The following is a 72,089-nucleotide window of genomic DNA, read 5'->3' as shown; positions in this document are numbered from 1 at the left end:
TAAGGCTTCCTTTATGAGGAAGCAAAATTGTGATTTTCGTCGATTTCTTCAAATTTTTTTTTTCAAAAGTTTTTGCAATCGTAAATTTCCACTGAATTCGTTATTTATTTTTATTTTCAAACAGAAATTTACTCGAAAAATCAGTTTTTGAACGATTTTGAAAATTTCTGAAAAATAAAAATTGCTCGATTTTTTCGTTTTTTTTTTGTACAGAAAATTTCAAAATCTTGATTTTCGACTAAATTCAGAAAGTTTTTTCATTTTCCATCTAAATTGTACTCGAAAAACAAGTTTTTAAAAGAATTTGAAAATTTTTCAAATTTTAAAAAACGTCGGTTTTCTCGTTTTTTTCTATAGGAAATTTAAAAATTGTGATTTTCGTCGATTTCTTCAAATTTTTTTTTTCAAAAGTTTTTGCAATCGTAAATTTCCACTTAATTCGTTATTTATTTTCATTTTCAAACAGAAATTTACTCGAAAAATCAGTTCTTGAACGATTTTGAAAATTTCTGAAAAATAAAAATTGCTCGATTTTTTCGTTTTTTTTTGTACAGAAAATTTAAAAATCTTGATTTTCGACTAAATTCAGAAAGTTTTTTCATTTTCCATCTAAATTGTACTCGAAAAACAAGTTTTTAAAAGAATTTGAAAATTTTTCAAATTTTAAAAAACGTCGGTTTTCTCGTTTTTTTTTCTATAGGAAATTTAAAAATTGTGATTTTCGTCGATTTCTTCAAATTTTTTTTTCAAAAGTTTTTGCAATCGTAAATTTCCACTGAATTCGTTATTTATTTTCATTTTCAAACAGAAATTTACTCGAAAAATCAGTTCTTGAACGATTTTGAAAATTTCTGAAAAATAAAAATTGCTCGATTTTTTCGTTTTTTTTTGTACAGAAAATTTAAAAATCTTGATTTTCGACTAAATTCAGAAAGTTTTTTCATTTTCCATCTAAATTATACTCGAAAAACAAGTTTTTAGAAGAATTTGAAAATTTTTCAAATTTTAAAAAACGTCGTTTTTCTCGTTTTTTTTCTATAGGAAATTTAAAAATTGTGATTTTCGTCGATTTCTTCAAATTTTTTTTTTCAAAAGTTTTTGCAATCGTAAATTTCTACTGAATTCGTTATTTATTTTTATTTTCAAACAGAAATTTACTCGAAAACTCAGCTTTTGAAAGATTTTAAAAATTTCTGAAAAATAAAAATTGCTCGATTTTTTCATTTTTTTTGTACAGAAAATTTAAAAATCTTGATTTTCGACTAAATTCAGAAAATTTTTTCATTTTTCATCTAAATTATACTCGAAAAACAAGTTTTTAGAAGAATTTGAAAATTTTTCAAATTTTAAAAAACGTCGTTTTTCTCGTTTTTTTTCTATAGGAAATTTAAAAATTGTGATTTTCGTCGATTTCTTCAAATTTTTTTTTTCAAAAGTTTTTGCAATCGTAAATTTCTACTGAATTCGTTATTTATTTTTATTTTCAAACAGAAATTTACTCGAAAACTCAGTTTTTGAAAGATTTTAAAAATTTCTGAAAAATATAAATTGCTCGATTTTTTCGTTATTTTTTGTACAGATAATTTAAAATTCTTGATTTTCGACTAAATTCAGAAAATTTTTTTATTTTCCATCTAAATTATACTCGAAAAACAAGTTTTATGAAGAATTTGAAAATTTTTCAAATTTTAAAAAACGTCGTTTTTCTCGTTTTTTTTCTATAGGAAATTTAAAAATTGTGATTTTCGTCGATTTGTTCAAATTTTTTTTTTCAAAAGTTTTTGCAATCGTAAATTTCCACTGAATTCGTTATTTATTTTCATTTTCAAACAGAAATTTACTCGAAAACTCAGTTTTTGAAAGATTTTAAAAATTTCTGAAAAATAAAAATTGCTCGATTTTTTCGTTATTTTTTGTACAGATAATTTAAAATTCTTGATTTTCGACTAAATTCAGAAATTTTTTTCATTTTCCATCTAAATTATACTCGAAAAACAAGTTTTATAAAGAATTTGAAAATTTTTCAAATTTTAAAAAACGTCGTTTTTCTCGTTTTTTTTCTATAGGAAATTTAAAAATTGTGATTTTCGTCGATTTCTTCAAATTTTTTTTTTCAAAAGTTTTTGCAATCGTAAATTTCCACTGAATTCGTTATTTATTTTTATTTTCAAACAGAAATTTACTCGAAAACTCAGTTTTTGAAAGATTTTAAAAATTTTTGAAAAATAAAAATTGCTCGATTTTTTCATTTTTTTTGTACAGAAAATTTAAAAATCTTGATTTTCGACTAAATTCAGAAAATTTTTTCATTTTTCATCTAAATTATACTCGAAAAACAAGTTTTTAGAAGAATTTGAAAATTTTTCAAATTTTAAAAAACGTCGTTTTTCTCGTTTTTTTTCTATAGGAAATTTAAAAATTGTGATTTTCGTCGATTTCTTCAAATTTTTTTTTTCAAAAGTTTTTTCAATCGTAAATTTCTACTGAATTCGTAATTTATTTTTATTTTCAAACAGAAATTTACTCGAAAAATCAGTTTTTGAAAGATTTTAAAAATTTCTGAAAAATAAAAATTGCTCGATTTTTTCGTTTTTTTTTGTACAGAAAATTTAAAAATCTTGATTTTCGACTAAATTCAGAAAATTTTATCATTTTCCATCTAAATTATACTCGAAAAACAAGTTTTTAAAAGAATTTGAAAATTTAAAAATTTTAAAAAACGTCGTTTTTCTCGTTTTTTTTCTATAAGAAATTTAAAAATTGTGATTTTCGTCGATTTCTTCAAATTTTTTTTTTCAAAAGTTTTTGCAATCGTAAATTTCCACTGAATTCGTTATTTATTTTCATTTTCAAACAGAAATTTACTCGAAAAATCAGTTTTTGAACGATTTTAAAAATTTCTGAAAAATAAAAATTGCTCGATTTTTTCGTTATTTTTTGTACAGATAATTTAAAATTCTTGATTTTCGACTAAATTCAGAAAATTTTTTCATTTTCCATCTAAATTATACTCGAAAAACAAGTTTTATGAAGAATTTGAAAATTTTTCAAATTTTAAAAAACGTCGTTTTTCTCGTTTTTTTCTATAGGAAATTTAAAAATTTTGATTTTCGTCGATTTCTTCAAATTTTTTTTTTCAAAAGTTTTTGCAATCGTAAATTTCCACTGAATTCGTTATTTATTTTCATTTTCAAACAGAAATTTACTCGAAAAATCAGTTTTTGAACGATTTTGAAAATTTCTGAAAAATAAAAATTGCTCGATTTTTTCGTTTTTTTTTGTACAGAAAATTTAAAAATCTTGATTTTCGACTAAATTCAGAAAATTTTTTTATTTTCCATCTAAATTATACTCGAAAAACCAGTTTTTTAAATGAATTTGAAAATTTTTCAAATTTTAAAAAACGTCGTTTTTCTGGTTTTTTTCTATAGGAAATTTAAAAATTGTGATTTTCTTCGATTTCTTCAAATTTTTTTTTCAAAAGTTTTTGCAATCGTAAATTTCCACTGAATTCGTTATTTATTTTCATTTTCAAACAGAAATTTACTCGAAAAATCAGTTTTTGAACGATTTTAAAAATTTCTGAAAAATAAAAATTGCTCGATTTTTTCGTTTTTTTGTGTACAGATAATTTAAAATTCTTGATTTTCGACTAAATGTTGTCGCCGTAAGAAACAACTAATATTATTATTTTTGGTGAGTTGGTTACTCAACTGAGAGCCAACTCTACTTTATTTATTTAACAAGTAAAAGTACAAAAACTTGGAGATAATCAATCCTTCCAATTCTTTACTGAGCCTTATTGGAAGACAAACGTGCTATCACTTTGAGTAGCGACTAATTAATCTGACCACACCTGCTTATGCTTTAGTTTTAAAGGACTGTGAACTCGTCCCCACTCTTTACAATACACACTCATACTTCATACTGTCGACACCTCCCCCCTTTAAATTATCGATGATTTTTAAATAAATACATTTATTTAAAAATTCGATGCAGGTTTCCTTCTAGGAGGTTTCGAATGTAATTCAAAATTTAATCCTTACAGATTTTTCTCAATAGTTTCATTCTAAGTTGGATCAGTATTATTAAAGTTACAATTTCTGTTACAATTCTGAATACAATATCTCATGAAATTTAAAGTACACTGCATAATTTCTGTTTTAAAGATTATAAGTACAATACTTGCATATCCTATATACTCTAAATTCGTCAAAAACTATTCTGTCAAACTCTCAAATCTTTCATATTTTTCTAAGTCTTCTAGCATCATTTCACTTCTTACTAATTTCTGCTTCTTTCATTTTGGCTACATTGAAAAACCTTAGTAATTTTGGTAATATATCATTAGTAAATTTTAAATCGTCTTTTTTGAAATCTAATTCTATTCTGATTGTTTCCTTAAAGTATCTATTTATATTTCACAATTTCTTATCATTATAATTATTCTTTTCGCATTCTATAGCTAGAACTATTTCTTTTACAAATATACGTATATAACCTATGGCTGTTTTTCACAAATGTTTCATCGCTGAGTAATAATGGAGATTTTAGACAATTTTCGTTAAACATTTTTATTAAATCCGCGTCACAATTTTCTGTTTGATATATTAAATAGCTCGATTCGTTTCTCTTACAACTTTATATTCTTCTATAGTGCTACATTTTTCTAAGTCTGTCTTGTCAATCGGTACGTATTCAGTTTTCGTTTGTAAAATGTATGGTTTGCTTTGTCATCGTTCGTTTCTTCTCAAATTGTCTTTAGTAAGTAAGTAAGTACTCAAATACTTAATCGCATTGTCATTGTCCATATCGTCATACTTTGTTTCTCTTCTTACATTAATATTATACCATCTGATCCTTTTGGTACGTTCGTTTCTTCATAATATCTTTGCTCTTCTTTATCTTCTTTAAATCGTGTAGACATATAATTCGCATCTTCCGTTAAAGTCTTCAACATTTACTGTAATGCTGGTCCATTTCGTCATATTTATTTCTTTTGTTTATTAATATCCTATTCGTCGTAATATTCTTCATATCGTGTTGATCTATTTTGTTATATTTGTTTTCTTGATTCATTTATATTTCATCATATAGTCCTACTGGAATGTCCTATTCGTCATAATATTCTTGATACCTTTTTGATTCATTTCGTTATATATTTTTTTTATTGATTCATAGTTTATCATTCAGTCCTACATAAATATCCGAGTCGTCATATTATTATCCTATTGGTTCATTTCGTCATAATTATCCGATTCGTCATAATATTATTTATACTTTGTTTTCTTCTATGTTTCTATATTTGTAATCAATATTTCTTTTATCCTTGTACGTTCAAATTTTCGTCGTAAAATTAACTATCCTTTTCTTTGTACTACTTTACATCTCTTTAATCGTATTTCATTTGCGTTATCATTATCTATTTAAGGTATTTCGTTTAATTGTGCTATTTCTGATTGCTTCCATTTATTTTAATCGTTGACATAAATCACATGTTTTGATAAAGTCTTCAACATCTTTTGTAATGTTGGGCCAGTTTGTCATATTTCTTATCTTCTGTACTGTAATATCCTTAGAATAGTGTCCTCCTAATATTCCTTTATGTGCTTCTGCTATAATTTTTCTTCTATTTCTTTCAATGTGTTTCTTTATCAAATATATTTCCTTATCACCGCCTTTCCATATTTTACAAAGAATTCTTGATATTTTGTTTTCATCTATATCTTCGTAAATAATTCTTAATCTTTCTTCTCTAGTTTCTTTTTCTAAAAATTCTGTTAATTGCTGATTTGTCACCTGAGGACTAATTTTTATTTTGTCATCTTCTTCTGTTTTTTCTTTCGTGATCCAAATTTCTTTTATCCTTGTCGGTCCAAATTCTCGTCTTATGATTAACTGTCCGGTTTCTTCTATTTTGTTTCTTTTTAATCGCATTTTATTCGCGTCATCATTTTCATTTTGAGGTATATCTCTTATCCATTGTACTTCTTTAGTATCTGTAGTCAATTTTATATTCTTTATTACTTTGAATTCATCTTTAATTATTTTATGATCACTTTCTTCTGTTTGTGAATCTATTTCCATATTTTCGTTTTTATTTTCGTCATCAATTATTGAATTGTCGTCTTCTGTTTGCGTATCTATTTCCATGTTCTTATTTTTTTCGTTTACACCTGTAGTAGGCCAGTTCTGCTGTTCTAACGTGTCATTTGTACCATCTGTTGTCATCTGAACCCTTGGAATTCGCGATAAGGCGTCAGCGTTTGTGTTAGCAATTCCTTTCTTATAAATAATTTCATAATCATATTTTGTAATTGCTGAATATCTTCCTTTAAAATTAGTAAAACAGATTTTATCTCTCTTGTTTGCACTAGATTGAGGATAAAGTATTTTAGGTCCTAATTTTAAAATACCTTTTTCTAAATCCATTTTAAATTTATGATCGTAAAGTAAATTCATTCCAATTAAACCGTTTTCATCAATTCAATCAATTTCAATTTTTTTTTTTTTTTTTTTTTTTTTTTTTTTTTTTCAATTTTTCAAGCAATTTCATCTTTTGTAACTTGAAAAACTGATTCTTTACCGAAAAGTTTTAAACAAATAGAATATTCGAACATTATGGGATTGTTTTCGATTGTTAAAACATTATGAGGTGCGTATTTCTTAAAGTTTTTTCCTTTTAACATACTTTCTTTTATGATTGATATATTCGATCCTGTATCAACTACAAATTTTCCTGATGCTAACTTATCAAATTTTAAAGCCACAATAGGTGTGTCGTGTCTTCTTCGTTCTCTTGGTATCGGTGGAAAGTCGTGCTTAGCGGGTTCTCCGATAAAGAAAATTCTTCGCTTAGCTGCACTCGGTCTGGTGGTTTGGTGTTGATTGGTCGTGACTGAAAATTTTGAGTTTTTTCTTGACGTGGTGGTAAACCTTTTAATTTTCCTCTACAAACATCCTCTGTATGTCCTAAATTTTTACAATGGTTGCATTTTTCTAAATTTCTCGGTTTGCTAAATCTTGGTGTTGGTACTGGGTTTTCATTTCTTGGGTTTCTGGTAAAATTGTCAATTCTTCTTTTATCTTTCAAATTCACGTTAATTTCTGAGGCAATATTAAAACATTCATTCAGCGTTTTCGGTTTCTGAGGACGGATTCTAATTTCAAATTCTTCACGTATATTTCTTAAGAATGTGCTGACACTTGCATTTGTTTCTATTTCCTGTCTTACGAAAGTTTCTTGAGGTGTTATATTCATACTATCTATAGACTGCCTGATTTTATCCTGACACTGCATAAATCTTGAGGTGAATGACTCTAAACCTTCATTTTTGCCCATTATACATGAATCGCGAGCCCTTTGAAGTGATTCTAAACTATCTTTTTCTCCAAATAAAATTCTTAATCTCTCAAAAAAATCGGCAAAGGTTTTAACTGCATCTGCTCTAATTGTATTTGCTGCTCTTCCTACTAATTTTTGTGCAATTATTGCATGCAGTAATGTTAATCTTTCATTTCTTTTCGTTTTTCTTTTAGATAATCTTATTAGATGAATGAAATTTTCTAAACCGCTTCCGTTAAATTCTGGTACTAATTTTATGCTTTTCCCAAAATCATATTCTGTAACTTCTTCTAATTCTTCGTGATCGCTATTTAATTCGTTTTCATTTAAGGGTAAACCTTCCTCTCTTCTAACTGGTTGTTCCATCGCTACTAATCTCGTTTCGAATCTCTCCATTTTTGCAAGAATATTTTGCAAATGGTCATTTGAAGCACTTGATGTTTCTGGCATGATGTTTAGAATATTGTCTAATTTTAGTCTGTCAGTCAGTGATATTGAAAGGGATGAACTGTCTGTGTCTATTGTTTCGTTTTCCCTACTTTCTCTATATGAATTTAAATCCAGTTTAATTTTATAAATTTCCTATATCGTTTCGTACAATTTTTATTTTATATCCGTTCGCGTTTTCTAATTTAAAATTTCATTTCTTGCAATCCTGCTACAAGGAGTACACAAGAATATGAAATTCGTTTTTTTTAGTTTATTGTCGATGGCAATACTCATAAAATCACGGAGTATACCAACGCTTTAAAACAAACTTAGCCACACCCTATGAAGGTCGCCGTTCAACGTACGTAAAGTGGACTTATACTCTTGTTCTAAAGATTCGTAATTTTCTTTTATATACCTTACTGTTGGTCTGGATCGTAGTTCTGGATAATCTCGAACTCTGCTTCGTAGATTTGGATAACTCTCTGGATACCTCTGTAGATCTGGATAACTCTGGATACCTCTCTGTAGATCTGGATAACTCTCTGGATTCCTCTCTGTAGATCTGGATAACTCTCTGGATATCACTCTGTATATCTGGATAACTCTCTGGATACCTCTCTATAGATCTGGATAACTCTCTGGATACCTCTCTGTAGATCTTGATAACTCTGGATATCACTCTGTAGATCTCTGCTTTTTCTTTACTTTCTCGTTCACTTTAGATAATCACTTTGTTTATCTGGAACTAACTCTGGGTTCTGGATACTCAAAATCTGGATGAACTTCCAAAATTTTTTGAATATCCTAGCGCTGCCACCAATTATGTTGTCGCCGTAAGAAACAACTAATATTATTATTTTTGGTGAGTTGGTTACTCAACTGAGAGACAACTCTACTTTATTTATTTAACAAGTAAAAGTACAAAAACTTGGAGATAATCAATCCTTCCAATTCTTCACTGAGCCTTATTGGAAGACAAACGTGCTATCACTTTGAGTAGCGACTAATTAATCTGACCACACCTGCTTATGCTTTAGTTTTAAAGGACTGTGAACTCGTCCCCACTCTTTACAATACACACTCATACTTCATACTGTCGACATAAATTCAGAAAATTTTTTCATTTTCCATCTAAATTATAATCGAAAAACAAGTTTTTAAAAGAATTTGAAAAATTTTCAAATTTTAAAAAACGTCGATTTTCGTCGATTTCTTCAAATTTTTTTTTCAAAAGTTTTTGCAATCGTAAATTTCCACTGAATTCGTTATTTATTTTCATTTTCAAACAGAAATTTACTCGAAAAATCAGTTTTTGAACAATTTTGAAAATTTCTGAAAAATAAAAATTGCTCGATTTTTTCGTTTTTTTTTTGTACAGAAAATTTAAAAATCTTGATTTTCGACTAAATTCAGAAAGTTTTTTCATTTTCCATCTAAATTGTACTCGAAAAACAAGTTTTTAAAAGAATTTGAAAATTTTTCAAATTTTAAAAAACGTCGGTTTTCTCGTTTTTTTTTCTATAGGAAATTTAAAAATTGTGATTTTCGTCGATTTCTTCAAATTTTTTTTTTCAAAAGTTTTTGCAATCGTAAATTTCCACTGAATTCGTTATTTATTTTCATTTTCAAACACAAATTTACTCGAAAAATCAGTTTTTGAACGATTTTAAAAATTTCTGAAAAATAAAAATTGCTCGATTTTTTCGTTTTTTTTTTGTACAGATAATTTAAAAATCTTGATTTTCGACTAAATTCAGAAAATTTTTTCATTTTCCATCTAAATTATACTCGAAAAACAAGTTTTTAGAAGAATTTGAAAATTTTTCGAAATTTAAAAATCGTCGTTTTTCTCGTTTTTTTTTCTATAGGAAATAAAAAATTTTGATTTTCGTCGATTTCTTCAAATTTTTTGATTCCGAAAATTTTTGCAATTGTAAATTTCGACTGAATTTGTTATTTATTTTCATTTTCAAACAGAAATTTACTCGAAAAATCAGTTTTTGAACGATTTTAAAAATTTCTGAAAAATAAAAATTGGTCGATTTTTTCGTTTTTTTTTGTACAGAAAATTTAAAAATCTTGATTTTCGCCTAAATTTATGAAATTTTTTCATTTTCCATCTAAATTATACTCGAAAAACAAGTTTTTAAAAGAATTTGAAAATTTTTCGAAATTTAAAAATCGTCGTTTTTCTCGTTTTTTTTTCTATAGGAAAATAAAAATATTTGATTTTCGTCGATTTCTTCAAATTTTTTGATTCCGAAAATTTTTGCAATTGTAAATTTCGACTGAATTTGTTATTTATTTTCATTTTCAAACAGAAATTTACTCGAAAAATCAGTTTTTGAACGATTTTAAAAATTTCTGAAAAATAAAAATTGGTCGATTTTTTCGTTTTTTTTTTGTACAGAAAATTTAAAAATCTTGATTTTCGCCTAAATTTATGAAATTTTTTCATTTTCCATCTAAATTATACTCGAAAAACAAGTTTTTAAAAGAATTTGAAAATTTTTCGAAATTTAAAAATCGTCGTTTTTCTCGTTTTTTTTTCTATAGGAAAATAAAAATATTTGATTTTCGTCGATTTCTTCAAATTTTTTGATTCCGAAAATTTTTGCAATTGTAAATTTCGACTGAATTTGTTATTTATTTTCATTTTCAAACAGAAATTTACTCGAAAAATCAGTTTTTGAACGATTTTAAAAATTTCTGAAAAATAAAAATTGGTCGATTTTTTCGTTTTTTTTTTGTACAGAAAATTTAAAAATCTTGATTTTCGCCTAAATTTATGAAATTTTTTCATTTTCCATCTAAATTATACTCGAAAAACAAGTTTTTAAAAGAATTTGAAAATTTTTCGAAATTTAAAAATCGTCGTTTTTCTCGTTTTTTTTTCTATAGGAAATAAAAATTTTGATTTTCGTCGATTTCTTCAAATTTTTTGATTCCGAAAATTTTTGCAATTGTAAATTTCGACTGAATTTGTTATTTATTTTCATTTTCAAACAGAAATTTACTCGAAAAATCAGTTTTTGAACGATTTTAAAAATTTCTGAAAAATAAAAATTGGTCGATTTTTTCGTTTTTTTTTGTACAGAAAATTAAAAATCTTGATTTTCGCCTAAATTTATGAAATTTTTTCATTTTCCATCTAAATTATACTCGAAAAACAAGTTTTTAAAAGAATTTGAAAATTTTTCGAAATTTAAAAATCGTCGTTTTTCTCGTTTTTTTTTCTATAGGAAAATAAAAAATTTTGATTTTCGTCGATTTCTTCAAATTTTTTGATTCCGAAAATTTTTGCAATTGTAAATTTCGACTGAATTTGTTATTTATTTTCATTTTCAAACAGAAATTTACTCGAAAAATCAGTTTTTGAACGATTTTAAAAATTTCTGAAAAATAAAAATTGGTCGATTTTTTCGTTTTTTTTTGTACAGAAAATTTAAAAATCTTGATTTTCGCCTAAATTTATGAAATTTTTTCATTTTCCATCTAAATTATACTCGAAAAACAAGTTTTTAAAAGAATTTGAAAATTTTTCGAAATTTAAAAATCGTCGTTTTTCTCGTTTTTTTTTCTATAGGAAAATAAAAAATTTTGATTTTCGTCGATTTCTTCAAATTTTTTGATTCCGAAAATTTTTGCAATTGTAAATTTCGACTGAATTTGTTATTTATTTTCATTTTCAAACAGAAATTTACTCGAAAAATCAGTTTTTGAACGATTTTAAAAATTTCTGAAAAATAAAAATTGGTCGATTTTTTCGTTTTTTTTTTGTACAGAAATTTAAAATCTTGATTTTCGCCTAAATTCATGAAATTTTTTCATTTTCCATCTAAATTATACTCGAAAAACAAGTTTTTAAAAGAATTTGAAAATTTTTCGAAATTTAAAAATCGTCGTTTTTCTCGTTTTTTTTTCTATAGGAAATTAAAAATTTTGATTTTCGTCGATTTCTTCAAATTTTTTTGATTCCGAAAATTTTTGCAATTCGTAAATTTCGACTGAATTCGTTATTTATTTTTCATTTTCAAACAGAAATTTACTCGAAAAATCAGTTTTTGAACGATTTTAAAAATTTCTGAAAAATAAAAATTGGTCGATTTTTTCGTTTTTTTTTGTACAGAAAATTTAAAAATCTTGATTTTCGCCTAAATTTATGAAATTTTTTCATTTTCCATCTAAATTATACTCGAAAAACAAGTTTTTAAAAGAATTTGAAAATTTTTCGAAATTTAAAAATCGTCGTTTTTCTCGTTTTTTTTTCTATAGGAAATAAAAATTTTGATTTTCGTCGATTTCTTCAAATTTTTTGATTCCGAAAATTTTTGCAATTGTAAATTTCGACTGAATTTGTTATTTATTTTCATTTTCAAACAGAAATTTACTCGAAAAATCAGTTTTTGAACGATTTTAAAAATTTCTGAAAAATAAAAATTGGTCGATTTTTTCGTTTTTTTTTTGTACAGAAAATTTAAAAATCTTGATTTTCGCCTAAATTTATGAAATTTTTTCATTTTCCATCTAAATTATACTCGAAAAACAAGTTTTTAAAAGAATTTGAAAATTTTTCGAAATTTAAAAATCGTCGTTTTTCTCGTTTTTTTTTCTATAGGAAAATTAAAAATTGTGATTTTCGTCGATTTCTTCAAATTTTTTGTTTCCGAAAATTTTTGCAATTGTAAATTTCGACTGAATTTGTTATTTATTTTCATTTTCAAACAGAAATTTACTCGAAAAATCAGTTTTTGAACGATTTTAAAAATTTCTGAAAAATAAAAATTGGTCGATTTTTTCGTTTTTTTTTTGTACAGAAAATTTAAAAATCTTGATTTTCGCCTAAATTTATGAAATTTTTTCATTTTCCATCTAAATTATACTCGAAAAACAAGTTTTTAAAAGAATTTGAAAATTTTTCGAAATTTAAAAATCGTCGTTTTTCTCGTTTTTTTTTCTATAGGAAAATTAAAAATTGTGATTTTCGTCGATTTCTTCAAATTTTTTGTTTCAGAAAATTTTTGCAATCGTAAATTTTGACTGAATTCGTTATTTATTTTCATTTTCAAACAGAAATTTACTCGAAAAATCAGTTTTTGAACGATTTTAAAAATTTCTGAAAAATAAAAATTGGTCGATTTTTTCGTTTTTTTTTGTACAGAAAATTTAAAATCTTGATTTTCGCCTAAATTCATGAAATTTTTTCATTTTCCATCTAAATTATACTCGAAAAACAAGTTTTTAAAAGAATTTGAAAATTTTTCGAAATTTAAAAATCGTCGTTTTTCTCGTTTTTTTTTCTATAGGAAATTAAAAATTTTGATTTTCGTCGATTTCTTCAAATTTTTTGATTCCGAAAATTTTTGCAATTGTAAATTTCGACTGAATTCGTTATTTATTTTCATTTTCAAACAGAAATTTACTCGAAAAATCAGTTTTTGAACGATTTTAAAAATTTCTGAAAAATAAAAATTGGTCGATTTTTTCGTTTTTTTTTGTACAGAAAATTTAAAAATCTTGATTTTCGCCTAAATTTATGAAATTTTTTCATTTTCCATCTAAATTATACTCGAAAAACAAGTTTTTAAAAGAATTTGAAAATTTTTCGAAATTTAAAAATCGTCGTTTTTCTCGTTTTTTTTTCTATAGGAAATATAAAAATTTTGATTTTCGTCGATTTCTTCAAATTTTTTGATTCCGAAAATTTTTGCAATTGTAAATTTCGACTGAATTCGTTATTTATTTTCATTTTCAAACAGAAATTTACTCGAAAAATCAGTTTTTGAACGATTTTAAAAATTTCTGAAAAATAAAAATTGGTCGATTTTTTCGTTTTTTTTTTGTACAGAAAATTTAAAAATCTTGATTTTCGCCTAAATTTATGAAATTTTTTCATTTTCCATCTAAATTATACTCGAAAAACAAGTTTTTAAAAGAATTTGAAAATTTTTCGAAATTTAAAAATCGTCGTTTTTCTCGTTTTTTTTTCTATAGGAAATTAAAAAATTTTGATTTTCGTCGATTTCTTCAAATTTTTTGATTCCGAAAATTTTTGCAATTGTAAATTTCGACTGAATTTGTTATTTATTTTCATTTTCAAACAGAAATTTACTCGAAAAATCAGTTTTTGAACGATTTTAAAAATTTCTGAAAAATAAAAATTGGTCGATTTTTTCGTTTTTTTTTGTACAGAAAATTTAAAAATCTTGATTTTCGCCTAAATTTATGAAATTTTTTCATTTTCCATCTAAATTATACTCGAAAAACAAGTTTTTAAAAGAATTTGAAAATTTTTCGAAATTTAAAAATCGTCGTTTTTCTCGTTTTTTTTTCTATAGGAAAATTAAAAAATTTTGATTTTCGTCGATTTCTTCAAATTTTTTGATTCCGAAAATTTTTGCAATTGTAAATTTCGACTGAATTTGTTATTTATTTTCATTTTCAAACAGAAATTTACTCGAAAAATCAGTTTTTGAACGATTTTAAAAATTTCTGAAAAATAAAAATTGGTCGATTTTTTCGTTTTTTTTTGTACAGAAAATTTAAAAATCTTGATTTTCGCCTAAATTTATGAAATTTTTTCATTTTCCATCTAAATTATACTCGAAAAACAAGTTTTTAAAAGAATTTGAAAATTTTTCGAAATTTAAAAATCGTCGTTTTTCTCGTTTTTTTTTCTATAGGAAATAAAAATTTTGATTTTCGTCGATTTCTTCAAATTTTTTGATTCCGAAAATTTTTGCAATTGTAAATTTCGACTGAATTTGTTATTTATTTTCATTTTCAAACAGAAATTTACTCGAAAAATCAGTTTTTGAACGATTTTAAAAATTTCTGAAAAATAAAAATTGGTCGATTTTTTCGTTTTTTTTTTGTACAGAAAATTTAAAAATCTTGATTTTCGCCTAAATTTATGAAATTTTTTCATTTTCCATCTAAATTATACTCGAAAAACAAGTTTTTAAAAGAATTTGAAAATTTTTCGAAATTTAAAAATCGTCGTTTTTCTCGTTTTTTTTTCTATAGGAAAATAAAAAATTTTGATTTTCGTCGATTTCTTCAAATTTTTTGATTCCGAAAATTTTTGCAATTGTAAATTTCGACTGAATTTGTTATTTATTTTCATTTTCAAACAGAAATTTACTCGAAAAATCAGTTTTTGAACGATTTTAAAAATTTCTGAAAAATAAAAATTGGTCGATTTTTTCGTTTTTTTTTGTACAGAAAATTTAAAAATCTTGATTTTCGCCTAAATTTATGAAATTTTTTCATTTTCCATCTAAATTATACTCGAAAAACAAGTTTTTAAAAGAATTTGAAAATTTTTCGAAATTTAAAAATCGTCGTTTTTCTCGTTTTTTTTTCTATAGGAAAATAAAAAATTTTGATTTTCGTCGATTTCTTCAAATTTTTTGATTCCGAAAATTTTTGCAATTGTAAATTTCGACTGAATTTGTTATTTATTTTCATTTTCAAACAGAAATTTACTCGAAAAATCAGTTTTTGAACGATTTTAAAAATTTCTGAAAAATAAAAATTGGTCGATTTTTTCGTTTTTTTTTGTACAGAAAATTTAAAAATCTTGATTTTCGCCTAAATTTATGAAATTTTTTCATTTTCCATCTAAATTATACTCGAAAAACAAGTTTTTAAAAGAATTTGAAAATTTTTCGAAATTTAAAAATCGTCGTTTTTCTCGTTTTTTTTTCTATAGGAAAATAAAAAATTTTGATTTTCGTCGATTTCTTCAAATTTTTTGATTCCGAAAATTTTTGCAATTGTAAATTTCGACTGAATTTGTTATTTATTTTCATTTTCAAACAGAAATTTACTCGAAAAATCAGTTTTTGAACGATTTTAAAAATTTCTGAAAAATAAAAATTGGTCGATTTTTTCGTTTTTTTTTGTACAGAAAATTTAAAAATCTTGATTTTCGCCTAAATTTATGAAATTTTTTCATTTTCCATCTAAATTATACTCGAAAAACAAGTTTTTAAAAGAATTTGAAAATTTTTCGAAATTTAAAAATCGTCGTTTTTCTCGTTTTTTTTTCTATAGGAAAATTAAAAAATTTTGATTTTCGTCGATTTCTTCAAATTTTTTGATTCCGAAAATTTTTGCAATTGTAAATTTCGACTGAATTTGTTATTTATTTTCATTTTCAAACAGAAATTTACTCGAAAAATCAGTTTTTGAACGATTTTAAAAATTTCTGAAAAATAAAAATTGGTCGATTTTTTCGTTTTTTTTTGTACAGAAAATTTAAAAATCTTGATTTTCGCCTAAATTTATGAAATTTTTTCATTTTCCATCTAAATTATACTCGAAAAACAAGTTTTTAAAAGAATTTGAAAATTTTTCGAAATTTAAAAATCGTCGTTTTTCTCGTTTTTTTTTCTATAGGAAAATAAAAATATTTGATTTTCGTCGATTTCTTCAAATTTTTTGATTCCGAAAATTTTTGCAATTGTAAATTTCGACTGAATTTGTTATTTATTTTCATTTTCAAACAGAAATTTACTCGAAAAATCAGTTTTTGAACGATTTTAAAAATTTCTGAAAAATAAAAATTGGTCGATTTTTTCGTTTTTTTTTGTACAGAAAATTTAAAAATCTTGATTTTCGCCTAAATTATGAAATTTTTTCATTTTCCATCTAAATTATACTCGAAAAACAAGTTTTTAAAAGAATTTGAAAATTTTTCGAAATTTAAAAATCGTCGTTTTTCTCGTTTTTTTTCTATAGGAAATTAAAAATTTTGATTTTCGTCGATTTCTTCAAATTTTTTGATTCCGAAAATTTTTGCAATTGTAAATTTCGACTGAATTTGTTATTTATTTTCATTTTCAAACAGAAATTTACTCGAAAAATCAGTTTTTGAACGATTTTAAAAATTTCTGAAAAATAAAAATTGGTCGATTTTTTCGTTTTTTTTTTGTACAGAAAATTTAAAAATCTTGATTTTCGCCTAAATTTATGAAATTTTTTCATTTTCCATCTAAATTATACTCGAAAAACAAGTTTTTAAAAGAATTTGAAAATTTTTCGAAATTTAAAAATCGTCGTTTTTCTCGTTTTTTTTTCTATAGGAAAATAAAAAATTTTGATTTTCGTCGATTTCTTCAAATTTTTTGATTCCGAAAATTTTTGCAATTGTAAATTTCGACTGAATTTGTTATTTATTTTCATTTTCAAACAGAAATTTACTCGAAAAATCAGTTTTTGAACGATTTTAAAAATTTCTGAAAAATAAAAATTGGTCGATTTTTTCGTTTTTTTTTGTACAGAAAATTTAAAAATCTTGATTTTCGCCTAAATTTATGAAATTTTTTCATTTTCCATCTAAATTATACTCGAAAAACAAGTTTTTAAAAGAATTTGAAAATTTTTCGAAATTTAAAAATCGTCGTTTTTCTCGTTTTTTTTTCTATAGGAAAATTAAAAATTGTGATTTTCGTCGATTTCTTCAAATTTTTTGTTTCCGAAAATTTTTGCAATTGTAAATTTCGACTGAATTTGTTATTTATTTTCATTTTCAAACAGAAATTTACTCGAAAAATCAGTTTTTGAACGATTTTAAAAATTTCTGAAAAATAAAAATTGGTCGATTTTTTCGTTTTTTTTTGTACAGAAAATTTAAAAATCTTGATTTTCGCCTAAATTTATGAAATTTTTTCATTTTCCATCTAAATTATACTCGAAAAACAAGTTTTTAAAAGAATTTGAAAATTTTTCGAAATTTAAAAATCGTCGTTTTTCTCGTTTTTTTTTCTATAGGAAAATAAAAAATTTTGATTTTCGTCGATTTCTTCAAATTTTTTGATTCCGAAAATTTTTGCAATTGTAAATTTCGACTGAATTTGTTATTTATTTTCATTTTCAAACAGAAATTTACTCGAAAAATCAGTTTTTGAACGATTTTAAAAATTTCTGAAAAATAAAAATTGGTCGATTTTTTCGTTTTTTTTTTGTACAGAAAATTTAAAAATCTTGATTTTCGCCTAAATTTATGAAATTTTTTCATTTTCCATCTAAATTATACTCGAAAAACAAGTTTTTAAAAGAATTTGAAAATTTTTCGAAATTTAAAAATCGTCGTTTTTCTCGTTTTTTTTTCTATAGGAAAAAAAATTTTGATTTTCGTCGATTTCTTCAAATTTTTTGATTCCGAAAATTTTTGCAATTGTAAATTTCGACTGAATTTGTTATTTATTTTCATTTTCAAACAGAAATTTACTCGAAAAATCAGTTTTTGAACGATTTTAAAAATTTCTGAAAAATAAAAATTGGTCGATTTTTTCGTTTTTTTTTGTACAGAAAATTTAAAAATCTTGATTTTCGCCTAAATTTATGAAATTTTTTCATTTTCCATCTAAATTATACTCGAAAAACAAGTTTTTAAAAGAATTTGAAAATTTTTCGAAATTTAAAAATCGTCGTTTTTCTCGTTTTTTTTTCTATAGGAAAATAAAAATATTTGATTTTCGTCGATTTCTTCAAATTTTTTGATTCCGAAAATTTTTGCAATTGTAAATTTCGACTGAATTTGTTATTTATTTTCATTTTCAAACAGAAATTTACTCGAAAAATCAGTTTTTGAACGATTTTAAAAATTTCTGAAAAATAAAAATTGGTCGATTTTTTCGTTTTTTTTTTGTACAGAAAATTTAAAAATCTTGATTTTCGCCTAAATTTATGAAATTTTTTCATTTTCCATCTAAATTATACTCGAAAAACAAGTTTTTAAAAGAATTTGAAAATTTTTCGAAATTTAAAAATCGTCGTTTTTCTCGTTTTTTTTTCTATAGGAAATTAAAAATTTTGATTTTCGTCGATTTCTTCAAATTTTTTGATTCCGAAAATTTTTGCAATTCGTAAATTTCGACTGAATTCGTTATTTATTTTCATTTTCAAACAGAAATTTACTCGAAAAATCAGTTTTTGAACGATTTTAAAATTTCTGAAAAATAAAAATTGGTCGATTTTTTCGTTTTTTTTTTGTACAGAAAATTTAAAAATCTTGATTTTCGACTAAATTCATGAAAATTTTTTCATTTTCCATCTAAATTATACTCGAAAAACAAGTTTTTAAAAGAATTTGAAAATTTTTCGAAATTTAAAAATCGTCGTTTTTCTCGTTTTTTTTCTATAGGAAATTAAAAATTTTGATTTTCGTCGATTTCTTCAAATTTTTTGATTCCGAAAATTTTTGCAATCGTAAATTTCGACTGAATTCGTTATTTATTTTCATTTTCAAACAGAAATTTACTCGAAAAATCAGTTTTTGAACGATTTTAAAAATTTCTGAAAAATAAAAATTGGTCGATTTTTTCGTTTTTTTTTGTACAGAAAATTTAAAAATCTTGATTTTCGCCTAAATTCATGAAAATTTTTTCATTTTCCATCTAAATTATACTCGAAAAACAAGTTTTTAAAGAATTTGAAAATTTTTCGAAATTTAAAAATCGTCGTTTTTCTCGTTTTTTTTTCTATAGGAAATTAAAAATTTTGATTTTCGTCGATTTCTTCAAATTTTTTGATTCCGAAAATTTTTGCAATTGTAAATTTCGACTGAATTCGTTATTTATTTTCATTTTCAAACAGAAATTTACTCGAAAAATCAGTTTTTGAACGATTTTAAAAATTTCTGAAAAATAAAAATTGGTCGATTTTTTCGTTTTTTTTTGTACAGAAAATTTAAAAATCTTGATTTTCGACTAAATTCATGAAATTTTTTCATTTTCCATCTAAATTATACTCGAAAAACAAGTTTTTAAAAGAATTTGAAAATTTTTCGAAATTTAAAAATCGTCGTTTTTCTCGTTTTTTTTTCTATAGGAAAATAAAAAATTTTGATTTTCGTCGATTTCTTCAAATTTTTTGATTCCGAAAATTTTTGCAATTGTAAATTTCGACTGAATTTGTTATTTATTTTCATTTTCAAACAGAAATTTACTCGAAAAATCAGTTTTTGAACGATTTTAAAAATTTCTGAAAAATAAAAATTGGTCGATTTTTTCGTTTTTTTTTTGTACAGAAAATTTAAAAATCTTGATTTTCGCCTAAATTTATGAAATTTTTTCATTTTCCATCTAAATTATACTCGAAAAACAAGTTTTTAAAAGAATTTGAAAATTTTTCGAAATTTAAAAATCGTCGTTTTTCTCGTTTTTTTTTCTATAGGAAAATAAAAATATTTGATTTTCGTCGATTTCTTCAAATTTTTTGATTCCGAAAATTTTTGCAATTGTAAATTTCGACTGAATTTGTTATTTATTTTCATTTTCAAACAGAAATTTACTCGAAAAATCAGTTTTTGAACGATTTTAAAAATTTCTGAAAAATAAAAATTGGTCGATTTTTTCGTTTTTTTTTGTACAGAAAATTTAAAAATCTTGATTTTCGCCTAAATTTATGAAATTTTTTCATTTTCCATCTAAATTATACTCGAAAAACAAGTTTTAAAAGAATTTGAAAATTTTTCGAAATTTAAAAATCGTCGTTTTTCTCGTTTTTTTTTCTATAGGAAATTAAAAATTTTGATTTTCGTCGATTTCTTCAAATTTTTTGATTCCGAAAATTTTTGCAATTGTAAATTTCGACTGAATTCGTTATTTATTTTCATTTTCAAACAGAAATTTACTCGAAAAATCAGTTTTTGAACGATTTTAAAAATTTCTGAAAAATAAAAATTGGTCGATTTTTTCGTTTTTTTTTTGTACAGAAAATTTAAAAATCTTGATTTTCGCCTAAATTTATGAAATTTTTTCATTTTCCATCTAAATTATACTCGAAAAACAAGTTTTTAAGAAGAATTTGAAAATTTTTCGAAATTTAAAAATCGTCGTTTTTCTCGTTTTTTTTTCTATAGGAAATATAAAAATTTTGATTTTCGTCGATTTCTTCAAATTTTTTTATTCCGAAAAGTTTTTGCAATCGTAAATTTCGACTGAATTCGTTATTTATTTTCATTTTCAAACAGAAATTTACTCGAAAAATCAGTTTTTGAACGATTTTAAAAATTTCTGAAAAATAAAAATTGGCTCGATTTTTTCGTTTTTTTTTGTACAGAAAATTTAAAAATCTTGATTTTCGACTAAATTCATGAAATTTTTTCATTTTCCATCTAAATTATACTCGAAAACCAAGTTTTTAGAAGAATTTGAAAATTTTTCGAAATTTAAAAATCGTCGTTTTTCTCGTTTTTTTTTCTATAGGAAATTAAAAATTTTGATTTTCGTCGATTTCTTCAAATTTTTTGATTCCGAAAAATTTTTGCAATTGTAAATTTCGACTGAATTTGTTATTTATTTTCATTTTCAAACAGAAATTTACTCGAAAAATCAGTTTTTGAACGATTTTAAAAATTTCTGAAAAATAAAAATTGGTCGATTTTTTCGTTTTTTTTTGTACAGAAAATTTAAAAATCTTGATTTTCGCCTAAATTTATGAAATTTTTTCATTTTCCATCTAAATTATACTCGAAAAACAAGTTTTTAAAAGAATTTGAAAATTTTTCGAAATTTAAAAATCGTCGTTTTTCTCGTTTTTTTTTCTATAGGAAAATAAAAATATTTGATTTTCGTCGATTTCTTCAAATTTTTTGATTCCGAAAATTTTTGCAATTGTAAATTTCGACTGAATTTGTTATTTATTTTCATTTTCAAACAGAAATTTACTCGAAAAATCAGTTTTTGAACGATTTTAAAAATTTCTGAAAAATAAAAATTGGTCGATTTTTTCGTTTTTTTTTGTACAGAAAATTTAAAAATCTTGATTTTCGACTAAATTCATGAAAATTTTTTCATTTTCCATCTAAATTATACTCGAAAAACAAGTTTTAAGAAGAATTTGAAAATTTTTCGAAATTTAAAAATCGTCGTTTTTCTCGTTTTTTTTTCTATAGGAAATTAAAAATTGTGATTTTCGTCGATTTCTTCAAATTTTTTGTTTCGAAAATTTTTGCAATCGTAAATTTCCGACTGAATTCGTTATTTATTTTCATTTTCAAACAGAAATTTACTCGAAAAATCAGTTTTTGAACGATTTTAAAAATTTCTGAAAAATAAAAATTGGCTCGATTTTTTCGTTTTTTTTTGTACAGATAATTTAAAATTCTTGATTTTCGACTAAATTCAGAAAATTTTTTCATTTTCCATCTAAATTATACTCGAAAAACAAGTTTTAAGAAGAATTTGAAAATTTTTCGAAATTTAAAAATCGTCGTTTTTTCTCGTTTTTTTTTCTATAGGAAATATAAAAATTGTGATTTTCGTCGATTTCTTCAAATTTTTTTTTTCAAAAGTTTTTGCAATCGTTAATTTATACTGAATTCGTTATTTATTTTCATTTTCAAACAGAAATTTACTCGAAAAATCAGTTTTTGAACGATTTTGAAAATTTCTGAAAAATAAAAATTGGCTCGATTTTTTCGTTTTTTTTTTGTACAGAAAATTTAAAATCTTGATTTTCGACTAAATTCAGAAAATTTTTTCATTTTCCATCTAAATTATAATCGAAAAACCAGTTTTTAAATGAATTTGAAAATTTTTCGAAATTTAAAAATCGTCGTTTTTCTCGTTTTTTTTTCTATAGGAAATTAAAAATTGTGATTTTCGTCGATTTCTTCAAATTTTTTTATTCAAAAGTTTTTGCAATCGTAAATTTCCGACTGAATTCGTTATTTATTTTCATTTTCAAACAGAAATTTACTCGAAAAATCAGTTTTTGAACGATTTTAAAAATTTCTGAAAAATAAAAATTGGCTCGATTTTTTCGTTTTTTTTTGTACAGAAAATTTTAAAATCTTGATTTTCGACTAAATTCAGAAAATTTTTTCATTTTCCATCTAAATTATACTCGAAAACCAAGTTTTTAGAAGAATTTGAAAATTTTTCAAATTATAAAAAACGTCGTTTTTCTCGTTTTTTTTCTATAGGAAATTTAAAAATTGTGATTTTCGTCGATTTCTTCAAAATTTTTTTTTCAAAAGTTTTTGCAATCGTAAATTTATACTGAATTCGTTATTTATTTTCATTTTCAAACAGAAATTTACTCGAAAAATCAGTTTTTGAACGATTTTGAAAATTTCTGAAAAATAAAAATTGCTCGATTTTTTCGTTTTTTTTTTGTACAGAAAATTTAAAAATCTTGATTTTCGACTAAATTCAGAAAATTTTTTCATTTTCCATCTAAATTATAATCGAAAAACCAGTTTTTTAAATAAATTTGAAAATTTTTCAAATTTTAAAAAACGTCGTTTTTCTCGTTTTTTTTCTATAGGAAATTTAAAAATTGTGATTTTCTTCGATTTCTTCAAATTTTTTTTTTCAAAAGTTTTTGCAATCGTAAATTTCCACTGAATTCGTTATTTATTTTCATTTTCAAACAGAAATTTACTCGAAAAATCAGTTTTTGAACGATTTTAAAAATTTCTGAAAAATAAAAATTGCTCGATTTTTTCGTTTTTTTTTGTACAGAAAATTTAAAAATCTTGATTTTCGACTAAATTCAGAAAATTTTTTCATTTTCCATCTAAATTATACTCGAAAACCAAGTTTTTAGAAGAATTTGAAAATTTTTCAAATTTTAAAAAACGTCGTTTTTCTCGTTTTTTTTCTATAGGAAATTTAAAAATTGTGATTTTCGTCGATTTCTTCAAAATTTTTTTTTCAAAAGTTTTTGCAATCGTAAATTTATACTGAATTCGTTATTTATTTTCATTTTCAAACAGAAATTTACTCGAAAAATCAGTTTTTGAACGATTTTGAAAATTTCTGAAAAATAAAAATTGCTCGATTTTTTCGTTTTTTTTTTGTACAGAAAATTTAAAAATCTTGATTTTCGCCTAAATTTATGAAATTTTTTCATTTTCCATCTAAATTATACTCGAAAAACAAGTTTTTAAAGAATTTGAAAATTTTTCGAAATTTAAAAATCGTCGTTTTTCTCGTTTTTTTTTCTATAGGAAAATAAAAATATTTGATTTTCGTCGATTTCTTCAAATTTTTTGATTCCGAAAATTTTTGCAATTGTAAATTTCGACTGAATTTGTTATTTATTTTCATTTTCAAACAGAAATTTACTCGAAAAATCAGTTTTTGAACGATTTTAAAAATTTCTGAAAAATAAAAATTGGTCGATTTTTTCGTTTTTTTTTGTACAGAAAATTTAAAAATCTTGATTTTCGCCTAAATTTATGAAATTTTTTCATTTTCCATCTAAATTATACTCGAAAAACAAGTTTTTAAAAGAATTTGAAAATTTTTCGAATTTTAAAAAACGTCGTTTTTCTCGTTTTTTTTCTATAGGAAATTTAAAAATTGTGATTTTCGTCGATTTCTTCAAATTTTTTTTTTCAAAAGTTTTTGCAATCGTAAATTTATACTGAATTCGTTATTTATTTTCATTTTCAAACAGAAATTTACTCGAAAAATCAGTTTTTGAACGATTTTAAAAATTTCTGAAAAATAAAAATTGCTCGATTTTTTCGTTTTTTTTTGTACAGAAAATTTAAAAATCTTGATTTTCGACTAAATTCAGAAAATTTTTTCATTTTCCATCTAAATTATACTCGAAAAACCAGTTTTTTAAATGAATTTGAAAATTTTTCAAATTTTAAAAAACGTCGTTTTTCTCGTTTTTTTTCTATAGGAAATTTAAAAATTGAGTGCTTGGATACAACAAGGGGACGTACGCTCGGCGAGCCGCTTTAAAGTCAGTCAAAGGTACCGTAAAGTGTAAAAATGAAAATTCAAAATTTTGAATTTTGAAAACTGCCATCTTATAGGAAATAAAAATGCGCATCTTTTTTTTCTTTGAAATTTCTTTGAATAATTAATATTTTTATATGATAATGGAAAAAATGTGATTAATTTTCAATGTTAAATTTCATTGAATTTTAAAACATAAATCGTCGTATCTCCGACAAAAATTAATGAATTCTTTTGATTTTTGGAATACAAATGCATTTGGACCTATAGAAGACGATAATATTACGAAAATGTTAAAAGCAATGAATTATTTATTGATTTTTAATTTTTAATACTGACCGGTCAAAAATAATTTTTTCTTATCTTTGGCTGCAAAAAGTATGCGGGGAACTTTAAAATTCAAACAACTTCCAGTGAGACATTTGTTTATTACGATGTGAAGAAGTTTTCTGTAAAATTGCAGAAAGATTAGTTTTATATTTACAGAAATACAATAGTTTTAAGAAAAATGCTCGCGCCGCCAACGATCCCTACCGCACAGATTTTAAGGTTAGTTGCACGGTAAAGTTTTATTTGTGTATAAATATATCTGTGTAATATTTGCATTGAATTATTTATTAACTATTACATACTATACAACATAGGTATACACTTTTTTAATAATTTTGCAAAATATTATATGTATGAATATAAATATTACAAATAATTCTAGCAATATTTAATTAAATTAAGATTATTTCTGATATTTATTTTTGTTAGTATATCGTTTATTTACAACTCAATTTTTATCGACTCTATAATGTATTAAAACTATTACTCAATATGCTGCAACAACACTTAATGTCCTTTTTAATTACATACTATGTTGAATCTAGTATAATCTAATAATATCTATTAAAATATAATAGTTCAAAATATCACAATTGTCAAAAATTGTTTAAAATAAAAATTTTTCCTAGTTTTTAAACAATAATATTAACATCTAAAAACGTTTTATAAATTTAATAATGTTTAAAATAAAAACATTTCTTTTAACACAGACATTAATCTTAATTTAATTAAATACTGCTAGAATTATTTGTAATATTTATATTCATACACATAATGTTTTACAAAATTATTAAAAAAGTGTATACCTATGTTGTATAGTATGTAATAGTTAATAAATAATTCAATGCAAATATTACACACATATATTTATACATAAATAAAACTTTACCGTGCAACTAACCTTAAAATCTGTGCAGTATAGGGATCGTTGGCGGCGCGAGCATTTTTCTTAAAACTATTGTATTTCTGTAAATATAAAACTAATCTCTCTGCAATTTTACAGAAAACTTCTTCACATCGTAATAAACAAATGTCTTACTAAAAGTTGTTTAAATTTTAAAGTTCCCCGCATACTTTTTGCAGCCAACACGGAAAAACCTTTAAGCAGTCTGCTCACCCGAAACTTATGCGTCAGCGCCACCACTAAACTTGTTCATCTGCACTCCCAAACTGGGTGACCAACGTACCCAGTTGTAATTTTCTAAACTTTTTGGGAAGTTTGTCTATCGAAAACGGTAATGCTACGCACCCAGTGGCGGGCGATCAGACTTTCCATGCAGTGAGAAGCGAAATTTTGTGACAGTGGGAAGGCAGACTTCTCAAAGGTTTTTCCGTGAAAGATAAGAAAAAATTATTTTTGACCGGTCAGTATTCACAATTAAAAATCAATAAATAATTCATTGCTTTTAACATTTTCGTAATATTATCGTCTTCTATAGGTCCAAATGCATTTGTATTCCAAAAATCAAAAGAATTCATTAATTTTTGTCGGAGATACGACGATTTATGATTTAAAATTCAATGAAATTTAACATTGAAAATTAATCACATTTTTTCCATTATCATATAAAAATATTAATTATTCAAAGAAATTTCAAAGAAAAAAAAGATGCGCATTTTTATTTCCTATAAGATGGCAGTTTTCAAAATTCAAAATTTTGAATTTTCATTTTTTACACTTTACGGTACCTTTGACTGAATTTAAAGCGGCTCGCCGAGCGTACGTCCCCTTGTTGTATCCAAGCACTCAATTGTGATTTTTTTCGATTTCTTGAAATTTTTTTTTTCAAATGTTTTTGCAATCGTAAATTTCCACTGAATTCGTTATTTATTTTCATTTTCAAACAGAAATTTACTCGAAAAATCAGTTTTTGAACGATTTTAAAAATTTCTGAAAAATAAAAATTGCTCGATTTTTTCGTTTTTTTTTGTACAGAAAATTTAAAAATCTTGATTATCGACTAAATTCAGAAAATTTTTTCATTTTCCATCTAAATTATACTCGAAAAACAAGTTTTTAGAAGAATTTGAAAATTTTTTAAATTTTAAAAAACGTCGTTTTTTTCGTTTTTTTTTTCTATAGGAAATTTAAAAATTGTGATTTTCGTCGATTTCTTCAAAATTTTTTTTTCAAAAGTTTTTGCAATCGTAAATTTCCACTGAATTCATTATTTATTTTCATTTTCAAACAGAAATTTACTCGAAAAATCAGTTTTTGAACGATTTTAAAAATTTCTGAAAAATAAATATTGCTCGATTTTTTCGTTTTTTTTTGTACAGAAAATTTAAAAATCTTGATTTTCGACTAAATTCAGAAAATGTTTTCATTTTCCATCTAAATTATACTCAAAAAACAAGTTTTTAGAAGAATTTGAAAATTTTTCAACTTCTAAAAAACGTCGTTTTTCTCGTTTTTTTTCTATAGGAAATTTAAAAATTGTGATTTTCGTCGATTTCTTCAAATTTTTTTTTTCAAAAGTTTTTGCAATCGTAAATTTTCACTGAGTTCGTTATTTATTTTCATTTTCAAACAGAAATTTACTCGAAAAATCAGTTTTTGAACGATTTTAAAAATTTCTGAAAAATAAATATTGCTCGATTTTTTCGTTTTTTTTTGTACAGAAAATTTAAAAATCTTGATTTTCGACTAAATTCAGAAAATGTTTTCATTTTCCATCTAAATTATACTCAAAAAACAAGTTTTTAGAAGAATTTGAAAATTTTTCAACTTCTAAAAAACGTCGTTTTTCTCGTTTTTTTTCTATAGGAAATTTAAAAATTGTGATTTTCGTCGATTTCTTCAAATTTTTTTTTTCAAAAGTTTTTGCAATCGTAAATTTTCACTGAATTCGTTATTTATTTTCATTTTCAAACAGAAATTTACTCGAAAAATCAGTTTTTGAACGATTTTAAAAATTTCTGAAAAATAAAAATTGCTCGATTTTTTCGTTTTTTTTTGTACAGAAAATTTAAAAATCTTGATTTTTGACTAAATTCAGAAAATTTTTTCATTTTCCATCTAAATTATACTCAAAAAACAAGTTTTTAGAAGAATTTGAAAATTTTTCAACTTTTAAAAAACGTCGTTTTTCTCGTTTTTTTTCTATAGGAAATTTAAAAATTGTGATTTTCGTCGATTTCTTCAAAATTTTTTTTTCAAAAGTTTTTGCAATCTTAAATTTCCACTGAATTCGTTATTTATTTTCATTTTCAAACAGAAATTTACCCGATGTTACGGCCGAACTCCGTAACTTTTTATATTGTCAATACCTTTTTTTAATTATACTTAAACTAAAATTACATGCAACATTTACACGCAATATGAGATTTTGTTAAACAACACAAAACATTTACACAAAAACAACAACAAATTTCACAAAAGGGACATTCTTCTCTTTGAATATCTTAATCCAGAATATTTTAATTGGAAAAAGATCTAACTTTATATAAATAATATATATTTCAATAGATTTAACATTCCTTTAAGTTTCACAATTTGAAATGAAAAGCCTAAGAATAAAACACGGTATTTCTTAATAAATTCCTTTTCTTGGACAAACAGTTTATTGACCCTTTTGAAAATTAGTTAGAAAATATCAAAGTTAAATTGCTCAATATAAGGAGTGGTGCATCCAAGTCACTGAACTCGGATCACACCACTGCCTAAATCTGCAAGGTTGCAGAAATTGACTTGACAACAGTCAAGTACAATGAACTTAACATACGATTTACCCACTAAATCGCCTTTCAATAAAATTGATTGACACCGGGAAATCGAGGCAGTTTAAGCCAGGCCGTTGTAGCCGGCAATTAGCCCGGGCAGTTTAGGCCCGCAGTTTTAGTCCAGGCCATTGTAGCCTGAAGTTCTAAGTCCGGCATTTAGCCGTGTTAATCGTATCGAAAGTCTAACGGTAGAATAAAAAGTTTGTTTAAAGAAAGTGAATACAATTGAGAATAATATAAATAAATAAAAGTTAAAGAAGATTGAATTGAAAATATATATATTGAATATAAATAATTAAATTGTGTAATTAAAGGAATCAAAGAAATATAAGAAAAATATTGAAATATAGTGAAAGAAAATAAATAGAGAGAATTTACTTAATAAAAATTAAATATAGGGAATTGAAAAGAAATATTAAAATAAAAGAAATGAAAATAAATTTAAAGAAATCATAAATTATGTTAAAGAGTAAAAGAATTGAAGTCTCAGCATTGTGCATTATCTAAGGAATATTAAAGTTCATAGTAAAGAGGATAAAAACAAGATTCGTCATTGGATTCGAATTTCGAAGTACAGAATACCAAGTAGTGAATAAAAACATCTTACATTTTACGACACACACGATTATCTCATTCACACGCACAGATACACTTACTCTTCTTACACATAAAATTAGATTTATCTGTAATAGGGACATTGGGAAAATATATATTTTATATTGTTTAATCTTATTTTTGCTTATAATTTAATTATTCCTAAAACTATCCTATCTTCTCCAAATTCAAGGGATAGGATTCTCACCCCTTGGTTGAACCAATAACCAAGTAGAGGGAAGAATCCACTACCCTTTACAAATTATTTTGTCCGAAGGACACGTTTAGTTAAAGTTTCTTTAAAAATTTGATATTATTAAATTAATTTATTTAATTTTTTCAAATTCGGCTCTAACAAACTGGTGGCAGCGGTGGGATATTTCCCCTTTATTCTTTGAAGGAAAGAGAAGATAGAAAAAGTAAAAAAAAATTAACAATTAAAAAAAAAAAAATTTTTTTTTAAAGACATATATAAAGTTAAATTTTTACATACAGGGTTACACTAAGCACATTAACAAAAAAGTTTAATATATTTTATGAGATATAGATATATATTTATATGCATTTATTTTCTATTTTATAAAACTTGTCTATCTGTTTCTTCACAGGAGAAAAATATATCAAATTTAAAAAAAAGTGCGGTAAAAGAGAATTTTTTTATGTTCACTAAAGTTGAACACAGGGAACAGTAACTACCCTTGCGACGGCAAGCTCTGGTTTCTTCAATAAATCGCGCCCAATTCCTTGACTTAACCTTGCCGGAAGTGTGTAGCCACTTGGGCAAGTGAGAGGATTAAAATTAAATTCTTTGTTTTAAATTACAAAAATTAAAATTCCCCATTAATTACGGGTACTAAAATACAAGTTTGAATAAAGTTTTTTATAAAAAAAAAGTCTAAGAATTTTTATGAAAAATTATAAAAAAATAAATAATAGGGGAATGTAGTCAAGGTTGGCCTACTGTCTAGGTAGGCCACTCGCGTTTTTTTGTCAAGTTCACTAGCGCCACCTACGCGCATTTTTGTCGAAGCTTGTCTTAGTGAAACCTAACTTTTTGTTCAATTACATTTTCAGAAAATCGAAAATTGTGTTTTCTGTGACGTCGGTACAAAAAAAGCTCAAAAAAAGTTTTGTGCATAATGTGAAAAACCATTAATAAAAGATAAAAAACAAATTGAATCGTCAAGGCAAGTATGCAGAAAATTTGTGGGACTCATGGTTGAAAGGAAAACAAAGTAAAAAATCGAATCCCGAAACGTATTTCTTTATGGTTACAACAATTCGGTAATGTTACTTACTGCCAAGGTCGGCCACTATGTGTTTAAAATGCGCAAAGTTGAGAACGAGCTACTTCATTTGCAAAAACTGCAATTCTGTATAACTCATAATATAATTGATCATCTTATTAATATTTTTATTTAATTTTATTAATATTTTAGTGCAAAACTTTTTTTTATTTAAATTTATTTTTTTATATTGTTTATTGTTATTATTTTGTTATTTCATTAAGTTACAAACTGTAAACAATAAAGAATCAATTTTCCGTAACTCCAAACATGTTATTTTATTTTTTAACGATTAATGCCCTTTGAATTTTAAACATGGCCGACCTTGACTGTAATGGCCAACCTGGACTACAAATTTTTTTTTTTTTAAATCTTTATAACTTTTTCATTTTTAAACCTGTCAATTTACTTTGTACAGAAAAAATGTTCCTATTAAACAGGACTTTCCAACCATATACTTTAATTGTCCAAATTCATTTTTAAAAAAAAGTTATAAACAAAAGTCAAAAAGGTGGCCGACCTAGACTATGTTCCCCTAAAGAATTTAGAGCTTACTTTGCGAATTTTAACAAGGTGTAGAAATACGTAATTAATAAAAAAAAAAATAATAAAAATAAATAAAGTAAATAAATGCTCCAGAATCATCATCTATCCATCTTATTTTATTTAACCAAATCCTCAAAGTTACTGAAGTGAGTTATATGTATTTTTAATTCCTTTAAAAAGCATATTGTACCATTCATACGCTCGACTTTCACGGACGCTTAGAATTTATTTCTTCAAGCGAAAACGAAAGTTTCGTTAGCAGTGAATATTCAGCAATTTTGTTCAAAAACGAAACAATACAATATTAATTGAATGTAAAATTTTAATTAATATTGAATTTAATCATACATCTCACAACGGACCACAGTCTCCCCGTACTGTTGTTAGTAGAGTTTGATTTTCGTACTACCTCTGCCTAAACAGGGAGCATTTATTTTAAATTCAAATATAAGTAATATAAACTGAAAAAATTGAAAAACGAGAATTGACATAAAGAATAAAAACCCAAGAAGCAAAACGAGGTTCAAAGTTCGAAGTAATCCAGAAAAGAATCCTCCGTTTTGAAGAGCAACAATGAAGATAAAATTCGGGAAATGACAAAAATTGTTTGCGAAATTAATGAAATTTATTTTTATGAGTAAATAAAAAGAATAATTGGAAATGAAATATAGAGAGACCATGTGCTAAATTAGATAGGTATACGAACTCGGTTACGCGACACTGTGTCAGGTTACACTTCAGGTGTGTAGGTCAGTAGGAAGTAGACATTGAAAGAAATGCTTATATAGACAATTAAAGAAAAACTCATTTACTTCTGTATAATTTAAATGAATAAATACACCTTTTTATTGTTTCTTTTTCAATAAAATTCATATTTGATAAATAGCAAATAAAATTTTAACGAAATTAAAAAACCTAAAATTATAAATTGAATAAAAATCTTAGTTAAAACGCATAGAAAAATGGAGACAAATTTAGTATTTTATTAAACTTCGAAAATTAAGAAAACTTAGGATTTTTATTTTAAATTTTATAGCACAAAAATTTTGAAGATAATGACTTAGGTGAAATCAGTCTACGAAATAGAAGAATGAAAAGTAACATATTAAAAATAAACCTTCATCAGTTGGAAGAACAATAAATAAATCATGCTGAATTAGCAGAAATACGCAAACAGAGGAATAACGTTTAGAAAATGTCGGAAGTAAACCGTGGAGAAGATTCTCGGATAGTTAATCAAAGATTAAATCTTGCATTGTCATTAACACTATTCGAAAAACAATTAAAATTTTTTGATGGATACAACATACCAGTTGAAGAATTCATAGAACAAATAACATTTGTAGCTTCACGAATGCCAATTACTTGTGAAGCCCTTATAATAACAATTATACTGGATAAATTAGAAGGTACCGCAAAAGCTAGCACTGTTGGCATCCAATTTAAAATTTTGATAGACTTATTAGATCATCTAAAAGAAAATTTTTCTCCAAATGTTCTATTCGACAACTCCTCTCCCTCTAACTACGATTTTTCAAGAACAAATTACAATGCCATTGACCATTACAACACGTATCAACCAAGGAACCAACGACAAAAATGGGGTCAACAACATAGAAGAAAAAATAGAGGCTACAATAAATTTAACAATCAGAATATGGACAAGAGTTTTAGAAAAAATGGACAAAACAGGAACATGGATTGGCAAGATTATGGAAGAGAAGACTTTTATAACTATGATCGGAATTTCGACGAGTACAATGTCGAATACGGAAATTCACAACACAGATTTAGAAACGAATATAAAAGATACAAGGACGTCCAGGATGGTTACAGTAGAGATGATCAAAAAGACCACAGATATGACAACTACAAAGAGTCTTATACAATGAGCTTTAACGAAATATATTCTAATATTTATAATTCAATGTGTTTGCAGAACTCACTCACAGACCAAAACTCCTTTAGGGTTGAAAGTCAATTAAATTATAGTGTCTCAACCCCAGCGAATGAGCCACAAGTTGTAAGCAAAAGCGAAGAATCAATTAACAAAAAGACCATTCAAAAAATACAAAAACCTGTGGAAGAAGAAGAACAAACAGCAATGTATATGGATCCTATTATAAGTACTTTCGACGACGACAAAGAAGATATCAACATCAATGAAAAACCACCAAACAAGAAAAAGATGGACATACATGGAGATTTAGACAGAAAAATCAGTTTATCGTTAGAAGAAAACCAAACTTGTATTTTGGACAACAATATGCTGGAAAAAGAGGAAGAGAATAGAAAGGAAACACTACAAATGCCAAGTTCGAAGAAAAGGAAAAATATAATCAAATTAGAAGAGGATAATGACGTAAAGAATTATAGTTGTTATAATCACGAAACATTACAGCGAGAAAACAATGCAAAACGATCTGAAATTAGCCATGAATTAAATGAAACAAGATCAGATCAAAAAGGTGAAGAAAAAATTGTTGATAAAAGTGAAGAATTTTTAGATATTAAACAAGCAAACAATGAGAATGTTGCAGTCATGGATGATTCAAATTCATTAATACAACATATGAATTCGGACAGCACTATGAAAAAACTAAGAAAAGGAAAACCTCCTGGTAAAATCAAATCAAAAACTCAAGAACAACTAAGTGTAAAAAATGAAGAAGAAAAAAAAGAAGAATTAGGCGATGAAGTATCAAATGAAGACGTCATCATTTCAACAAATACTTATGCTGAGGTAGAAGAATTTGTCGTAAATAAGATTCTATCATCTAGAAAAAGTTTAAATCAAGAAATTTTAGAAATGGTAGATTATTGTATCTCATTGCATAACGGATTATCAGAAATACATCAAAAATATTTTTGGGATACATTTTTACTCGGGACAAATGAGAAAAATGAAGTTATCTGCAAATTCGAAGCGAATGAACTACTACAAAATAAAATACCTAAAATAGTAGTAACAAAAGTCTACTCAGAGAGGTTAGGAATAGGTTAGACGTATGTAAAATCAAGCAGGAGACAGAAATAATAACAGTGAAAGCACAAAATATCTTCAACGATTTTTTCCGGGTAAAATAGTTAATTTATTACTCGAACTTTACAAGTCTCAAGGACTTAAATGTAATATAGATATTAGTTAATTGAGTTTATCATTCTCTTTCCATTACACTATAATTATCTTTATTTTATGTTCTCATTTAGAGTAAAATATCTAATATACTTATAAAAATACAAAAAAAATATAAGATCGATAAAGTAAAATAATAACTAAGTAAACATACAAATAATAGATTAAGGAAATATGGAATAAAACAGAAGTTATTATAACATATTTTATAAACAGTAGATTACTAACATGTATACAAAATATAAGCTTAATAAATGCTTTAAGTAAATTTAAAAATTTTATACGCTGCTAAAATAAATGAAAATTATCGTCATGAAGAGACGCATTAAAATGTCAAACTAAAATTTTTCTACCTAATAATTTATAAAAATAAAACTAAGAAAATTCCAAACTAACTACATTGATAAACGTAAAGTAGTTCGAAAATATTAATTCCTTAATGAAAAAAAAAAGGTTAAAATAATTATAACAATAAAAATAAAATGATAAATAAAGTGAAATGATAACTAAACCAACACTTAAGTAAATGATTAAAAATATAGAATACAATTATCAGATTGAAAAATGAGACATAAAATGTTAAAAAATTCTCGCTTACTAATTTAGTAAAAAAAAAAATATAAGTTTTTAAAAAAAAAAAAACGTTTAACAATGGCTCGAATACTAACACTAAATATATAAGTCTAGTAAAAGCTTCTAATGGAATAACAAATTTAATAAAATGGGATATGCTGTAATAAAAAAAAAAGTAAAATTATAATAATGAATAAAAAAATTAAAATGTCAAACAAAACATATTTTTAACAAATTGCAATAATAAAATAAAAAAAAATTCTAACATTTTAATTTATTTATAAAACAGCAACTACACATAATTTAATTAATATTAACCAAATTAACAACATCTATAAACAAATAGTATTACAAAAATAAAAGCACTATAAGGATTTAAAATAAAGAATATTATTCGTTGAAATACTTAAAAAAAAAGTACGTTTCATTAATGCTCTTCTCAAATTACATTGAATTTCAGATTAAAACTAAAAAAATTTCAGATTAAAATACGCTTTAACTACTTCTACAATCTACGACTATTTTTCTTATAACTCCTTAAAAAGACATGATGCACTAAATAATATTAAATGGAATGCTTTAAAGTTCGAGCACAAATGAAACTGTTGTAACACCAATAACACTAATATAAATTAACAAAGTTAACACCCTTAAATTATAAATGCGAATAAAAATACACTTTGAAAAGATTAAAAAAACAATTTATCTTGTAGAACGTAAAGCCATTTTTAAAGTTTTTTTTCTAAAAAAAAAGAACATGAATCAATGGAAACATAAATATTGAAAGGCAAATTCTCAAAAATATTTTAAACAGCCATTTTTGATTAAAAGTGCAGTTTATTTCTTCTTTTTTTTAAAAAAAAAAGTTAAAGTATGATAAACAGCATTTTTTTGTAAAAGAAAATCTGAAACAAAATGTTATGCTTTACATTTTCTTCGTCTAAAAAAAACTTATTCAACTTACACTATTTCTAACATGAACTTATAAAGAAATGTTTAAAGAATGAAAATTTTCAATACAAAGCACTATATTTAAATGCCCTATATAAAATTTTAAAACGGATAAGCATAATAAATAATTTAAAAAGTTTTGCTTTATCAAAACTATTTGACCAGAATTACTATTAGTAATGAAATTAAAAAAAAATCAGAATGTTCCGTTTTTCTATAAATTCTCAATACTGTTTACCAAATTCTATGTGATACTGCACAAAAATGTAATAAGGAAACAGAATTAAATTAATACAATTTAACATTTTTTTTCCTTAAATTTTGCACGTCTTTTAAAAAACTACAAAACATTCACAAAAATTTCATAGTTAAAAAGACATTTTTTAAATAAAAAACTATTTTCGCTACCACAAATTAAAATAATTTAATGATATAAAGAAAAAAAAAGATGTTATTACAGTTCAAAATAAAATATTTTAAATCGAATTTTTTCAAGAAAACTATGAAAATTTACAATATTCCAAACTATGAAAGTATTTTTTTTTGCGAAAATAAAATTTTTATCTTATTATTGTGTAATAAAAATATTCTGCAACCTATGTAAAATTATTTCATAACGGCATTAAGAAAAATTGAAATGATAAATAAATTCTACAATCTTCGTTAAAAAAAAAGTTATAATTATAAATTTCTAGCAAAAACAATTTGTTATGATAAATTCAAATTTTGATACTATGAAATTATGTTTTTTTAAATCATTAAAAGTAAAAATATTTAATGTATTCTTCGTTTGAAATTAATAGCACCCTAAAAAATTGTATACTAAAATTAGCTATAGGTTTTATAATTTCCAATATACATTTAAAAATAAGGATCAATTAAAAAATACTTAAAATAATAAACGTTGTCACTCAAATTTTATAAAAAAGTGAAATGAAAATTTAGAAAAATTACATATCTTGAAATAAACGAATTCCTAGATTGGTAAAAATGCAGTCAAAATATAAACCATTAAAATTCTGTTTCTTAGTAAATATAGTTAAAGAGACAAGTTAAACAAAAAAAAATAAAGCTGTTTTTTACCACTCTAGACCTTAAAATACTTTAAAATGCGTCATAATAAATACAAAAATAATATGCAAATCAACAAAAATATTAAAAATATAATTTTTTTATATAAATAATAAAATTAATCATGCTAAATACAAAAATAATTTGTAAACCATCGAAAACCAGTTTTGTTTTTGCTTATATTGTAAACTAAACTTGAAACTAAAGTAAAACTCACACCAATAATTTACCTCTATTTATAACAAATCTTTACAATGCAAAAAGAATTAGAAAAATTGGAAAGAAAAGAAAGAACAAGAGCATTTAGAAATGGCTGCCAAGGGACGTCAGCCTAATTAAAAGGGGGGCATGACAACAGAATTTTCGTCACAATTTTTTTTTCTTCTCTTTCCGAAAATAAAAAAAAAATTTTTTTTTCTCATTATGACAATCACATACAATACAACTTAGGTAGACATGGTTACGTTTATTCATATGATACTAGTGAAAGACGTTGTCAGCGTTTAAAGTCATATTCGACAAAATTCTTTTAAAATTATATAATTATACTAAAAACACAATGACCTGTATAACCATTTTTACCAACGATAAAGTAAAAACATTGTAGAAAAATACTTTAATCAAAGAACTTAGGCATACGGCATGTTAAATCGCATTTCATTTTGAACATGTTCTATAAATGAAAAATATATTAAAATTTGTAAGGCAAGTTTTTAAGAAAGATTAACATAATCAATCTCAAACATAAACTTCTGTAAAGCAAGATAACCAGGATACGATTTTTTGTAAAACTCAAACGAGTTATATCTACAAATTTTAAAAGAGGATCTTCGATAACGCATTCATAGCAGCTGACAAGGGACGTCAGCCTAATAAAAGGGGGGCATTTGTTACGGCCGAACTCCGTAACTTTTTATATTGTTAATACCTTTTTTTAATTATACTTAAACTAAAATTACATGCAACAATTACACGCAATATGAGATTTTGTTAAACAACACAAAACATTTACACAAAAACAACAACAAATTTCACAAAAGGGACATTCTTCTCTTTGAATATCTTAATCCAGAATATTTTAATTGGAAAAAGATCTAACTTTATATAAATAATATATATTTCAATAGATTTAACATTCCTTTAAGTTTCACAATTTGAAATGAAAAGCCTAAGAATAAAACACGGTATTTCTTAATAAATTCCTTTTCTTGGACAAACAGTTTATTGACCCTTTTGAAAATTAGTTAGAAAATATCAAAGTTAAATTGCTCAATATAAGGAGTGGTGCATCCAAGTCACTGAACTCGGATCACACCACTGCCTAAATCTGCAAGGTTGCAGAAATTGACTTGACAACAGTCAAGTACAATGAACTTAACATACGATTTCCCCACTAAATCGCCTTTCAATAAAATTGATTGACACCGGGAAATCGAGGCAGTTTAAGCCAGGCCGTTGTAGCCGGCAATTAGCCCGGGCAGTTTCGGCCCGCAGTTTTAGTCCAGGCCATTGTAGCCTGAAGTTCTAAGTCCGGCATTTAGCCGTGTTAATCGTATCGAAAGTCTAACGGTAGAATAAAAATTTTGTTTAAAGAAAGTGAATACAATTGAGAATAATATAAATAAATAAAAGTTAAAGAAGATTGAATTGAAAATATATATATTGAATATAAATAATTAAATTGTGTAATTAAAGGAATCAAAGAAATATAAGAAAAATATTGAAATATAGTGAAAGAAAATAAATAGAGAGAATTTACTTAATAAAAATTAAATATAGGGAATTGAAAAGAAATATTAAAATAAAAGAAATGAAAATAAATTTAAAGAAATCATAAATTATGTTAAAGAGTAAAAGAATTGAAGTCTCAGCATTGTGCATTATCTAAGGAATATTAAAGTTCATAGTAAAGAGGATAAAAACAAGATTCGTCATTGGATTCGAATTTCGAAGTACAGAATACCAAGTAGTGAGTAAAAACATCTTACATTTTACGACACACACGATTATCTCATTCACACGCACAGATACACTTACTCTTCTTACACATAAAATTAGATTTATCTGTAATAGGGACATTGGGAAAATATATATCTTATATTGTTTAATCTTATTTTTGCTTATAATTTAATTATTCCTAAAACTATCCTATCTTCTCCAAATTCAAGGGATAGGATTCTCACCCCTTGGTTGAACCAATAACCAAGTAGAGGGAAGAATCCACTACCCTTTACAAATTATTTTGTCCGAAGGACACGTTTAGTTAAAGTTTCTTTAAAAATTTGATATTATTAAATAAATTTATTTAATTTTTTCAAATTCGGCTCTAACACCCGAAAAATCAGTTTTTGAACGATTTTAAAAATTTCTGAAAAATAAAAATTGCTCGATTTTTTTTTTTTTTGTACAGAAAATTTAAAATTCTTGATTTTCGACTAAATTCAGAAAATTTTTTCATTTTCCATCTAAATTGTACTCGAAACACAAGTTTTTAAAAGAATTTGAAAATTTTTCAAATTTTAAAAAACGTCGTTTTTCTCGTTTTTTTTTTATAGGAAATTTAAAAATTGTGATTTTCGTCGATTTCTTCAAATTTTTTTTTTCAAAAGTTTTTGCAATCGTAAATTTCCACTGAATTCGTTATTTATTTTCATTTTCAAACAGAAATTTACTCGAAAAATCAGTTTTTGAACGATTTTAAAAATTTCTGAAAAATAAAAATTGCTCGATTTTTTCGTTTTTTTTTTGTACAGAAAATTTAAAAATCTTGATTTTCGACTAAATTCAGAAAATTTTTTCATTTTCCATCTAAATTATACTCGAAAAACCAGTTTTTTAAATGAATTTGAAAATTTTTCAAATTTTAAAAAACGTCGTTTTTCTCGTTTTTTTTCTATAGGAAATTTAAAAATTGAGTGCTTGGATACAACAAGGGGACGTACGCTCGGCGAGCCGCTTTAAAGTCAGTCAAAGGTACCGTAAAGTGTAAAAAATGAAAATTCAAAATTTTGAATTTTGAAAACTGCCATCTTATAGGAAATAAAAATGCGCATCTTTTTTTTCTTTGAAATTTCTTTGAATAATTAATATTTTTATATGATAATGGAAAAAATGTGATTAATTTTCAATGTTAAATTTCATTGAATTTTAAAACATAAATCGTCGTATCTCCGACAAAAATTAATGAATTCTTTTGATTTTTGGAATACAAATGCATTTGGACCTATAGAAGACGATAATATTACGAAAATGTTAAAAGCAATGAATTATTTATTGATTTTTAATTGTTAATACTGACCGGTCAAAAATAATTTTTTCTTATCTTTGGCTGCAAAAAGTATGCGGGGAACTTTAAAATTCAAACAACTTCCAGTGAGACATTTGTTTATTACGATGTGAAGAAGTTTTCTGTAAAATTGCAGAAAGATTAGTTTTATATTTACAGAAATACAATAGTTTTAAGAAAAATGCTCGCGCCGCCAACGATCCCTACCGCACAGATTTTAAGGTTAGTTGCACGGTAAAGTTTTATTTGTGTATAAATATATCTGTGTAATATTTGCATTGAATTATTTATTAACTATTACATACTATACAACATAGGTATACACTTTTTTAATAATTTTGCAAAATATTATATGTATGAATATAAATATTACAAATAATTCTAGCAATATTTAATTAAATTAAGATTATTTCTGATATTTATTTTTGTTAGTATATCGTTTATTTACAACTCAATTTTTATCGACTCTATAATGTATTAAAACTATTACTCAATATGCTGCAACAACACTTAATGTCCTTTTTAATTACATACTATGTTGAATCTAGTATAATCTAATAATATCTATTAAAATATAATAGTTCAAAATATCACAATTGTCAAAAATTGTTTAAAATAAAAATTTTTCCTAGTTTTTAAACAATAATATTAACATCTAAAAACGTTTTATAAATTTAATAATGTTTAAAATAAAAACATTTCTTTTAACACAGACATTAATCTTAATTTAATTAAATACTGCTAGAATTATTTGTAATATTTATATTCATACACATAATGTTTTACAAAATTATTAAAAAAGTGTATACCTATGTTGTATAGTATGTAATAGTTAATAAATAATTCAATGCAAATATTACACACATATATTTATACATAAATAAAACTTTACCGTGCAACTAACCTTAAAATCTGTGCAGTATAGGGATCGTTGGCGGCGCGAGCATTTTTCTTAAAACTATTGTATTTCTGTAAATATAAAACTAATCTCTCTGCAATTTTACAGAAAACTTCTTCACATCGTAATAAACAAATGTCTTACTGAAAGTTGTTTAAATTTTAAAGTTCCCCGCATACTTTTTGCAGCCAACACGGAAAAACCTTTAAGCAGTCTGCTCACCCGAAACTTATGCGTCAGCGCCACCACTAAACTTGTTCATCTGCACTCCCAAACTGGGTGACCAACGTACCCAGTTGTAATTTTCTAAACTTTTTGGGAAGTTTGTCTATCGAAAACGGTAATGCTACGCACCCAGTGGCGGGCGATCAGACTTTCCATGCAGTGAGAAGCGAAATTTTGTGACAGTGGGAAGGCAGACTTCTCAAAGGTTTTTCCGTGAAAGATAAGAAAAAATTATTTTTGACCGGTCAGTATTAACAATTAAAAATCAATAAATAATTCATTGCTTTTAACATTTTCGTAATATTATCGTCTTCTATAGGTCCAAATGCATTTGTATTCCAAAAATCAAAAGAATTCATTAATTTTTGTCGGAGATACGACGATTTATGTTTTAAAATTCAATGAAATTTAACATTGAAAATTAATCACATTTTTTCCATTATCATATAAAAATATTAATTATTCAAAGAAATTTCAAAGAAAAAAAAGATGCGCATTTTTATTTCCTATAAGATGGCAGTTTTCAAAATTCAAAATTTTGAATTTTCATTTTTTACACTTTACGGTACCTTTGACTGAATTTAAAGCGGCTCGCCGAGCGTACGTCCCCTTGTTGTATCCAAGCACTCAATTGTGATTTTTTTCGATTTCTTGAAATTTTTTTTTTCAAATGTTTTTGCAATCGTAAATTTCCACTGAATTCGTTATTTATTTTCATTTTCAAACAGAAATTTACTCGAAAAATCAGTTTTTGAACGATTTTAAAAATTTCTGAAAAATAAAAATTGCTCGATTTTTTCGTTTTTTTTGTACAGAAAATTTAAAAATCTTGATTATCGACTAAATTCAGAAAATTTTTTCATTTTCCATCTAAATTATACTCGAAAAACAAGTTTTTAGAAGAATTTGAAAATTTTTTAAATTTTAAAAAACGTCGTTTTTTTCGTTTTTTTTTTCTATAGGAAATTTAAAAATTGTGATTTTCGTCGATTTCTTCAAAATTTTTTTTTCAAAAGTTTTTGCAATCGTAAATTTCCACTGAATTCGTTATTTATTTTCATTTTCAAACAGAAATTTACTCGAAAAATCAGTTTTTGAACGATTTTAAAAATTTCTGAAAAATAAAAATTGCTCGATTTTTTCGTTTTTTTTTGTACAGAAAATTTAAAAATCTTGATTTTCGACTAAATTCAGAAAATTTTTTCATTTTCCATCTAAATTATACTCGAAAAACAAGTTTTTAGAAGAATTTGAAAATTTTTCAAATTTTAAAAAACGTCGTTTTTCTCGTTTTTTTTCTATAGGAAATTTAAAAATTGTGATTTTCGTCGATTTCTTCAAATTTTTTTTTTCAAAAGTTTTTGCAATCGTAAATTTCCACTGAATTCGTTATTTATTTTCATTTTCAAACAGAAATTTACTCGAAAAATCAGTTTTTGAACGATTTTAAAAATTTCTGAAAAATAAAAATTGCTCGATTTTTTCGTTTTTTTTTGTACAGAAAATTTAAAAATCTTGATTTTCGACTAAATTCAGAAAATTTTTTCATTTTCCATCTAAATTATACTCGAAAAACCAGTTTTTTAAATGAATTTGAAAATTTTTCAAATTTTAAAAAACGTCGTTTCTCTCGTTTTTTTTCTATAGGAAATTTAAAAATTGTGATTTTCTTCGATTTCTTCAAATTTTTTTTTTCAAATGTTTTTGCAATCGTAAATTTCCACTGAATTCGTTATTTATTTTCATTTTCAAACAGAAATTTACTCGAAAAATCAGTTTTTGAACGATTTTAAAAATATCTGAAAAATAAAAATTGCTCGATTTTTTCGTTTTTCTTTGTACAGAAAATTTAAAAATCTTGATTATCGACTAAATTCAGAAAATTTTTTTATTTTCCATCTAAATTATACTCGAAAAACAAGTTTTTAGAAGAATTTGAAAATTTTTTAAATTTTAAAAAACGTCGTTTTTCTCGTTTTTTTTCTATAGGAAATTTAAAAATTGTGATTTTCGTCGATTTCTTCAAAATTTTTTTTTCAAAAGTTTTTGCAATCGTAAATTTCCACTGAATTCGTTATTTATTTTCATTTTCAAACAGAAATTTACTCGAAAAATCAGTTTTTGAACGATTTTAAAAATTTCTGAAAAATAAAAATTGCTCGATTTTTTCGTTTTTTTTTGTACAGAAAATTTAAAAATCTTGATTTTCGACTAAATTTAGAAAATTTTTTCATTTTCCATCTAAATTATACTCGAAAAACAAGTTTTTAGAAGAATTTGAAAATTTTTCAAATTTTAAAAAACGTCGTTTTTCTCGTTTTTTTTCTATAGGAAATTTAAAAATTGTGATTTTCGTCGATTTCTTCAAATTTTTTTTTTCAAAAGTTTTTGCAATCGTAAATTTCCACTGAATTCGTTATTTATTTTCATTTTCAAACAGAAATTTACTCGAAAAATCAGTTTTTGAACGATTTTAAAAATTTCTGAAAAATAAAAATTGCTCGATTTTTTCGTTTTTTTTTGTACAGAAAATTTAAAAATCTTGATTTTCGACTAAATTCAGAAAATTTTTTCATTTTCCATCTAAATTATACTCGAAAAACCAGTTTTTTAAATGAATTTGAAAATTTTTCAAATTTTAAAAAACGTCGTTTCTCTCGTTTTTTTTCTATAGGAAATTTAAAAATTGTGATTTTCTTCGATTTCTTCAAATTTTTTTTTTCAAATGTTTTTGCAATCGTAAATTTCCACTGAATTCGTTATTTATTTTCATTTTCAAACAGAAATTTACTCGAAAAATCAGTTTTTGAACGATTTTAAAAATATCTGAAAAATAAAAATTGCTCGATTTTTTCGTTTTTCTTTGTACAGAAAATTTAAAAATCTTGATTATCGACTAAATTCAGAAAATTTTTTTATTTTCCATCTAAATTATACTCGAAAAACAAGTTTTTAGAAGAATTTGAAAATTTTTCAAATTTTAAAAAACGTCGTTTTTCTCGTTTTTTTTCTATAGGAAATTTAAAAATTGTGATTTTCGTCGATTTCTTCAAATTTTTTTTTTCAAAAGTTTTTGCAACCGTAATTTTCCACTGAATTCGTTGTTTATTTTCATTTTCAAACATAAATTTACTCGAAAAATCAGTTTTTGAACGATTTTGAAAATTTCTGAAAAATAAAAATTGCTCGATTTTTTCGTTTTTTTTTGTACAGAAAATTTAAAAATCTTGATTTTCGACTAAATTCAGAAAATTTTTTCATTTTCCATCTAAATTATACTCGAAAAACAAGTTTTTAAAAGAATTTGAAAATTTTTCAAATTTTTAAAAACGTCGTTTTTCTAGTTTTTTTTCCATAGGAAATTTAAAAATTGTGATTTTCGTCGATTTCTTCAAATTTTTTTTTTCAAAAGTTTTTGCAACCGTAATTTTCCACTGAATTCGTTGTTTATTTTCATTTTCAAACAGAAATTTACTTGAAAAATCAGTTTTTGAACGATTTTGAAAATTTCTGAAAAATAAAAATTGCTCGATTTTTTTTAAAACATATACAACGACATTTTGCCTATATATCAAGACGAGATCAAATTCTCTTTTATGCCATTTGAAAGATCATAAAAAAGTAAGTTCGGAATAATATTTTAAGGTTTTTTATTAACATAACAAAAGTGTTAAATTGATCAAGGTTTGAAAAATTAACGGTTTTTGAAAATATACAACGACATTTTGCCTATATATCAAGATGAGATCAAATTCTCATGTAAGCCATTTGAAAGATCATGAAAAAGTAAGTTAGGAATAATTATTCAAGGTTTTCCTTTAACACTGCAAATGGTTAAATTGATCAAAGTTTGAAAATTTAACGGTTTTTAAAAAATAAAGAACGACATTTGCTGATATATCAAGACTTGATATATGCAAAATGTCGTTCTTTAATTTAAAAAAATAAAAGATTTTAAACCTTGATCAATTTAACCCTTTTGAGTTGTTAAAAAAATAAAAAATCATTCCTAACTCACTTTATAATGCTCTTTCGAGTAGCATAAGTGAGAATTTGATCTTTTATTAATAAATGTGTAAAGCACCCGTTTTAAATTCGTTAATTCTTTAACGTTACGTTCTTTAGACCAATTTTAAATAACTGAATACATATGGAAAATTGTAGGTATTAAAATAGTAGCTATTTTGTCAAAAATATTTTCTGCGACGGTTACACAGAATAATATTAATTTTCGAAAATTCTGTTTTTCTCGATAAGAGTGAGAGAGAAAGAAAAAATTTGTAAATATTTATCTCTACGACCTTTGTTTCGTCACATTTCAAGGGTAAAGAGAATAATATTTTTGTAATGTAATTTCTGAAAATTTTGAATTTCTCAATAAGAGGGAGAGAGATAGAAAGAATCTTCCTAAATTACGACTTTAACAATAATAATATATAAATATTATATTAATATTCTTAATATTATTCTTTTAATATTAAATAAATAAATTATTGTACAAAATTTTTAATAATCCTAAAAATTATTTTCTCCTATAAATATTGTATAAAATAAATAATGAATAAACTGTTGTACAAAATTATTAATTGTTGCAATAATTATTTTCTCCACTTATTATTTAAAATAATTGAATAAATAAATTATTGTAAAAAATGATTTATTCTCGTAATAATTATTATAACCAATTATTATTTAAAATAATTGTAATATTTTTCGACCAGCAATTATTTAATTATACAATTGAGGCCTCGGATCGAAGAACTCGTCTACCGCGCGGTCGAAAAGTATCATGCCAGACAGGTAGCAGTGAGCGCCTCTGGGCCGCACACTGCTACCTAACTGATATTATTTATCCCATGCAACCGCGCGGCGGTCGAGTTTTTCGATCCGAGGCCTCAATTATGAAATTATGATTTTTTCTATTTTTGTTTTTCTAATTGTAATTATTCATACAATTATAAAATAACTTTTCCAAATTTATTTTTTTGGATTTAACATTTTATATAATTAATATTTTTTCAAACTAATAGTTGTTTTTAAATATAATATCATGAATAATTTATATTTTCTATAATTAAAAAAATTATGAATAAATATTGTGTTCAATTTTTTTCGTTATTGCCCGGCTATACTCAGCTGTGAAAGGGGAGAAAATTTTGAAAGTTGTAGACTCGCCCTTCCTCACCGCGCCTGGCACGTACCCATCCCCGCTCAGTCTACACTATTCTCCCGACTGAACTCAGCAAAGTATAGAGAGGGTGGAAAAATTATCAAATTTTTTTTAAATTTTCAGTACTGCGTGAGCCGGGCAAGTAAGCGTCCATTAAATTTTTTTCGGGAATGTTAGCTAATTTTAGGAAAATTATTTTTCTAATTTAATTTAAGATAATTTTACCCTTTTAATAACGGGAGTGTTCGTAATATTTGAAACCGCGATCGTTTATATAATAAAAAGTGTTCACCTTTCTTTTATTTTTGACACGTGGTTCGGGTGTGCTCGAAACATTTTCGAAACCGGGAGTGAGTGTAATTTTTTTGTGCCGAAAGATGACATCGTACGAGTGAGTCCAGTATAAGTTCATAATTTATTATTTATTTTAATTTATTCATTTATTTATTGATTTATTACTTCAAAATTTTTTAACTTTTCTTGTTCTTCATTTAATTAATTTGAATTTATTTTTTATTTTATTTTAATACAATTATTTTTTTTATTTATTTTTTTTGTTCTTTATTTAATTAATTGCGCTTTTGAATTTTCTCAGAATTTTTTAACAAAAAAAATTGTCAATTCAACAATTTTAATTTATTTATTTTAGGGTCATTTGGGGTAAATGTAAACAGTAGATGTTTCAGCTAAATTTACAAATTTAAAAATATGTACGACGTCAATATTTTTACCTCAGCTCACCTACAATATGTTCTGAGTATTGCCAATATTTTATTTTGATAATTGGCAATGCCATAGTGTAAGTTATCTTTCAATGCAAAAAAGATTGAAAATTAAAGTTTTACTGTTTTAGTATTTTGTCTCGCATTTGCATAAAAATAAATTTAAAAATCAAACAAAAATATGTAATTCTTCCTTATTCATGCCCTAACAAAAATTGACTTTGATTTTTGATTTTCGTCAATTTAGTTAATAAATAATTAAGTGTTTACATTTACCCCGAGAATTCAAAAACTTGGGGTAAATGTAAACAGAACTTCAACTACATTTTAAAAGAAAATAATTGAATAAATTTGCTTTTTCTTTACCATTTAATTACTTTGGCAATGTAAAATTACATATAGAAAAGGAAATTAGGTCTTCTAAAAAAAAACTTTGATAAAAAAAAAATTTTTTTTTTGAAAATTTGATGAATTTTTAAAAATATTATTTTTAGGTTCATCCGCCATATTGGATCCACCATTTTGAAATTTAAAAATTCGATTTTAGATTCTTATTCAGCAACCTTAAAAACTTCTTTTTACCAAGTTGAATGAAAATCTATTAAAATTTGTTTAAGTTATTCAAGTTTTTACATTACTAATTTTGTAATGGTTGATTGTTTATTTTATATGATACATTATCAGTCAACTGGTTGATTAAATATACATCTACGAAGAATTTTTTTTCAGCTTTTCCACCCCTAAAAACCGTAGTATACTTGAAATAACTTTTTTCTTAAACCTCGCTTAACTACAGTGGTGTTAACATTTACCCAGAATTTTAGGAAAATTTCAAAATCTCGGGGTAAATGTAAACAGTCAGTTTTAGGCGATTCAGGTGCATCAATATTTTTTTGAACATCATAAAATTTTTCTAGGGAACTAACAAGTAACAAGTAACAAGTTCATGCAAAAAACATCCGTCCGTTTTACCTTTTAACAAAAAAAAACTAATGTTTTTGGTAAAAAATAGATATTCCGTTTACATTAACCCCAATTGACCCTATTTAAATTTAATTTTTTACTTTGGAATTTTTTAAGTTTTTTTGTTCTTTATTTAATTAAGTTGAATATATTTTTCATTTTATATTTTAATTCAATTATTTTTTCTGTATGTGTTTGAAATCTACACGTGAAAAAATAAATATAAATAACGCTAGTCTTAATTCTCTTTAAAACTGTTACTTGGGGATTTTCAAGAACGCTAATTAGGAATTAGATGTCGGACTTAAAAAATACAAAATGTCGGATTAATTACTTTAATAATATTGTAATATGCGGACAAAGAATTTTAAATTATCTGTTAATGCTTGAAAATCGTTACTCGAGAGTTTCTGAAGTAACTGATTACGATTGTAATGTTAGATTTTCATAATTTAAAATGGCGGATCCAATATAACAGACAAAAAAATTTAAACTAACTGAATACGCTTAAAAACTGTTACTCAAAGGTGTTTGGAAGCTCTAACAACGAATATGACGCTGGTTTTCACAAATATACAAAGTCGCGAACCCAACCTACTTCGATTAAAAAATGTTAAATGTTTTATCTGATGTCGAATCTAATTTTTTTTCCAAATTATTCATACTTTTTACCGCATAGTACAAATTTTCCTTCAGAATGTTTGCAGCAACTTTACAAAGCAAACTTTCTGAAAAACGATTGGGCTATGTGATTTTTTCCTGTTTCAGATCAGCCTTTGAAGATCATCATGTGTTTTTGTTACACCTGGAGTAGAGTTGGAATTCTAATATTTTCTTTTCTTTAAATTATTAATATTCTGCATTATTTCATTACATTTTCTTTTTGTTTACTGTTATTGTTTTTGGTTTTTCTGATTCATATCAGCTTTATCGTAACATTTTCTTTTGTTCTGTTTCTTCTGTTTCAGATTTTTACTTTTTCGGGTACAATAAGTATTTCTATATTATGTTATAATATTTTTTCTGACATATGTTAGAATGTTTTTTATGTAATGTTATTAATTATAATGTATAGATTTTTTTTAAATGTTTCAATGTTTTGCTTGCTTATGAGGAAGTATTTTCTATGTCTTATTATGTTTTAATGCCTTTAAATGTTATGTTTTTTAAATTTCAGATATTGACTTCTTAAGGTACATGTAATAATATTTTTTAAGTAATGTTATAATCATTATTTTATTTTATCTTTTATATATAAAAGATATACTTAGATATATATATTTTATATATAAAAGATATGTATATCATGTTATATGATATATAAAAATTTATATATCATGTGTGCATTGTTTTTTTTGTAATTTTACAATGTTTATTCCATTTCATGTTGCTACCTTTATTCTATTTATTGTTTCAATGTTTATTACATTTTATGTTACTATCTTTATTCTACTCCATGTTTTAATGTATTTTATGTAATGTTACAATGTTTATTCCTTTTCATGTTGATACCTTTATTCTATTTATTGTTTCAATGTTTATTACATTTTATGTTACTATCTTTATTCATCTCCATGTTTTAATGTATTTTATGTAATGTTACAATGTTTATTCCATTTCATGTTACTATCTATATTCTATTTCTTTTTTTTTGTTTTTTTATGTAATGATACAATGTTTATTACATTTCATGTTACTATCTTTATTCCATTTCATGTTTGCAATGTTTTTTGTATTTTTACAATGTTTATTTCATTTTATGTCACTATCTTTATTCTACTTCATGTTTCAATATTTATGATGTTATTTTTCCAGTTTCAGGTTTTTTTGTTTTAATTTTATTATTTCAGATGTTTTGTTTTAGTTTATTTTGTTCCAGGTTGTGTTATTACACACAAGAAAGAGTTAAAATATGTATCTAAAATTTTACTTGTTAACTAAGTAAATGTTTTTAATTCCCACTTAATATCTCTACACTGAGAAAACTGGAGTATTGGACTAAACATCTGGAGGGACAAATGTTTTCGAAGTTGAAATTCACACCTGTATGAAAGAAAAAAACCTTTTATTAATAAACGTGAATGTCTCCTCATGCCAAATTAAATTCAAGAACTGTTCCTTAATATAACATAATTTTTTCACAACTTTTACTTATTTACATAATTTCATTAGAAAGTTATTTAAAAAAACGCTCTCTCTCGAAGGTACATATTTTTTCACTCGTTTAATATATAAGAACGATTCAACTGTGTACTTCTAACAAATCGTGCGATCTATCGGCTTCCGTGACCAATCGTCGTGTAAAGACACGACATAGTTACTTACGTGTGCGTGTGTGCGTTATTAATGTAGGTTAGGTTTTTACGTCGTGTTAAATATATTTACCTACAGTTACAGTGACTTTCACTAATGCCATCTACCATCAGATCCAAGTATCACTATCGTCTCTATATGTATAATAATTGTCTATATATAGACAATTAATTTGTTGTGTTTCTTTTTAATTCTTGGCTTTCCTAACTTTGCAAAAATTATTATTTTCTTTCTAAAACAACATATTAATTTTCGTTAGTCTCCTTATAAAGAGCTGTAAAATATATACTAAATGAGTGTATTTGATAGTCTCAATAGCAATTTCTATAAACTATGTCGTTTTTCCCTTGAATCTAACCTAACATACTAAAATGTCTCACCAGTTTTAAGAATTAGTGGTATTAAAAGTTTCTCCGTGTACACTAATATCGATTCCTTTACTTAACGCAGACGACTTTGCTGCATGACGGACGCTGTAAGGCTTATATTTATTGCTAATGCCGCATTTTACCAGAAAGGCTTTTATCCACCTTGATATGGTTTGTCAATTGGCTGCTTCATGTGGATTTTTCGTGATTATCAACAGATTTTTTGCAATTCCTCGAATTGTTCTCGTTTTTTCAATATATGCTTTTAACGTACTTGCTAGACACAACTCTGGTTTTTCTTCAAATTTAGGCAGCTGTAAACACGGTTGATTTGCTCCAATGCGGGATGTTTTTATCAAACTGTCTATTTTTATAATAAATCCATCTCCAGATTCGTTGATGTTTTCCAGTTTAATTTGAGAAAGGGTTTGCATTCTCTGAGCGGTTGCTAGTGCCAATAGCATCACTAATAAGCGATCTGTGATTTGTGGGAGTGAGAGTGTTTCTAATGGAAACATATTCGCTATTATTTCAAGTACTGCCGTGCAAATCAAAATAAGCGTATCTGCTCGACTACCAACTTTACGCTAGCAACAGAAATACATTTTATCGTATCGCATTCTTATTTTTACTGAATATAGTGAATATAATATTGCATTTGGCATAAATAGACCTCAACTTCTCAATTTTTTAACTAAAAAAACGTATTTTTATTGTTAACATATTGAATTAGCAGATACGCTTTTTTACAATTTCATATACAGCACATTTGCAAATCAAATCGAACGTATCAATTTTAGCTACACATTTACAAGTAATTTTTTGATTTCCAAAAAATCATTTATGAGAAAATATAAACTCATTGTAGTGCTTAAAAATTTTGAATTAATTAATTAAATTAAGTACAAAATTAATTTCAAACTTTATTATTAATAACTATTTTAAATAATTAATTTTCTTAAATATTATACGTGATTAAAAATAGATATTAAATAATTAATTGTCAATTAGGTAGAAAAATGTTTTTATTTATTTTTTATTTAGAGAAAATAGATTTGAAATGTACTTACATTTAACTTGTATTTTTGCATGCACAAACATGGTTAAGCGATATCACATTTTTATTAATCACAACAGTTTTTAATAATACTGCGTGTATGTCTATACTTATTTTTTATATTAACAATTTACGATAAATTTATAATCACATTTGGTTTGCATTTTTTACTTAGAAAACATTTCGATTACTAATATTTATACTTATTATATGATCTTTAACAATATATCGTTATTAATAAAATTATTTTAGTAATAAAGCATTTATAATGTACATGACACAATCAAATAATATGACAAACCGCGGTGTGAATAGTAAATATGCGCATGTGTAGTAGAGAAAATCCAGTTACGCTTTTTTAGATTGTAAAGTGACTGTTTCTGTCAGATACAGTAAATTGTTTTTAAAAAATTAAGTAGTTTTTAGTTTGAATTTCAATTTTTAATGCATGTTTATAGTTAATAAGGGTAATAACAAAGCTAATGCTGCATTTATCTCAATTTTGATAAAAATTGCAGATACGCTTAATTCGAAATGTTATAGATTGCAATTTAGCTAAAAAGTATTTGCTAATGTTTAAATTGTAGTAAACCAGTTAGATGAATAGTTTGGGGATTAGCATCAAATCATAATGTTTAAGCTAAAAATATCTTTCTAAAACAATAAATCCCTCTTATCAACTGACTAATAAATTAAGTAAGAAATGTTATAGATTGCAGTTTAGCTAAAAAGTACTTGCTAATGTTTAAATTGTAGTAAAACAGTTAGAAGCATAGTTTGAGGACCAGAATCAAATCATAATGTTTAAGCTAAAAATATCTTTTTAAAACATTGAATCCCTCTTATCAACTGACTAATAAATAAAGTAAGAAATGTTATAGATTGCAATTAAGCTAAAAAGTATTTGCTAAGGTTTAAATTGTATTAAAGTAGTTAGATGTATAGTTTGGGGACCTTGAACAAATCAGAATTTTTAAGCAAGAAATATCTTTTTATAACATTTAATCCCTCCTTTCAACAAACTAATAAATGAAGTAAGAAATGTTATAGATTGCAATTTAGCTAAAAAGTATTTGCTAAGGTTTAAATTGTATTAAAGTAGTTAGATGCATAGTTTGGAAACCTCTATCAAATTAGAGTTTTTAAGATAATAATATCTTTGGTAAACATTTAAACCCTCTTATTAACTAGCTAATAAATAAAGTAAAAAATGTTATACATTGCAATTCAGGTAAAAAGTACTTGCTAATGTTTAAATTGTAGTAAAACAGTTAGATGCATAGTTTGGGGACCAGCATCAAATCATAATGTTTAAGCGTAAAATATCTTTCTTAAACATTGAATCCTTCTTATCAACTGACTAATAAATAAAGTAAGAAATGTCATAGATTGCAATTAAGCTAAAAAGTATTTGCGAATGTTGAAATTGTTTTAAAAAAATTACATGTATAGTTTGGAGACCTTGAACAAATCAGAATTTTTAAACAAGAAATATCTTTCTATAACATTTAATCCCTCCTTTCAACTAGCTAATAAATAAAGTAAGAAATGTTATAGATTGGAATTTAGCTAAAAAGTATTTGCTAATGTTTAAATTTTATTTTAAAAGTTAGATGCATAGTTTGGGAACCTTGAACAAATCAGAAATTATAAGCAAGAAATATCTTTCTATAACATTTAATCCCACCTCTCAACTGACTATTAAATAAAGTAAGAAATGTTATAGATTGCAATTTAGGTAAAAAGTACTTGCTAATGTTTAAATTGTAGTAAAAGAGTTAGATGCATAGTTTGGGGACCAGCATCAAATCATAATGATTAAGCGTAAAATATCATTTTTTAACATTGAATCCCTCTTATCAACTGACTAATAAATAAAGTAAGAAATGTTATAGATTGCAATTTAGCTAAAAAGTATTTGCGAATGTTTAAATTTTTTTAAAAAAATTAGATGTATAGTTTGGGGACCTTGAACGAATCAGAATGTTTAAGCAAGAAATATCTTTCTATAACATTTAATCCCTCCTTTCAACTAACTGTTAAATAAAGTAAGAAATGTTATAGATTGCAATTTAGCTAAAAAGTATTTGATAATGTTTAAATTGTAGTAAAACAGTTAGAAGCATAGTTTGGGGACCAGCATCAAATCAAAATGTTTAAGCGTAAAATATCTTTCTTAAACATTGAATCCCTTTTATTAACTGACTAATAAATAAAGTAAGAAATGTTATAGATTGCAATTTAGCTAAAAAGTATTTGCGAATGTTTAAATTGTTTTAAAAAAATTAGATGTTTAGTTTGGGGACCTTGAACAAATCAGAATTCTTAAGCAAGAAATGTCTATCCATAACATTTAACCCTCCTTTCAACTAACTAATAAATAAAGTAAGAAATGTTATAGATTGCAATTTAGCTAAAAAGTATTTGCTAAGGTTTAAATTGTCTTAAAGTAGTTAGATGCATAGTTTGGGGACCAGCATCAAATCATAATGTTTAAGCAAGAAATATCTTTCTATAACATTTAATTCCTTTTATCAACTGACTATTAAATAATGTAAGAAATGTTATAGATTGCAATTTAGCTAAAAAGTATTTGCGAATGTTTAAATTTTTTTAAAAAAATTAGATGTATTGTTTGGGGACCTTGAACGAATTAGAATGTTTAAGCAAGAAATATCTTTCTATAACATTTATTCCCTCCTTTCAACTAGCAAATGAATAAATTAAGAAATGTTATACATTGTAATTTAGGTAAAAAGTACTTGCTAATGTTTAAATTGTAGAAAAACAGTTAGATGCATAGTTTGGGGACCAGCATCAAATCATAATGTTTAAGTTAAAAATATCTTTCTAAAACATTTAATCCCTCTTTTCAACTGCCTAATAAATAAAGTAAGAAATGTTATAGATTGCAATTAAGCTAAAAAGTATTTGCTAATGTTTAAATTGTATTGAAGTAGTTAGATGCATAATTTAGGGACCTCCATCAAATTATAGTTTTTAAGATAATAATATCTTTGTTAAACATCTAAAACCCTCTTATCAACTAGCTAATAAAAAAAGTAAGAATTGTTATAGATTGAAATTAAGCTAAAAAGTATTTCCTAAGGTTTAAATTGTATTAAAGTAATTAGATGCATAGTTTGGGGACCTCCATCAAGTCAGAGTTTTTAAGATAATAATATCTTTGTTAAACATTTAAACCCTCTTATCAACTAGCTAATAAAAAAAGTAAGAAATGTTATAGATTGCAATTAAGCTAAAAAGTATTTCCTAAGGTTTAAATTTTATTAAAGTAATTAGATGCATAGTTTGGGGACCTCCATCAAGTCAGAGTTTTTAAGATAATAATATCTTTGTTAAACATTTAAACCCTCTTATCAACTAGCTAATAAAAAAAGTAAGAAATGTTATAGATTGCAATTTAGATAAAATGTATTTCCTAAGGTTTAAATTTTATTAAAGTAATTAGATGCATAGTTTGGGGACCTCCATCAAGTCAGAGTTTTTAAGATAATAATATCTTTGTTAAACATTTAAACCCTCTTATCAACTAGCTAATAAAAAAAGTAAGAAATGTTATAGATTGCAATTTAGATAAAAAGTATTTGCTAATGTTTAAATTGTAGTAAACCAGTTAGATGCATAGTTTGGGGACCAGCATCAAATCGTAATGTTTAAGCTAAAAATATCTTTCTGAAACATTTTATCCCTCTTATCAACTGACTAATAAATAAAATAAGAACTGTTATAGATTGCAATTTAGGAAAAAAGTACTTGCTAATGTTTAAATCGTAGTAAAACAGTTAGATGCATAGTTTGGGGACCAGCTTCAAATTAGAGTTTTCAAGATAATAATATTTTTGTTAAACATTTAAACCCTTTTATCAACTAGCTAATAAATGAAGTAAGAAATGTTATACATTCCAATTCAGGTAAAAAGTACTTGCTAATGTTTAAATTGTAGTAAAACAGTTAGATGCATAGTTTGGGGACCAGCATCAAATCATAATGTTTAAGCTTAAAACATCTTTTTAAAACATTAAGTCCCTCTTATCAACTGACTAATAAATAAAATAAGAAATGTTATCGATTGCAATTTAGCTAAAAAGTATTTGCTAATGTTTAAATTGTAGTAAAACAGTTAGATGCATAGTTTGGGGACCAGCTTCAAATCATAATGTTAAATGTAAAAATTTCTTTCTAAAACATTGAATCCCTCTTATCAACTGACTGTTAAATAAAGTAAGAAATGTTATAGATTGCAATTTAGCTAAAAAGTATTTGCTAATGTTTAAATTGTAGTAAAACAGTTAGATGCATAGTTTGGGGACCAGCATCAAATCATAATGTTTAAGCTTAAAACATCTTTTTAAAACATTAAGTCCCTCTTATCAACTGACTAATAAATAAAATAAGAAATGTTATCGATTGCAATTTAGCTAAAAAGTAATTGCTTATGTTTAAATTGTAGTTAAACAATTAGATGCATAGTTTTGGGACCAGCATCAAATCGTAATGTTTAAGCTAAAAATATCTTTCTAAAACATTAAATCCCTCTTATCAACTGACTAATAAATAAAGTAAGAAATAATATAGATTGCAATTTAGCTAAAAAGTATTTGCGAATTTTTAAATTGTTTTAAAAAAATTAGATGTATAGTTTGGGGACCTGCATTAAATCAGAGATTTTAAGCTAAAAATATTTTTTATAAACATTTAAAACCTCTTATCAACTAGCTAATAAATAAAGTAAGAAATGTTATACATTCCAATTCAGGTAAAAAGTACTTGCTAATGTTTAAATTGTAGTAAAACAGTTAGATGCATAGTTTGGGGACCAGCATCAAATCATAATGTTTAAGCTTAAAATATTTTAAAATTAACATTTAATTCCTCCTTTCAACTAACTAATAAATAAAGTAAGAAATGTTATAGATTGCAATTTAGCTAAAAAGTATTTGCTAATGTTTAAATTTTATTTTAAAAGTTAGATGCATAGTTTGGGAACCTTGAACAAATCAGAAATTATAAGCAAGAAATATCTTTCTATAACATTTAATCCCACCTCTCAACTGACTATTAAATAAAGTAAGAAATGTTATAGATTGCAATTTAGGAAAAAAGTACTTGCTAATGTTTAAATTGTAGTAAAACAGTTAGATGCATAGTTTGGGGACCAGCTTCAAATCATAATGTTAAATGTAAAAATTTCTTTCTAAAACATTGAATCCCTCTTATCAACTGACTGTTAAATAAAGTAAGAAATGTTATAGATTGCAATTTAGATAAAAAGTATTTGCTAATGTTTAAATTGTAGTAAAACAGTTAGATGCATAGTTTGGGGACCAGCTTCATATCATAATGTTAAATGTAAAAATTTCTTTCTAAAACATTGAATCCCTCTTATCAACTGACTGTTAAATAAAGTAAGAAATGTTATAGATTGCAATTTAGCTAAAAAGTATTTGCTAATGTTTAAATTGTAGTAAAACAGTTAGATGCATAGTTTGGGGACCAGCATCAAATCATAATGTTTAAGCTTAAAACATCTTTTTAAAACATTAAGTCCCTCTTATCAACTGACTAATAAATAAAATAAGAAATGTTATCGATTGCAATTTAGCTAAAAAGTACTTGCTTATGTTTAAATTGTAGTTAAACAATTAGATGCATAGTTTTGGGACCAGCATCAAATCGTAATGTTTAAGCTAAAAATATCTTTCTAAAACATTGAATCCCTCTTATCAACTGACTAATAAATAAAGTAAGAAATAATATAGATTGCAATTTAGCTAAAAAGTATTTGCGAATTTTTAAATTGTTTTAAAAAAATTAGATGTATAGTTTGGGGACCTGCATTAAATCAGAGATTTTAAGCTAAAAATATTTTTTATAAACATTTAAAACCTCTTATCAACTAGCTAATAAATAAAGTAAGAAATGTTATACATTCCAATTCAGGTAAAAAGTACTTGCTAATGTTTAAATTGTAGTAAAACAGTTAGATGCATAGTTTGGGGACCAGCATCAAATCATAATGTTTAAGCTTAAAATATTTTAAAATTAACATTTAATTCCTCCTTTCAACTAACTAATAAATAAAGTAAGAAATGTTATAGATTGGAATTTAGCTAAAAAGTATTTGCTAATGTTTAAATTTTATTTTAAAAGTTAGATGCATAGTTTGGGAACCTTGAACAAATCAGAAATTATAAGCAAGAAATATCTTTCTATAACATTTAATCCCACCTCTCAACTGACTATTAAATAAAGTAAGAAATGTTATAGATTGCAATTTAGGAAAAAAGTACTTGCTAATGTTTAAATTGTAGTAAAACAGTTAGATGCATAGTTTGGGGACCAGCTTCAAATCATAATGTTAAATGTAAAAATTTCTTTCTAAAACATTGAATCCCTCTTATCAACTGACTGTTAAATAAAGTAAGAAATGTTATAGATTGCAATTTAGATAAAAAGTATTTGCTAATGTTTAAATTGTAGTAAAACAGTTAGATGCATAGTTTGGGGACCAGCTTCAAATCATAATGTTAAATGTAAAAATTTCTTTCTAAAACATTGAATCCCTCTTATCAACTGACTGTTAAATAAAGTAAGAAATGTTATAGATTGCAATTTAGCTAAAAAGTATTTGCTAATGTTTAAATTGTAGTAAAACAGTTAGATGCATAGTTTGGGGACCAGCATCAAATCATAATGTTTAAGCTTAAAACATCTTTTTAAAACATTAAGTCCCTCTTATCAACTGACTAATAAATAAAATAAGAAATGTTATCGATTGCAATTTAGCTAAAAAGTACTTGCTTATGTTTAAATTGTAGTTAAACAATTAGATGCATAGTTTTGGGACCAGCATCAAATCGTAATGTTTAAGCTAAAAATATCTTTCTAAAACATTGAATCCCTCTTATCAACTGACTAATAAATAAAGTAAGAAATAATATAGATTGCAATTTAGCTAAAAAGTATTTGCGAATGTTTAAATTGTTTTAAAAAAATTAGATGTATAGTTTGGGGACCTGCATTAAATCAGAGATTTTAAGCTAAAAATATTTTTTATAAACATTTAAAACCTCTTATCAACTAGCTAATAAATAAAGTAAGAAATGTTATACATTCCAATTCAGGTAAAAAGTACTTGCTAATGTTTAAATTGTAGTAAAACAGTTAGATGCATAGTTTGGGGACCAGCATCAAATCATAATGTTTAAGCTTAAAATATTTTAAAATTAACATTTAATTCCTCCTTTCAACTAACTAATAAATAAAGTAAGAAATGTTATAGATTGGAATTTAGCTAAAAAGTATTTGCTAATGTTTAAATTTTATTTTAAAAGTTAGATGCATAGTTTGGGAACCTTGAACAAATCAGAAATTATAAGCAAGAAATATCTTTCTATAACATTTAATCCCACCTCTCAACTGACTATTAAATAAAGTAAGAAATGTTATAGATTGCAATTTAGGAAAAAAGTACTTGCTAATGTTTAAATTGTAGTAAAACAGTTAGATGCATAGTTTGGGGACCAGCTTCAAATCATAATGTTAAATGTAAAAATTTCTTTCTAAAACATTGAATCCCTCTTATCAACTGACTGTTAAATAAAGTAAGAAATGTTATAGATTGCAATTTAGCTAAAAAGTATTTGCTAATGTTTAAATTGTAGTAAAACAGTTAGATGCATAGTTTGGGGACCAGCATCAAATCATAATGTTTAAGACTAAAATATCTTTTTTAAACATTGAATCCCTCTTATCAACTGACTAATAAATAAAGGAAGAAATGTTATAGATTGCAATTTAGCTAAAAAGTATTTGGGCAATTCTCTGGAACCTTTAACTTTTGAGTGAAAAAAAAAAAATTACAAGCACATTAATAAAAAATTGTGTATAAGTTAAAATTAGTATTTGGAATTTAATTTTGTAGTTAAAAATGTAATATTCTGAAGGTCTTATATATTTTTATTCATTTTTAATTTTGTAGATTTTTTGCAGGTTAAAATTAATTGTTTTCTTCATTGTCAATTGTTTTGGATTTGAATATTTAAGTTGCCTTTATTTTTTTCATTTGAAATAAATAATATTTATTTTATTTATTTTTAATATTCTTTAGATTTTACATTTTAAAAATAAAAAAGCAGAAAAATGATTAACTTTGAATAAAAAAGTAAGTAAAACAAAACACAGATCTCCGCAATAAAATTATTATTAATTTACTTCAGAAGAATTATTTTAATAGTAACAAATATGTACATTTTTTATAGTGGAAATAATTACACAAGGTATAAATCAAGAAACCATTCGAATATTAAGTATTTACAATCCAAATTAACTGTAAATGTTAATCCAAATTTACGAAACGACTTTTCTATCTCGATTCTTTTTTCTATAAAGCGCAGTGATATTTTTATGTTCCTCGTCATTTAGAATAAAAGTATTTTTTAATTTGGTTGATTCGGTTAAGAAAGGATTTGTAATTTTAATGATGAAATACACTTTATCGATCCATAATTTTTTCTCTTTTTTTGGCCATTTTAATTTTTTACCGATCCTACTCTTACAATTTACAAGAAATTTATCCGCAGATATTTCTTTTAGAATTCCTGGGACCCAGTTTTCGTTAATTGAAACGGCTACCCAATCAGAGATTTCTATTTCATAATCATGTTCTGAAGATGGAGACGAGTTTTGAATTTGTGCAGAATTGCATTCATTCAAAATATTTGATGAATCTTCTGCTGAAATTGTGTTCTCCGATTGAAAAGTAAAATTATTTACGGGCAAGCTAAAATGACTACAAGGTGGATTATTTGCACAAAGAGCACAGGACAAACTATTCAAATAAATAGTATTCAAATTTTCTTTTTCCCAAATAATTTGATAAATAGATCTCGTGTGCGGCACAACTTTCAGATTTTTAGGAATTAAAATAACTTTTCCCATGACCCGCAGTTGAAAAATTCCATGTTGCTTTATTTAATCCCATTTGTTGAAAATAATAAGTCATTAGATAGAAATTTGACTTATTTTTATATTGAGAACTAGGGCCATCACTCTGAAAATGCACTGTCTGCAAATCTGGAACGTGGAGTCTCATAAGATCTAAAATTGGCATCATATGGGCCCAAATTGCTGAACAATCATGACGCAGACATTCATCAGAAACTGTACCAAAGGAAACATGCTCCATTTCATCTGTTTCTGCATTCTTGTAAAAAAAGTACCTGTGTGCAACGCAATTTGTTCTTTAGATGCACCGAAATGAGCAGCTTGAACTTGTTTAGCACATTTTTTCTGATAATTTTCGGAAAAATCGACAATCACGTACACTTCGTTTATTTGCAAATTTTCTCAAAGTGTTTTAAACGCTCCATATTGATGTCCTGCATCATAAATGTGTCGAAAAAATGAGTTTATTCGCGAATTAATTTCTTTTATCACCCCGGTAGTTGTTGAAGATATTTTACATTTTTTCGTTTTCTTCACGGTGTATGTTAAACCTTTGGCTCCTATTTGATCTTCTGTAATTTTTTTCCATTCGTAGTAAATGCAAATTTCCAATTTATTTTCCGGTTCACTTATTACTTTATTTTTACACTGTTCACATGTTCTATACATACAATCTTTATTTTCGATTGAACATGTCATTGATTGTGTAAATTTTTTTAGGTTTTTCGTTGGAATAACTTTTTTATTAAAAAGCGCTTGTAAAAGAAATTCAAAATTTGTATGAGCTTCGCATTGACAACTATCGAGACTGGTTTGGGTTTCACTATCCAAAACGGTTTGAAGCGATAAAATGAGGCTTGAGAAACTTTGTTGGATGATTCACTTTGAAAGGGTTAGATGTGTGTGAGAATTTCATTTAATTTTCCCGGTTAATGTTTCTTGGAAAACCCGTGAGAGGGTTTGAGTTAGCGCCGCGTCTTGTCCAGGAATGCCCGCCAAAAGGTTCGAGGTGAGGGAAGCAGTCCTGATGGGGGTGCATTCTGGGGGGGTTTTTTGATTCGCGTAATAAAAGAGATTTTCCACGATTCTTCGACCTCATTTTGTCGTTCGTCGCTGTCAAAATTATAAAGACTACGCGCCATACCTCTCCGTGTGTCGCCGACGACCTAGAGGTAAAATTGTTTAGTGCGAGTAAAAATTCATTATTTATTTATAACATTTTATATTGATTTTTTTTATTTATAATTATTTAGTGTGGCGTTTTTAATTAATATTTGGCCGAAGTCAAATTGCTTGTGACTGTTGGGATTGAGGAGGTCGAGGAATCGTGGCATTCTGCGGATGACTCCAGAGAATCTCTTCTTGGCGTCAGAGTGGCCAAGCCGATGTCGGGATTGTCGTGGATGAATGAATTTAATTCGAGGGACGATCTCGACCATTCAATCATTTATGCAGAAATTTGCCCAAAATTTGGATTGCTTCCCAAACTCCGTCAACCCAGCGTCATAGCTTCCACTGTGATCACGAAGGCGACGATCGATAAGTCCATTTTATTTTATTTTGATTAATGTTTCATTGAAAATTGACACCAAGGTACACTCTCTGAGTGTCATCATTATTTAAATATTTAACTTGGCTAAGTCCAATGGTTTTATATGTGTTTTATTTTTGTATTGTGAGTATGTGTATTTTATGTAATACTTTGTATCTTAATTTTGGCGTCGCGGCTCGAGCCTTTATTTAATTTTGCAAACCCCAAAAAAAAAAACAATATAATTGTGGTAAACGTGGGTGCGCTTTGACATTTCTAATATGATTGAAAAAGTTATTGATTGACTATAAATAAATTTAATTCTATTTTCATTGACGTGTATTTTGATTTTTGTTTATATAACTTTATTTTTCGATCATTATTTGAATTTTATGTACTAATCTTTGTATTTTCTGAATATTTTTTGTTAATTATTTCGAATCGCTTTTAATTTTATACATTTAATTTTGAGATAAAGTTGTGTTTGTTACATTTTGGCGCCCGAACAGGGACTTGACGTCGTGTGTCCTTCATATTTATCAATTTGTATTTAATTTGATTAGTGCGTGAATCGCTGTGTATCTCTGTTTATGTCAAATTGTCGAACGCCGGTGAAAACACGTGCGCATACAAAAAGATTGTTGTCGAGTGCGGGGAAGAGTGAACGTAAAATCAAACGTGGTCGCTTTTCAGAAAATAGAAAAATGGCCCCTGACCCTGACAATGTCGCGTTGACGAAAGCACAAAAACACATAGACAAATTGAACGCCGAATTATCGCATATGCGGAAAACGCAGTCAGATCAAATTCTTCATTATAATCAAGAATTAGAAAATTTACGTAGACTTAATCATTCTCTAAATGAGCAAGTAACTGGTTTGAGACAGAATAGCGTTAACCAAGCGGGAAATAATCATCAACAATTTGTTCAGGCTTTAATAGACGGGATGCGTGCTATTCACGTAGACGTAAAACCCCCAAAATTCGATGATCTTCGTTCTCCTCATTCTTTTTTAGAAAAACTCGAAAAATATTTTAACGCCAAACAAATTGCTGACGCAAATCGTTTCAACGCTTTGGACGGGGTTTTCGAGGATCGTGCTAAGCTTTGGTATGAAGTACAAGTTTTTGAAACGTATGCCGATTTTAAGACGAAATTCCTGGATGAATTTTTCTCTACACCGGTGCGCGTACAGTATAAGGCCGCGTGGATGGCTAAGCGATTTAATCCGGGTAAAGATAATTTGAATGGTTATTTTCTCAAACAAGTAAAGGAGGCTCAAAATTCCGTTCCAAAAATCGATGACTATGAATTGCATTACACAATCATCCAGCAATTTCCGATACGCGTTCGTGAGATCCTAGCTACCATCGATTTTGCAAATTTAAATAAAATTTCTAGTGCATTAATCCAGTTGGATTTAACTTTTGGCGATAAGCAGGTGTCAGCGAGGCAACATGCTCCCCCTCGCTCGGAAAATTTCCCCTCTTCTCAGGCCGAAATACAGAACGGGAGACCTAAGGTTCGAGAGGTAAGGGTTCAATCGAGTACGGAGGGGGATCTATGGGATTTCGATAGGGGGGGATCGTCGCGCAGGGAACATGGGGAACGATATCGGGTCTCTAATAACGGGGGAAAGGCATGGTCTTCTAATTGGCGAGCGAGTCCCCGCATGACTCTCCCGAATTTATCAATTCCCCCACCATCGCTTGACATTAACGCAGTCCAGTCTCATCAGAACACTCGCAAGCATTTAAACTGTTAGGCGGCGCGACGAAATCTTTGAAAACGTCGCGCCTAAGCGATTATTCTGATCTTCATGATTTAGCTCAGGATTTAAATGATTCGGTTGATGATACAAAAAAAATAAAAATACTACAATTAAACATCTTTTATGCCCAAGGATCATTATGTTATTTTTTTCAGTCCCGATTCAAGCATTGCTTGACACTGGCAGTCAAATTACTGCCATTTCCGAAGAGTTTTTTAATTATTTGAAGCTACACGGTAAATTGGACGAGTTGCCGGTATCTAATATCGTGATATACACTGCGATCGGAAGAAAAGCCACGACGATCAAAAAACAGATTAGTTGTGAGATTCGAATAGATGATAATGATTAACGGTCCAATTTTTTGGTCGTGCCGGGTTTATCAAATTCAGTTATCGTGGGGAACGATTGGCTAACGAGTAATCAGGCAATAATTGATTATAATGATTTCGCTTTAACTATTCGTGGTAAAAGTGTTCCGGAGTCAGCGGTATCTTTTAGTCGAAGGATAAATGAAAGAATAACTCGTGAAAAAATAAGTGATGATTTTATTCATATTCAGGTGATCGAGTATAATGATAAGGACAATAAAATAAATTCAAATAATAAAAGTATGCCTTCAAACGAGGGTGAGGAAACTGATTTTTCGATCGCGCGTTTATTCTCATTTAAGGAAAATTATGTAAATATGTTTGAAAATAGTAATAATCTGAATTCTCCATTTGCGAATAAAAGTTGTGAAATAAATCAGGAATTGTTTACCGAACATCCTGAATCGACGATTGTTTTTGGAAATTTAATTAATGAGGGGGATTTGGATAATCAAGATATTGTAGACTTATGTGTTCGTCGTGAATTAAATCGAATTGAATCTCAATCGGGATGCGAGAAATTATCACGTGATAAATTTATGAGCGAACTTCAGGATATCGCAAATTCTATACCAGGCATAACTGAAGAGGAGAGAAAGTATTTTATAGAGATTATGTCTAACTATCACGTTTTATTTACCCCAAAATGCACCGCAGCGGATGTTGAGCCGTATAAACTTAATGTCAAGCCACACGAGGTTGAAATTCGTAAAACGTACCCGGTACCAATCGCTCATCGTCCACGAAGCAATGAAGCTTTTGCCCAGATGCGCGTAAATAATGTTATAGAGCCTTCTAACAGCCGTTACTGTAACCCTCTTCGAATTGCAATAAAAAGTGATGGCTCGGTTCGATTGTGTTTGGATGCTCGCTTTATTAATTTCATTCTCGAATCGGATCATGAAGCGCCTCCCGTGATAAACGATTTAATGCAAAAATTTCATGGGGTTAATTTTATGACTGTTACCGATTTCGCGACCGGTTATTGGCAAATTCCTTTGCACGTCGAGAGCCGAAAATATACCGCATTTTTATATGATTCGAAGGTCTATCAATTTTGTCGCTTACCTTTCGGGTTAAAAACATCCGGATCAATTTTTATACGCGTTCTTCGTTCTATTTTTGGCGCGGAATTCGACGATATTTTAACGATGTACGTCGATGATTTTTTTAATCGCAACGCGTGGTTCTTTTCGAGACCATCTCACCGCATTGTGTCGCATTTTTAACATCCTCCAGGAAAAAAATTTCACTTTAAAATTGAGTAAATGTGTTTTTTGTAAAAAGACTATGAAGTTTTTGGGTCATGAATTATCCATAGATGGTATCCGCCCCTTGAAAGATAAACTCGAAGGAATTATAAATTTTTCCCGTCCTGAAAATCGAAAACAGTTGCAACAATTCCTAGGCATGTGTACTTATTACCGGCAATTTACGGTGAAACATGCGGATTTGATTGCACCCTTTCGCGAAATTTTAAAATCAAAAAACATATGGTCGTGGAATGAAGGTCACGATAGAGCTTTCGTCGATATGAAAGCAGCGTTCGTCGATTGCATTCAATTGAAGCATTATGTCCCGGGACAAACTTATAGGTTGCAAACCGACGCGTCCGATGTGGGGGTCAGCGGTGTCTTATATCAATTGGATTTAGACGGAAATCATCGAATCATATCTCTCGTGAGCAGGTGTTTAAATGAGGCCGAGGCTCACTACTCCACGACGGAAAAGGAGTTGTTGGCCATCGTCTATTCGGTAACGAAATTGCGAAATTATTTATTAGGTCAGCGGTTTCTCATTATTACCGATCACAAGGGATTAATTTTTTTAAATTCGACGCAGTATCTAAATTCGCGGCTAATTCGATGGAGCATTCTTTTACAATCATACGACTTTGATATCCAATATTGTAAGGGAACGGATAATATAGTTGCCGACTTCTTCAGTCGAAATCCGGATGGTCGATTTGTATCGGTGCAACCAAATCAGTTGTCAATTGACGTAATTGAAATTGATGACTCACCTCGTGAATTTTTTTTGTTTTGTTGTTTAGAGATGCCGAAAGATTTGGAACAATCACTAAAAAATTTGGCTATTTTACAACGTCAAGATGACTTTATTAATGGGGTTATTGTGCAACTGGAAAAAGGAGTCAGAATTGATTTCTTTGTAATAAAAAATGAAATTCTGTTCCGTAAAGACGTTCATTTGGATGTATGGCAAGTCGTGATTCCTGAGATTCTAACGAGAAGTCTCAACGACTGCATACATTCAAAGCTCGGTCATCCAGGTGTGTACAAAACAACCATGTATGTTCGCCAATATTATTTTTGGAGGGTAATGCCTCAGGAAATTAAAAAGTATGTATTGGCCTGTGACTTATGCCAACGGGTTAAATGTCCTAATATGAAAATGTCAGGTTCTTTAGGTAGGGTCGAATCGTCAGGACCGGGTGATTTGGTGAGCGTCGACTTCTATGGCCCCCTTCCTCGATCGGTAGGGGGAGTTGAATATATTTGTCATGTTGGACGTATTCTCGAAGTACGTGAAACTCTACCCGATTAGGCGCGAAACCACGGATACGATCCTTGGGAAGATTTTTAATTACTATATACCGGAAATGGGCCGGCCCAAACGTATATTGTCCGACCACGGAACCCAGTTTACCTCGCCAAAGTGGGGGGAACGGTTGCGAAAGGAAGGGATAAAACCAATATTTTCCTCGATCCGGCACCCCCAAAGCAATCCAGTCGAAAGGGTTAATCGGGAGCTTGGACGATTTTTCCGAACGCTTTGTGCGAATCGTCAAACCCGGTGGGCGAAATGTATAGCAGATATAAAGTTCTTTTTGAATATTACCACGCACATGAGTACAGGATTCTCACCGTGCGAATTGCACTTTGGAAAAAAACATACGGATAGAATTTTGGAAATTCTTAGTTTCCCGGAATCGGATGAGCCATCAAAGGATATGAAAATCATGATAGCTAGAGATCGTTTAAATAAGCATTTTGAACAGAGAGCGCGATCTCAGGGGACCGCGTCCAAAGCGTTATTTTCAGAGGGGGATTGGGTATTATTACGTGTGCCAAAACGCTCGGACGCGATGGCAAAGGTGACGATGAAATTTTTTCATCTTTTCTACGGGCCATATCAGATCGCGCAGTCGTTTGAAAATAATGCGTACGAATTAGCGGATGTGAATGATGTTCATCGAGTTTTGGGTACATATAACCAATGTCATTTAAAAAAATACAGAAAACCAGATTGATTTTTAGAATTAGATATTTAAAAAAAAAAAAAAAAGAAACACATATCGTGGAAATAAATCGTTGAAAACAGTAAAGTCAATAATTTTGTGATGAATTCTGTCTCAGATGTTATTTAAGAAAAAGTTCATATGATATGGAAAACTGTTTATTATCAATGTTATTTGATTTTCGAGATTGTGATTTTTTTTGTAATTATGATATGTAAATGTTGTTAAATTTGTGTTATTGTATAATATTTGTTAATGTAATCATAATTTTCTTCGAAGATAGCATATTTATTTACACATGTTTGCAAGTATGGAGTGATCGTTTCTTTTTATGTGAATGATGTTTATTGTCTTCTTTGAAAAGGAAGCAATGGACATATTTAATATTGGGTACAACGCATCGCATTTGTATTGTAGTCTTTGTAAATGGAAGGAGAGAAAATTTGTGCTTATCATTCGATAATTAAATTGTAAATAGCCTAGGTTTTAATTTGGTTCTGAATCAATGCAATGCTTTGAGTTTTTTTTTGTATGAATCTCAAAGCAGGGGGGTGATGAAAGGGTTAGATGTGTGTGAGAATTTCATTTAATTTTCCCGGTTAATGTTTCTTGGAAAACCCGTGAGAGGGTTTGAGTTAGCGCCGCGTCTTGTCCAGGAATGCCCGCCAAAAGGTTCGAGGTGAGGGAAGCAGTCCTGATGGGGGTGCATTCTGGGGGGGTTTTTTGATTCGCGTAATAAAAGAGATTTTCCACGATTCTTCGACCTCATTTTGTCGTTCGTCGCTGTCAAAATTATAAAGACTACGCGCCATACCTCTCCGTGTGTCGCCGACGACCTAGAGGTAAAATTGTTTAGTGCGAGTAAAAATTCATTATTTATTTATAACATTTTATATTGATTTTTTTTATTTATAATTATTTAGTGTGGCGTTTTTAATTAATATTTGGCCGAAGTCAAATTGCTTGTGACTGTTGGGATTGAGGAGGTCGAGGAATCGTGGCATTCTGCGGATGACTCCAGAGAATCTCTTCTTGGCGTCAGAGTGGCCAAGCCGATGTCGGGATTGTCGTGGATGAATGAATTTAATTCGAGGGACGATCTCGACCATTCAATCATTTATGCAGAAATTTGCCCAAAATTTGGATTGCTTCCCAAACTCCGTCAACCCAGCGTCATAGCTTCCACTGTGATCACGAAGGCGACGATCGATAAGTCCATTTTATTTTATTTTGATTAATGTTTCATTGAAAATTGACACCAAGGTACACTCTCTGAGTGTCATCATTATTTAAATATTTAACTTGGCTAAGTCCAATGGTTTTATATGTGTTTTATTTTTGTATTGTGAGTATGTGTATTTTATGTAATACTTTGTATCTTAATTTTGGCGTCGCGGCTCGAGCCTTTATTTAATTTTGCAAACCCCAAAAAAAAAAACAATATAATTGTGGTAAACGTGGGTGCGCTTTGACATTTCTAATATGATTGAAAAAGTTATTGATTGACTATAAATAAATTTAATTCTATTTTCATTGACGTGTATTTTGATTTTTGTTTATATAACTTTATTTTTCGATCATTATTTGAATTTTATGTACTAATCTTTGTATTTTCTGAATATTTTTTGTTAATTATTTCGAATCGCTTTTAATTTTATACATTTAATTTTGAGATAAAGTTGTGTTTGTTACAACTTTCATAAGTTTTGTACAAATTCTCCATGGTATCAGATAGATAGCGTATTCTCATTGTTTTTCCATTTTTTGTAATATTTTCTTTTGCGCCAGGAGCAGGAATTGAATTTTTATCGTTAGTCAAAAATTCTTCCACAGAATTTTGCATTCTTAAACGCGCAGCTTCTTTAAGTTTATTATTTCGTTTCAAACACAGTTCGTTGGGAGCTTGTAGATTTTTACGCTGAGAATACATGCTTACAAAACTTGAAGCTTGCCTCATAGCCCTGTACTTTTTAATAATTTTTCCTGCAAGTATTTGTCCAAAGAGAGATTTATCGCGTTCAGATTTGAATTCACTTTTACGTTGTTTTAATTGAGATGTTAAGGCTTCACCAAAAATCAATCTTTTCTTAATAGCATCTTTTCCGGAATTCAAAATTTTGTCAACGTTTTTTTCTTCTTGTGTTTTTCTTTCCTTTCTGATTTTATAAAATTTCTTTTTCCATTTATTTGCTATTCTCGTATGATTTGCTAATTGTTTTTTGAGTTCAAGTATTAATCTACATCGTTGTGATTTTTTTTGTCTATTCGTTTTCTCTGATTCGACGGGATGAAGACTTTTTTTCGCTCGCTCTTTTCTTTTGTATTCTCTATTTTTTCTTCGCACTTCAGATTGCTGAGATCGGGTCATCTCTGATATTTTTTTTAAATTTCCATTTGAACGTTTTCTTTGGCTTCTTAATCGTTCTTTCTCTTTATGTTTCGCATACAAATCAGGATTTTGTTTAATTTTCATTCGATGTTTTCTTACTTCTTCGGTGATTGATTTAGGAAACTGGTACTGGACGGAAGTTGTATTAGGACTGGATTCACAGGAAGTTTCGGAAGTAGAAAAAGAATCAGTTTGTCTAAAACATATTTGTCAAATGAATATTTAACCTCTTAAAATTTTATCACTTAAAAGTTTTCAATTAAAAAAATTCAAGTATTAAGTACCTATTAATATTTTCTAAGAGTATTTCTTCTGTCAATGAGATCGTAGCTGATTCTGAACATTTCTCAACACAAGGTCCAGTAAAACTTGATACATTTTTGCTGTGGGAAATAATTGAAAAGAATTAGTTTTTTTAACTTACAATTAATAACAAGGTTACCACGCTTTTGCTCTTTTCAAATTCCCTGACTTTTCCAGGTTAAAAACGGAATTTTTACAGGTTTTTAATACGAAAATTATTCGAAAATATTAATAACTTAATTTTTAAATAAATATTTAATCATTATTTTTTCATATAGAAATTAAAATTTTCAAAAATTTCAAATTCAATAACTTATAATAATTTAATCTTGCTACTTTGTTACTGTAACTTATTCAAAAATTATTTTTATCATTACGATTATTCATTTCTAGAATTTTCAACTAAAATTCTTCTTGAAGTCAATATTTTAAAATAATTTTTGAAAAAGTTCTTTGAGAATTTTCAATTTTTTTTTACTACTTAATTTTATGAAATTTGATTATTCTGAGAGACTTCAATTAAATGTATTAAAAATTAAAAACTTTCAATAATTAAAAAAAATTCCATTAAACTTTTTGAAAAAAATTTAATTCTTCAGAAATCTTAATTAAAAGTATGAAAAGTTCAAATTTTCAGAGATTTTAATTTTGAAACCTTTTGAAAATTCAATTATTTCTAAAAATTCCACACTATAATGCTTTCAATATTCAATTACAATCTAAAGTTTTAACTGAAATTCATTTTTAAATCAATATTAATTAGAAAATTCTACGAGATTTCAATTATTTAATTACAAAAATAAATACTTTATTAAATAATTAAATGTTTTTAAAAATTGAATTTTCATATAAAGAATTTTATCAACAAAATTTTTAAATAATTTCATTCTCTTGACAAATTTTAATAAAATTTTTAAGAATAATTTCATTTGAGAAATTTTATGAAAATTGTATTAAAAATAATTGAAATTCCGCCAAGAATTTTATTATAATTTTTAAAAATAATTGAATGTCGGAGAGGAATTTTATTTTTTATATAGATAATTGAAATTTTGTAAATTTTTGAACATAATTGGATTTCTGCGAAGAATTAGAATACTTTAAATAATTCTCAAATAAATGTAATTTTAATTATATATTTTATTATATTTATAAATTATTTTAATACAAATTAGTGAATTTAATTATTATTATTATTATTATTTATTTATTCAGTTAAACTTATCTCAATTTCAATATTTTTTAAAAATAACCTTAACAATTTTCGTTCCTGACGCAAGTTTTTTTAATATTCTGTTTTTTTCCCCTTTTTTCTTTATTTTTTTTTCTTTTTTCTCTCATTTGGTCTGCTTTTTTATTAGAAATTTCCTTTACCTCCCTCATTATTTGGAATTTTAACTTCTTTTCAGTTTGATTAATTATTTTTATTTCTGTTTTGAAATGTCAAAACAAAACATTCAACAACTTTTAAAGTTAAAAATGAAGTTGTCAATTTTCCACACTGCCAACCTTGAAATTCTAAATTATTGTGACAAAAAAACATTTTTTACGGTCCTGACTATTTCGGTCCTGACATTTTCACAAGTACTTTCTTATATTCCAATAATAATTGAAAATTTTAAGGCGTGCTCTTACACATAGGTAAAAAAAATAATTGTGCAAATGTGCATACAAATTTGATAACTTTTATAGCTTTCTTTAGTTGTGCCGAGTTATTTACGGTCCTGACATAATCGTGTTCTCTGCCGAATTCAAGAACAATACTCTTCAATAATTTCAATATAAATTATTGC

The sequence above is a fragment of the Leptopilina heterotoma genome, unplaced genomic scaffold (assembly GCF_015476425.1).
Source record: "Leptopilina heterotoma isolate Lh14 unplaced genomic scaffold, ASM1547642v1 Lhet_530, whole genome shotgun sequence".
Classification (NCBI taxonomy): Eukaryota; Metazoa; Arthropoda; class Insecta; order Hymenoptera; family Figitidae; genus Leptopilina; species Leptopilina heterotoma.
The sequence above is the reverse complement of the archived record's forward strand: the minus strand, read 5'-3'. Positions refer to the sequence as shown.